The sequence below is a fragment of the Oryx dammah genome, unplaced genomic scaffold, assembly GCF_014754425.2.
Source record: "Oryx dammah isolate SB20612 unplaced genomic scaffold, SCBI_Odam_1.1 HiC_scaffold_11, whole genome shotgun sequence".
Lineage (NCBI taxonomy): Eukaryota > Metazoa > Chordata > Mammalia > Artiodactyla > Bovidae > Oryx > Oryx dammah.
Window position 1 is genome coordinate 33,877,198 of NW_024070195.1, and position 71,518 is coordinate 33,948,715.

At 41.8% G+C, this 71,518-nt stretch overlaps 2 protein-coding genes, 1 non-coding gene and 1 pseudogene across 5 annotated transcripts in view; 3 read left to right on the forward strand and 1 right to left on the reverse strand.

Annotated features, from left to right (window-relative positions):
• Nucleotides 1-10,774: 10,774 nt before the first annotated feature.
• LOC120869773 lies at nt 10,775-13,459 on the reverse strand (annotated as a pseudogene).
• A 6,213-nt stretch (nt 13,460-19,672) lies between these two features.
• On the forward strand, nt 19,673-46,781 carry ZNF318 (zinc finger protein 318). The gene is made up of 10 exons (XM_040249564.1): nt 19,673-20,128; nt 22,645-22,796; nt 28,210-28,849; nt 30,036-31,481; nt 33,091-33,190; nt 35,555-35,859; nt 40,320-40,520; nt 40,976-41,075; nt 41,997-42,115; nt 42,397-46,781. The coding sequence occupies exons 1-10, from the start codon at nt 19,673-19,675 to the stop codon at nt 45,697-45,699; spliced, it is 6,822 nt and encodes a 2,273-aa protein (XP_040105498.1). The 3' UTR covers nt 45,700-46,781.
• Nucleotides 46,782-68,667: 21,886 nt separating this feature from the next.
• Nucleotides 68,668-68,771, forward strand: LOC120870655. Its single transcript, XR_005722855.1, has one exon. It is a non-coding gene; the product is annotated as a U6 spliceosomal RNA (small nuclear RNA).
• Nucleotides 68,772-69,480: 709 nt separating this feature from the next.
• The window catches only part of CRIP3 (cysteine rich protein 3), a 2,905-nt gene continuing 867 nt past the window's right edge, over nt 69,481-71,518 (forward strand). For all 3 annotated transcript variants that reach the window (XM_040249629.1, XM_040249628.1, XM_040249630.1), the window contains exons 1-5: nt 69,481-69,581; nt 69,843-69,937; nt 70,358-70,415; nt 70,512-70,643; nt 71,428-71,499. In XM_040249629.1, the coding sequence (XP_040105563.1) occupies nt 69,539-69,581; nt 69,843-69,937; nt 70,358-70,415; nt 70,512-70,643; nt 71,428-71,499 (400 nt within the window). In that variant the 5' untranslated portion in view covers nt 69,481-69,538. The remainder of the gene's footprint in view (nt 69,582-69,842; nt 69,938-70,357; nt 70,416-70,511; nt 70,644-71,427; nt 71,500-71,518) is intronic.

Below are 71,518 nucleotides of genomic sequence, written 5' to 3' on the forward strand. Positions count from 1 at the left end.
TGCTGAGGGCCCTGGTTCAATCGCTGGTTGGGGAACTAAGATCCCACAGAAAAACAGTGTGGTCCAAAAAATAAAAAAAGAAAGATCTCTTTTCCTTTCAACTACTCAAGGACATTGGGCCTGTCAGCCATTCACCACTCTATCTTCAGTTTGTCCCATTCCCATCAGCAAATATGTAAGGCTATAGTATCATTCACCTATAATTGTTCTCATGGTTCATGATGTGGTTGGAGAGACTTAATTTAAAGGCTCAACAGGTTTATAAATATACATAAACAACATATGAAAATGAAAATTTTAAGTACAGCAAATGATAATGTGCTAAATTGCACAGATTCTTTAATAATGCAATAGAAACAGAAAATATAGAGAGAAGTGTGGTTTTGGGTGGGGCAGAAAAAGAGAGAACTGAGGACAGCCTTCTAAAAAGCTATATTTGTCAGAGTTCTCTGTTGCAAGCAATGGAAATAGACTCTGATTTTAAGTTAAGCTAAAATAGCTCATAGAATCACTGGGAAAGCTGGAAAACCAGGCTCAGAGCCTAAGCAGCTATTACCACAGCCAAAACCACTCCATAAATGGTGTCTGGTGAGGACACCACTGTCCACTAGATGTCACACCTCACACTGTTGACACCATCAGGCAGGGACCTGAGCTTGGCACTGTTGCCACAGCTGCCATAGAAATGGGAAGCTCCTGCTGCCAGGAACACTGTTCCATTGACTCTGCCGCTTTTCACCAATAACTCCAGAGTCAAAGTCTAAAATAGCTGTGTCTGTTTGACCCAGCCTAGGTCAAGGCCAGTACTCAGCTTCCAGAGGGGGCTGGGAGAGCAGTATCTGGCATTTTCAGCTTCTGTAGTGAAAAGTAGGGTCTGCTTCATAGAAGATTCATTAGATTGGACATTCTCAGATCCTGAGCAGCCTTCACCCACCCACCCGCCCCAAAGAAGGGTCCAGTTACAGTTGGCTGAAGCTAGAGGGCAGAAAAAGGAAGGGGATAGCTAGGTAAGAGATGAAGAAGTGGTCCAGGGCAGCAGGAATGACACTTGAAGAAGCTTGGGAGGAGCACTTGAGGAAGGAAAGGCTAGAGGCCAAAAGCTTTGGAAAGTTCTAGGGAGAGTAATAGTGTATCGTATTCAGATAGAGAGAGACATATTGAGACCAAGGGCATTTCCAGTCAAGTGTAGAGGTAGAAGCCAATTATAGGGAATTATGGAGAAAATGAGGATAAAGACAGGAAGGAATCTGGTATTGAAAATGCTTGTCTCTTTTAATGAAAGCAAAACCACAATCCAATGCGTGTTGATAATCATCTTTTAGTGGTTTTATTCATTTTGGGGGCAATTACATTTCTCTTTTGTGAATTGCCCATTCATATATTTTGCTTATTTTTCTACTGAGGTCTTTATTTTTCTCCCAACAAATTGTAGGTGTTTTTTTTTTTTATAGATTAAAGGGCTAGATTGAGGGTATAAATTTTGAGGAAAGGAACTTTTTTTCCTGCTTAGCAGTAAGAGTTTAAACAAGCAGTTTTCCTTACAATCTCCTGTGAAAAAGGGCAGATTTACTTTATTTTTCAAAATAACAACTTTATCAAAATATAATTCACATACCATAAAATTCACCTATTTTAAAGTTTACAATTCAATGGTTTTAGTATATCCACAGAGTTGTGCAAACATCAGCACTAATTCCAGAGACTTTCATCCCCCTAAAAAGAGGCCATAAACCAAATAGTAGTCACTCTCCGTTTCTCCTTCTCCCCAGTCTCTGATGATCAGAATCTTGATGTTTCTATTGATCAGCCTACTCTGGACATTTAAAGTAAATGGAATCATATAATATGTGTCCTTTTGTGTCTGGGTTATTTCATAAAATAATATTTTTAAAGTTTATCCATGCTGTGGCATATATCAAAACTTCATTCCTTTTTATTGCCAAATAACTTTTTATTGTATGTGTATACTACATTTTGTTTAATCATTCATGAGTTCATGGAGATAATGATAGTAACAGACTATTCATGGACTAGAATAGGAAACCACAAGTCTATAGTGACGTAAATGAATTGAAGGTACAATGAGGAGTAGAATATTTACAATTTCAAATACCTCTCCACAAAATACTTATTAATTACTAAAAAAAAAATAACTTCACAGTGGAGATTCCTGGTAGACACTACCTTAATCAAGCAACAGAAGCAGACATTATCAGTACTGGGAGGGAATGTTTGAAATCTTGCACCACCTGAGAGGATGCAATGAGAGAAATGCTTCATCTCTTTTATACCATTCCAACCAAAGATGCATAATCTGAACCCAATCATAGGAAACTTCAGCAAAGCCAAATTGATGGATATGAAATAACAGACTTGTAATCTTTTAAAATGTCAAGGTTAGGAATGTCAAGCAAAGAATGAAGAACTGTTCTTGATGAATAAGACTAAAGAGATAGGACAACAAAATACGATGTATAATTGAGATCTGGATCTTTCAGGGATAACTAGAGACTCTGTAAAGGAGCCTGAGAATTAAATGGTATTTATGTATCAATGCTAATTTGTTTTGAATTGGAGTTATGTAAGAGAATGTCCTTATTTTGGAAAACATCTGCTAAAGTATTCAGGAGCGGTGGATAACAGCAATTTACTCTCAAATTACTCAAAAACAGGAAAAGCTCTACAATTTGTACAATTTTCACTTTTTTCCAAAATAAAAATGTGTAAGAAACACAAAATAAGAAAAAACCCCAACAACAAGAAGAAAAGCAGCACGTGCCTTAATCATCTTTGGATCAAGAGGAAATAAAAATTGAAATGAGGATTAATTAGGAAACATGGCTAGCCTCAGGAAATTGTTGTTGTTTAGTCACTAAGTTGTGTCTAATTCTCTTGCGACCCCATGGACTGTAGCGCACAAGGCTCCTCTGTCCGTGGGATTTCCCAAGCAAGAACACTGGAGTGGGCTGCTGTTTCCTTCTTCAGGGGATTTTCCTGACCTAAGGATGGAACCTGCGTCTCCTGCATCTGCAAGGCAGTTTCCTTTACTGCTGAGCCATGAAGGAAGCCTCAGGGAACACCTGTCTGTTATTAGGCTAAATAGCTAGTCTATTGGAGAAGGCAATGGCACCCCACTCCAGTACTCTTGCCTGGAAAACCCCATGGACCGAGGAGCCTGGTGGGCTGCAGTCCATGGGGTCGCTAAGACTCAGACACGACTGAGCGACTTCACTTTCACTTTTTACTTTCTTGCATTGGAGAAGGAAATGGCAACCCACTCCAGTGTTCTTGCCTGGAGAATCCCAGTGACAGGGGAACATGGTGGGCTGAGAGTGACTTGACCAACTAGTAGGACACGACTGAAGGATTAGCAGCAGCAGCTAGTCTGTTATTGGGATAGATACCAAGTGTGCTAAAAATAAGGTAGATTAACTCAGGTTTACAGTCCTAAATCAAGATTTATTTAAATCACAGAATAACACTTTATTTATTTATTTATTTATTTAGAATAACACTTTAAATTGGAATTTCTATAGGAAAACTCTTCCTTATTGCAAGAGTGAAATCCTTTAGGCCTGTTTACGCCTGTGGATGCAATTAGTTCACTGTTGCTATTCTTAATACATCATGGTTTCTGAGGTGTTACAGAAAAGACAGGTCTAGAGAATGTTTGTGTGTGTGTGTGTGTGTGTGTGTGTGTGTGTGTATGTATCAGTTCAGTTCAGTTCAGTCGCTCAGTCGTGTCCAACTCTTTGTGACCCCATGAATTGCAGCACGCCAGGCCTCCCTGTCCATCACCATCTCCTGGAGTTCACTCAGACTCACGTCCATCGAGTCCGTGATGCCATCCAGCCATCTCATCCTCTGTTGTCCCCTTCTCCTCCTGCCCCCAATCCCTCCCAGCATCAGAGTCTTTTCCAATGAGTCAACTCTTCTCATGAGGTGGCCAAAGTACTGGAGCTTCAGCTTTAGCATCATTCCTTCCAATGAACACCCAGGACTGATCTCCTTTAGAATGGACTAGTTGGATCTCCTTGCAGTTCATGGGACTCTCAAGAGTCTTCTCCAACACCACAGTTCAAAAACATCAATTCTTCGGTGCTCAGCTTTCTTCGCAGTCCAACTCTCACATCCATACATGACCACTGGAAAAACCATAGCCTTGACTAGACGGACTTGTGTTGGCAAAGTAATGTCTCTGCTTTTGAATATGCTATCTAGGTTGGTCATAACTTTCCTTTCAAGGAGTAAGCATCTTTTAATTTCATGGCTGCAATCACCACCTACAGTGATTTTGGAGACCCCCAAAATAAAGTCTGACACTGTTTCCACTATTTCCCCATCTATTTCCCATGAAGTGATGGGACCAGATGCCATGATCTTCCTTTTCTGAATGTTGAGCTTTAAGCCAACTTTTTCGCTCTCCTCTTTCACTTTCATCAAGAGGCTTTTTGGTTTCTCTTCACTTTCTGTCATAAGGGTGGTGTCATCTGCATATCTGAGGTTATTGATATTTCTCCCGGCAATCTTGATTCCAGCTTGTGCTTCTTCCAGCCCAGCGTTTCTCATGATGTACTCTGCATATAAGTTATATAAGCAGAGTGACAATATACAGCCTTGACGTAGTCCTTTTCCTATTTGGAACCAGTCTGTTGTTCCATGTCCAGTTCTAACTGTTGCTTCCTGACCTGCATATAGGTTTCTCAGGAGGCAGGTCAGGTGGTCTGGTATTCCCATCTCTTTCAGAATTTTCCACAGTTTATTGTGATCCACACAGTCAAAGGCTTTGGCACAGTCGATAAAGCAGAAATAGAGGTTTTGCTGGAACTCTCTTGCTTTTTCCATGATCCAGCAGATGTTGGCAATTTGATCTCTGGTTCCTCTGCCTTTTCTAAAACCAGATTGAACATCTGGAAGTTCATGGTTCACGTATTGCTGAAGCCTGGCTTGGAGAATTTTGAGCTTTACTTTACTAGCATGTGAGATGAGTGCAATTGTGCGGTAGTTTGAGCATTCTTTGGCATTGCCTTTCTTTGGGATTGGAATGAAAACTGACCTTTTCTAGTCCTGTGGCCACTGCTGAGTTTTCCAAATGTGCTGGCATATTGAGTGCAGCACTTTCACAGCATCATCTTTCAGGATTTGAAATAACTCAACTGGGATTCCATCACCTCCACTAGCTTTGTTCGTAGTGATGCTTTCTAAGGCCCACTTTGCTGGGAGCCAGCACGAGGAGTCCTGCCCGTGGCAAAGGTCATGAGGTTAAGGGGCCCAACAGGCAAAGGCGAATTGGGCCTTAAGGGAGCCTCACTGGATCTGCTCGTGCATCTGCCCCAAAACCAGAGTCTGCCTGTCTTACTGCATTTTGCTTTTCGCCTACTCTTCTGACATTATACGGGGGGCTATCCCCCACCACCTCTCTCTGAAAAGGAGTTAACTTAGGACTCCAGTTAATAAGTCTCCTGGGCATCATAAGAGTGTTTCAATCCAAAAACCCCTCTGATGGCTTTCTAGCCTGCCTGCCGGACTCTTACAGCTGCACATGTGATTGTTTGCGAGAGGCAAACATCCTAGGAATGTAGGGGCTTCCGAGGAGTCAAAATCATTAGAATAGGACTGATTAAGGGTTTCATTTGTTGAGCCAATACTTGCTGCCAAATTTTCATATCTTTTATTTGTTGATATAGTTGGTATTTAGAAAAAGCAAGTAGTAGCCCTGGCATTAGCAACATTAGATCTTTGAGTTAAATACTTTCTTTGTTATAACCCACTGCACCTTTGTTCTACAGGAATGTAACTTTATTTAGTACTTTGAGGGTGATGCAGATTAAAGAAAGAACACTTCAAGGGAAAATGAGTTTTCTGGTTGATAGACATTTATGTAGGAAAAGAGCCATAAAAATGTTAACAGGCCCCCTGGCCAGAAGATGGTGTAAAACCACCTGGGACCTTTTGTATACGGGAAGGTATACAAGTGGAAAGCCTGGTCTCAATAAGGGTCAGGACTGCTGCCCCTGCATAACTCTGCATATTCCATTATTTCTTTATGTACAACTTGGGGTATATAAGCTGCTTTTGAAAATAAAGTTGTGGGTCTGGCACCGATGCTTGGCTCCCCCATGTCGTTCTTTTCTCCCTCTTCTGGCTGAATTCCCATCTGGAGCGTGGAGGCTCACCATGTCTACTTATTTGCCCTGACTTCTAAGACCCACGCGAGAGGGAGCCCAAGGCAGGGCACCCTCTGCTATTCAAGCGAGCGCCGGTGGCCTACGTAGATGGTGCAAGTTCCTTGTCTTGGAACTTTATTGGTTTTCCACGTAAACCAAGTTATTCAGCCTCTTTTCTCCACTAATTTTCCTACTACACTATTCTTCCCTAATCTCTCTTTATATTTCTAAATAAATAAGTTTTTCCTCGCTGACTCCGTCCCCTCTTTGAATTCCCTGGATCCACAGGGGCTGGACCCCGGCACCACTTGACTTCACATTCCAGGATGTCTGGCTCTAGGTGAGTGATCACACCATCGTGATTATCTGGGTCGTGAAGATCTTTTTTGTACAGTTCTTCTGTGTATTCTTGCCACTTCTTCTTAATATCTTCTGCTTCTGTCCATACCATTTCTGTCCTTTATCAAGCCCATCTTTGCATGAAATGTTCCCTTGGTATCTCTGATTTTCTTGAAGAGATCTCTAGTCTTTCCCATTCTGTTGTTTTCCTCTATTTCTTTGCATTGATCACTGAGGAAGGCTTTCTTATCTCTCCTTACTATTCTTTGGAACTCTGCATTCAGATGCTTATATCTTTCCTTTTCTCCTTTGCTTTTCACTTCTCTTCTTTTCACAGCTATTTGTAAGGCCTCCTCAGAGAGCCATTTTGCTTTTTTGCATTTCTTTTTCTTGGGGATGGTCTTGATCCTTCTCTCCTGTCTGACAGAATGTGGTCCACTGGAGAAGGGAATGGCAAACCACTTCAGTATTCTTGCCTTGAGAACCCCATGAACAGTGTGAAAAGGCAAAATGATAGGATACTGAAAGAGGAACTCCCCAGGTCGGTAAGTGCCCAATATGCTACTGGAGATCAGTGGAGAAATAACTCCAGAAAGAATGAAGGGATGGAGCCAAAGCAAAAACAATACCCAATTGTGGATGTGATTGGTGATGGAAGCAAGGTCTGATGCTGTAAAGAGCAATATTGTATAGGAACCTGGAATGTTAGGTCCATGAATCAAGGCAAATTGGAAGTGGTCAAACAGGAGATGGCAAGAGTGAACGTCGACATTCTAGGAATCAGCGAACTAAAATGGGAATGGGTGAATTTAACTCAGATGACCATTATATCTACTACTGTGGGCAGGAATCCCTTAGAAGAAATGGAGTAGCCATTATGGTCAACAAAAGAGTCTGAAATGCAGTACTTGGATGCAATCTCAAAAACGACAGAATGATCTCTGTTCGTTCTCAAGGCAAACCATTCAATATCACAGTAATCCAAGCCTATGTCCCAACCAATAACACTGAAGAAGCTGAAGTTGAATGGTTCTATGAAGACCTACAAGACCTTTTAGAACTAACACCCCCAAAAGATGTCCTTTTCATTATAGGGGACTGGAATGAAAAAGTAGGAAGTCAAGAAATACCTGGGGTAACAGGCAAATCTGGCCTTGGAATACAGAATGAAGCAGGCAAAGGCTAATAGAGTTTTGCCAAGGAACGCACCCTCTTCCAACAACACAAGAGAAGACTCTACACATGGACATCACCAGTTTTGCCAAGGAACGCACCCTCTTCCAACAACACAAGAGAAGACTCTACACATGGACATCACCAGATGGTCAACACCGAAATCAGATTGATTATATTCTTTGCAGCCAAAGATGGAGAAGCTCTATATAGTCAGTGAAAACAAGACCGGGAGCTGACTGTGGCTCAGATCATGAACTCCTTATTGCAGAAGGAAATGCATAGCCTTAAATATTTTACTATGAAAGATTTTTTTTAAAAAATTCATTGCCACTTTATGAAACTAGAAAAAGAATGACAAAATAGACCCAAAGTGGAGAGAAACAATAAAGACAACAATAACAAAAAAAAATGAATCAGAAAACAAAAAGGATAGTAGAGAGGAAAAAAATAAGTTCAAGTGTTAATTATCTGAAAAGACCAGTAAAATACATGAATATCTCATGAATCTGGTTGCGGGGGGGCGGGGAAGAGAGCAAAAATATCATGGTTAGGAATAAGAAAAGAGATACATTCACAAACACAAAAGAGGTTGAAAGCTTTGTTCAACTATATGGCAACAAATGTGAACAACTAGAGGAAATGGATATTTCAAAGAAAAAAAGTTACTGAAACTGATCTATGAAGAAACAGAAAAAGAAAAACAGGAGTTATCACAAGAGACCAGGAGGATTGTTACAGATTTACCCTTAAAGGGAGCACCAGAACCACATGGTTTCACAGCTGCATCACATCTATCTTTTAGCAAAGAGGTGATTCCAATGATGTTTAATTATGCTCGAATATAGGGGGAAAAGTTTCACTCTTTTTATAAGCAGATCTTGTAACTACTGCTTTAATTTCTTTAATGGTTATAGGTTTATTCAGGTTGTCTATGTCTCCTTGATATAATTGGGTAAATTGCATTTTTAATAGGAACTAATTATCTGTGTAAATGGTCAGATTAATTGGCACAAAGTTCTTCATATTGCCTCACAGCTTTTTAAACTGATCCAGTATGGACAATATGGTTGTGTAGGTGGTTTTCTCCACGAGCTTATCTGGACAAGGAGTGAGTGGGAGCAGCCTGCATCCAGCTTTCCAAGTGGCAAGCCCTAGGTTAGGGTTGCAGCCACCCACAGGCAAAGTGAAAGTCGCTCAGTCGTGTCCGATTCTTTTCGACCCCCATGAACTATACAGTCCATGGAATTCTCTAGGCCAGAATACTGGAGTGGGTATCCTTTCCCTTCTCCAGGGGATCTTCTCAACCCAGGTCCCTGCATTGCAGGCAGATTCTTTACCGACTGAACGATCAGAGAAGCCCCACCCCCCCACCCCCCCACCACCGAAGGCAAAACCTTTTCCTAATTCTCACAAAGGCACTGTGAGGGTTAGTGATAGCCAGGCTATAACTTAATCCGTCTTCCCTGGTGGCTCAGACAATAAAGAATCTGCTTGCAATGCAGGAAACTGGGGTTCAATTCCTGAGTGGGGGAGATCCCCTGGAGAAGGGAATGGCTACCCACTCCTGTATTTTCACCTGGTAAATCCTATGGATGGAGAGAAACCTGACAGGCTATACAGTCCATGGGGTCGCAAGGAGTTGGACACGACTGAGCGACTGAACTGAACTGAGCGACTCTTTCCATTTTTTTTAATCCCTCTTTTTTAAGATTGTTTTCTTGCCCTCTCTCTTTTTTATCTTGATCAATCAATTCTGCTAGTTTTGCTTATTTTATTAGTTTATTTCAAAGAACTTTCTTTTGTCTTTTTTAACATTTTAAACTTGTTGTTTTGTATTGGGGTATAGACGATTAGCCCTGGGATTTCTTTGGAAGAAATGATGCTAAAGCTGAAACTCTAGTACTTTGGCCACCTCATGCAAAGAGTTGACTCATTGGAAAAGACTTTGATGCTGGGAGGGATTGGGGGCAGGAGGAGAAGGGGACGACAGAGGATGAGATGGCTGGATGGCATCACTGACTCGATGGACATGAATCTGAGTGAACTCCGGGAGTTGGTGATGGACAGGGAGGCCTGGTGTGCTGCGATTCATGGGGTCGCAAAGAGTCGGACACGACTGAGCGACTGAACTGAACTGAATAGACGATTAACGGAGAAGGCGATGGCACCCCACTCCAGTACTCTTGCCTGGAAAATCCCATGGGTGGAGGAGCATGGTAGGCTGCAGTCCATGGGGTCTCAAAGAGACAGACACGACTGAGCGACTTCACTTTCACTTTTCACTTTCATGCATAGGAGAAGGAAATGGCAGTCCACTCCAGTGTTCTTGCCTGGAGAATCCCAGGGACGGGGAAGCCGTTTATGGGGTCTCACAGAGTCAGACACGACTGAAGTGACTTAGCAGCATAGACGATTAAAGAAACGTCTTTTGTCTTTTTACCATCTCTGTTGTATTCAATTAATTTCTCCCTCCATTTTTATTGCTTTCACTCTTTCTCTTTCTTCAAGGTTATTGTGTTTGTTTTTTTCTTTAGTTTTTGAACTGGAAACTTAGCTGAGCAATTCTTTTTAACTTTTCTTTTGTCATATAAATATTTAAGACTATACATTTTTCTCTATAAATCAATTTACCTGCATCTAATGAAGTTTTAGATGGAGGAATTGTTTCTATACTCATTATTTACTGAAGTATAGTTGATGTACAATATAGTGATTCACAATCTGGTGAGGCTTTTACTTTATTCTGAAAATGTTCACACTTAAAAGTTTAAATAATTGTACAGTGATACCCAAATGCTCAACACCTAATTTCTACAGTTAAGAATTTACTTTATCTGCCTTATCATGCAATTTTCCATTTATTCATCCTTTCTGCTATTGATTTCAAGGGTCTTGTTTTTTATTCACTTGGAAGGAAATGACAGATATAAGCACATTTCACTCTTAAACATTTCAGCATGCATATCATTACCTGGAGTTCATTATTTTTACTGATTGGTTGAAATTTTAAGGTCAGTTTATTAAGCTCAATGATAAAAGCTGTCAGAAGATTTTTTCCTGAAAATTATTTTTTCTTATGAAAAAAAGAAAAGAAAATCAATACACACTCTCAGCATAGACACAGATGCTGCGGCAGTCAAGCCTCTTTAAGATGAGGATAGTTTACTAGTTGGTCAAGTCACTCTCAGGTCAGCAGAATTGTAGTCTGGATCATCCCCCTTATCTTCTGGCTCCAAGTCATTTAATTTCTGGACAAGTGACTCATCAACCTCCACGCTGTATCCAGCATCCTCCAAGAACTGGGTATTAGCTGTGTCAAGATTATGATCTGTTTCAAACAGCTGTTTCCCACTTAATTTACTTTTTCCTGCTTGTTCTTTTACTTTCATTCATTTAACAAAATTTCCAAGAGTTCTGTATCAAACTTGGCCTTCCAACTTAAGAAATTTTGAATAGTAATAGGAGTACCATAAAATAATTGTTTTTCAGCTTCTGCTCTTCTTGTCTTCAAGTTTCTATTTGATCTACCATTTCACGTAATTTTATTGGACCGCTATTGCTACAGATCATACTATAGAAAAGCTGTCTTCTGCCTGTAATGCTAGTAACTTTAAAAATATCTGAGACTTCATTACCTTCTAGGTTTTTCTGGGAGAGTATTTCCTAGAGGGGAGCTTCATCTGGGTGCTTTTCCCTATATGTGAACTTGAGGAGGGAGGGCAGGACAGTTTCATTGTTTTCTCCAGCCTTATGTGTCACAGGAATAATGAACCTGGCTGGATTTTTCTGATACTTAGCTGAAATATTACCAAAGGAGAATATGGTATCAGGAAAATTCATTTGTATTTTGGAAGACCAGTTGTTAAGAGGGTTGGATCAATATACAATCAAGCTGTGAAGGAGTCAGTGTAGAAGGACTCCAGAGATTTCAGTTTCTATATATATATATATTTAATATTCTTTTCCATCATGGTTTATCACAGAATATTGAATATAGTTCCCTGTGCTATACATTAGGACTTGTTGTTTATCCATTCTAAATACAACAGTTTGCATCTACCAGTCTCAAACACCCAATCTATCCCTCTCCCTAACATACAGAAAAGTGCAAAAATCCTAAGTGTATAGCTTGATGAATTGACAAAATGAATACATCTAAATCAAGAAATAGAAAAGGATTCCAGAAACTCCCCTCATGTAACCACTACCTGGACTTCAAACACCATATTTTGTTTACTTTTTGAACTTTGTATAAAAAAATCATATAATTTGTATTTTTGTGTGTGTGGCTTTCTTTAGTACAACATTGTATCTGTGAAATCCATATAGTTGCATCTAGTGATAGTCTTCTTTTTCATTGGCATATGGTATTCCATTGTATGAATCTACTACAGTTGAAATTCTACAGTATTCATTCTACAGTATTCATTCTACAGTTGAAATATTTACTACTATAAATAATGCCATGAGAACACTTTTGTGTGTCATTTTTATTGTGGTAAAACATACATATTTCCCCTTTTATTCATTTTTAAATATATAATCCAGTGGCATTAAGTACATTCACAATATTCTACAACTATCACCACAATTCATTTCCAGAACTTTTTCTTATCTTTTTGATGCACATATGTGGATATTTCTTATGGGTATATACTTGGGAAATGCTGGATCACACTGTATATGTTCAACTTTAAAAAATATTGCCAGGCTTCCCTGGCGGCTCAGTGGTAAAGAATCTACCGCCAATGCAGGAGACAACACAGGTTTGATCCCTGATCCGGGAAGATCCCACACACTGCAGATCCCACAGGCCACAGCTATTGAGCCTGTGCTCTAGAGCCCAGGAGCCACAGCTACCAAAGCCTGAGAGCCCAGAGCCCATGCTCTGCAACAAGAGAAGCTGCCACAGTGAGAAACCCACACACCGCAACTAGAGAGGAGTCCCCATTCACCACTAGAGAAAAGCCACGCAGCAATGAAGACCCAGCACGGCAGAAAAAAAAAAAAGGAAGAAAAAATGATTGCCAGTGTTTCAAAGTGCCAATAGTAACTTACATGCCCACCAACCCTGTACGATAGCTCCCATGGCTATATGCCCCTTAAAATTTAATTTTAATTATTTTAAGTTTTAATTATTTTAGAAGTTTGTTTTGTATCTTTTCTCACTTCTCTGATAACTGTTTAGCACCTTTTCATATGGCCATTTAGACAATAAAAAGGGCTAAAGAAACAGAGAAGACAAAACTGTATCTTATGAAATTTGAAGCTCAAGTTGTATTATTTGTGTGTTAGCGAGCAGTTTACATTTCTAATCATGTGTCTCCCATTGACTAAAATCAACCCCACAGGGCAATATCTCTCACACTTCCACACTGCATATATGAGATTATATCTTAAAAAGGAAAATCCTTTACAGTCACTTGAGTGGTGTTTAGGGACTTGATAGTGACAAAGGCATGAATTGAATCCACCATGTTTAACAGAATATCATGCTTTCTAATTAAAATTATTACCAAAAAGTCGGGTCTAGCTGCTCCCCGCTCAAAAACCAATAAACAGGCCAAGCTGGTGGAAGGGAAGGTTTGCTTTATTTCAGACGTCAGCAACTGTGGGGGAAGGGCAGACATCTGTCAAAGGCAAACCGCCCCCTCCCCACCACCACAAGCTGGGGGCAAGAGCTTTTATAGTCAGGGAGAGGGGGCTCCGTACACAAAGCACAGTCAGCACAGTCAGCTCATCTTCAAACTGGTCATTGGTGGTCTTACCAGCATCATCTTGGTTATTTTAGGTACAGTTAATCTTCAGTTCCAGGGTCCATTTGTTCCCATTTCTTGAAGCCAATTCTTAGAATTGTAGCAGCTTATGTCATGGGTACAGCCTAATTATCATGCAGTTAGCTTCTTCCACCTGCCGTTTTTTAAAAATTAATTATTTTAATTGGAGGCTAATTACAATATTGTGGTGGGTTTTGTTTTAATATCTATAAGACAGCTCATCTATAAGCCATATAGATATGGCTCAGAGCATTATCTATAGCCTTTGGTGCTGCTACTGCTGCTAAGTCACTTCAGTCGTGTCCGACTCTTAGCAACCCCATGGACTACGCCTACCAGGCTCCTCCATCCATGGGATTTTCCAGGCAAGAGCACTGGAGTGGGTTGCCATTGCCTTTTCCACTTTAGCCCTTGAGGAGGAACTAAAGGTCCTTAACTATGCTCAATTAGTACATTATTATTATTTGGTCTTTTTTGACTGTTTTCCTTTGTTTCTGCATGTTCTCATTTCTCTGATTAAACTTACTCTTTGCCTAAGTTTTTCCACAGACAAAAGGCAGGCAGAGGACATGAGGGGCAAAGACCGTAGGGTCCTGCTCTGTTTCATTATTACTGATATGTAGGGTATCACACTATTGCCATTCCACTCACAGGGAATGCCTAGGCTCAGTTCTCATCTAAAGACTGTCAACATTTTTGTCCCACTCTCAGCATACAGCTTTTCATAAGGCTATAGCCCCAAGCAGAAGGTTGGCAATAGTTTTGTTCAGCTTGCATGTAGGGGTAAGGGTGTCCTTGGCTTCAAGCTGAAAATCCATCCCAGGTCCCCCACCTCCTGGGAGGCACAAATCTCTGACTGCTACCCTTGCTTCCAGACTTATTTCAGAGCCCATGGGCTCTGTGGCTTTAGCAAATTCACAGAGGTGTTGATGTTTTAAAGCTTAGATCTCTTTACTCTTTTCAAGTTTTATCTATCATTGCTATATGTCTGCTACAGGGTGTGTGTAAAAGCTGTAAGCTGTTTTCATCTGTCTAATAAGGGTTTAGTAAGAGTTTCTCTCTCTCTTTTTTTTCCAGCCACGCCATGCAACATGTGGATCTTAGTTTCCCAACCAAGGATTGAAACTGTACCCCCTGCATTGGAAGTGCAGAGTCTTAACCACTGGACCATCAGGGAAGTCCTAATAAGAGTTTCTTGAATTGACAACAGACAGGAGTTGTGACAGGATGTTAGTTAGATGCTCCCTGTCGTCTCTGGAGTTTCAGCAAAGGTCTCAAAGGCAGAAAGCAACACAATAGATGCCAGGCAACCTCTTCTCCCATCCACTTCAAATGGAGATGGAATGAGATTGTGAACCAGTCTGCCAGCATTACTATTACTAATTATCCACACTGAATCAATACAAGGGAATGAGAATTGTGTTGGAGAGTTCCCTGTGAGCTCTATATTTCCTCTCCCATAATTCTGGGGAGGGAGAGGGGGTTTTCCCCTTTGCCTAAAGCCAAGTGGGGACTTCCCTGGTGGCTCAGACCGTGAAGAATCTGCCTGTAATGTGGGAGACCTGGGTTTGACCCCTGGGTCAGGAAGATCCCATGGAGAAGGGAATGGCTACCCACTCCAGTAATCTTGCCTGGAGAATTCCAAGGACAGAGGAGCCTACTGGGCTATGGTCCATGGGGTCACAAAGAGTTGGACATGACTGAGCGACTAACACACACACACACACACACACACACACACAGAGCCAAGTGAGATAGAGACCTCCACTAGCACCTCACAGAATGTTTGGCTTAGATCTCCTGGATTTAGAAAGTCCACAGGGACTCATGTCCTAACTCCCAACTGAGGAAGTCCATATGCAAAATGCTGGCTGACCAGCTTTCCTGGGATGGTGAGTAAGGTAGGTTGCATGGAGAGTGAGCTGCACTGCCCTTGCCAGTAGGGCAAAGATGCATGAGTTGTCCTGTGGGACAAGTATACCTAGAAGGAAACGACTTGGAGTCATTAAAAAGGTCCTTCCCATGAAGGATGCTCTGAGAGGAAAGGAACTTCAGGATAGTATATTTTATAGAACCTGCAGAAGGCCATGAACTTGGGGGCGGGGAGAGAGGAGTCATAGGCAGTTAACCAGAGGAGAGGCATTGCCTAGGTCCCAGTAAGAGAGCTAAAAAAAAGCCCACAACAGTGACACATACAAGAGAGAAAGAGCCAGCTTTTGTGAGTCCTCCAAGTCCACAGAGAACCAACTTTTGAAGATAACAGCATCCTGCCCCAATTGGGAAAAGCTGTGGCCCTTTCCCCTAAGCTCTTCTTTTATACCAAACCCTGGGGGAGGGGTTCAGAAATAGCAGCTGGCCAGCAAGACAGGAGGAGTAATCTCTGATGAGTAAAGCCCAGGAATGTGGAGAAACTTGACACACCTTCATCACAGCAAGACTCACATCTGAAGCAGGAAAAAGCTAGAGGAGGGGCAAACCTTTAGCTTGAATGAAGTTGAGAGTTGAATTATGTTTAGGGCAGGTGTGAAGAGGAAGCAAGGGAGTTTTCCAATTATATACCCTGGGGGCCAGCTCCCCGATAAAAATAATTATTCAGTATTAGAGAAGGATTGAAGAGGAAAAGTTGATACAGTGTACCTATCCCTGATTTAGCATATATCAACTCCAATGAGTTATAAACACCTATTCACATTTTCTTCATATTTGCTTAGATCACACCAAAAGCAATGGGTAACCAAAATTCATACACAGAATAATAAAGACCGAGTATACACCTCTGGCAGAGTTTTAACTGGTACTCTGCTCCTCATAGTCACTTAGGACCCAGGCTGACAGGCTGTCCTGTCTGGAGCACGTAGCTTCTTCAGTTCCACAGCAAGGAAAGAAAGAGCATTTTATAACTCCTCTTTCCTGATTTCCCAGAGGCGATACAAGGTGCTTGCATTCACAGCTGTAGTGACTAGAAATAGTCATAAGACTCCCCTTTTAGAAATGGGGAAGGAAGCATTCTTTTTTTGGTGCTAAGCATGAGAAGAGCCCCAGATATGGTGCATGAGCGCTCAGTCACCCAGTTGCATCCGACTGTTTGCAACCCAACAAACTGTAGGGCAAGGATATACTGGAGTGGGTTGCCATTTCCTCCTCCAGGGGATCTTCCCAACTCAGGGATCAAACTGGCGTTTTCAGCATCTCCTGCATTGGCAGGTTCTTTACCATTCACAGATGAAAGTGAAAGTGAAACTGAAGTCGCTCAGTCGTGTCCGACTCTTTGCGACCCCATGGACTGTAGCCTATCAGGCTCCTCTGTCCATGGGATTTTCCAGGCAAGAGTGCTGGAGTGGATTGCCATTTCCTTCTCCAGTGGATCTTCCCGACACAGGAATTGAACCTGGGTCTCCCGCATTGCAGGCAGAAGCTTTACCGTCTGAGCCACCAGGGAAGCTCAATTCACAGATGACTAACACCAATTTCCAGGACATTTTACATGGCAGCCTCACTTACAGAGGCTGTCACCCTTCTCTGATAGGACTTTTACCTGCTGAGCTAGTGTATCTAAATCTTTGATTGCAGGTCTCTGTCACATGTGTTATGAAACATGTTTTTAGACTGCTCAGAAACCTTGTACATAACTCATATTTTCTGCTTAAGAGCCATCACTTTCTCAGATTGCTTTACTTCTTTTACTACCATCAATCCTGGTAGTTTTGTTTTCATAGAGAAATCACATTAAAGAAAGCTCTTTACTGTCACATTACACAGTTAAAAGAAAACAACAGAACTGGATTGAGATGTGGATAACTGGCATTTGACAGCGTTCACTCATTAGCTGATAACTCATTCCCTCATACAGAGAAGGCACTGGTGACCCACTCCAGTACTCTTGCCTAGAAAATCCCATGGACAGAGGAGCCTGGTAGGCTGCAGTCCACAGGGTCCCTAAAAATTGGACACTACTGAGCGACTTCACTTTCACTTTTCACTTTCATGCATTGGAGAAGGAAATGGCAACCCACTCCAGTGTTCTTGCCTGGAGAATCCCAGGGAAGGGGGAACCTGGTGGGCTGCCATCTATAGGGTCGCACAGAGTCGGACATGACTGATGTGACCTAGCAGCAGCAGCAGCATTCCCTCATGATGACTTCCCAGTATACAGATAATCCCAACTCATGTTTCAAACAAAACTGGCTATCCATCTGTGAAAAATAATTTCAGATTTAATTTAATGGACTATGCCAGGGTTCATATAAAAAATTCCATGTAAACTGAATATGGGAAACAAAATCATTAGAAGTGTTAATAAATATGGAAGAATATATTAAGAATCTTGACATGATGAAGGCCATTTTAGGCCACAAAATCCAAAGTCAGCAACTGGAAATTCAAATGCCTATAGGGAGCAAGCAAGTAATGTTGAGTGAAGAAAGATGGGTGTGAGAGAAATCAATTAGTAAAAATTTATTTTAATTTTACTGAGCTATGAGGTAAGCAAATGCCATTATATAAATATGTGAAATTGGATAGACTCTAAATTTAATATGAAAAATATAAACTAGAAAATGGGAATCTTAGGGAATGCCCTGGCAGTCCAGTGGTTAGGGCTTAGCCCTTTCACTGCCAGGCCAGGGTTCAATCCCTGGTCAGGAAGTTAAGATCCCACAAGCCCCACAGCTCTATCAAAAAAAAAAAAAAAGATGGAAATCTTTTGTAAGTAATTTTTTCTTTGTCTTGTCTCTTTGCAAACAGAAACCTGATTTTCATACCAATTTCAGGCTTTGTGTTTCTAGTTGATAGAGGAAAACTTTCAAGCCATTAGTACTTTATTTTGAAGAATTCAATTTAGCGTCAACATTTTTTTTTCATGTTTTGACCATTGTTTTTCTTCATTTTTTTTTTTAACTTTGTACTTAGTATGCAGGACCCTGAGTCCCTGTAATTAGTATACAGGGACTACCACTGCACCCAAGTGTCCAGGAAAATTCCGGTCGCAGACTGCTGCTGCTGCTGCTAAGTCGCTTCAGTCGTGTCCGACTCTGTGCAACCCCATAGACGGCAGCCCACCAGGCTCCCCTGTCCTGGGATTCTCCAGGCAAGAACACTGGAGTGGGTTGCCATCTCCTTCTCCAATGCATGAAAGTGAAAAGTGAAAGTGAAGTCGCTCAGTCGTGTCGACTCTTAGCGACTCCATGGACTGCAGCCCACCAGGCTCCTCCGTCCATGGGATTTTCCAGGCAAGAGTACTGGAGTGGGTTGCCATTGCCTTCAGACCTGGAGGGTTCCAAATCGTTTGCAAAAACTCTCCAGGCCTCCTAGCTGTCACGATGTGGACCCCTAGCGGTAAGCGACGTTCCCGATAAGTGTTCCGGTTGAGACAGGGACAATTTTACTCGGATGCCTGCTTTGGGTTTGATTCTCGCTTCCGAATCGCCCCCATTTCGCACTTCCCCATCCTCAATTTCAACTTCTACAAAAGAGGCAAACTACAAAGTAAATTGTTGGCCGTGGTGTGGCTTCTATGGGAGCCAGGACTTCATCGGTCGCTTTTGCCGAGGTGCGTAATCTCCCACATAACGCCTTGCAGGATTTTTATATTCCCATCGCTTACAACCATTTCTTGTCACCACGTAAATTAACAGGGTTGCGGGCAGGGGAAAGGCAAAGATGCTCCCGCCCCCTCGAAGCCACCAGTGTCCCGAGGATCCGAGCATCCCCGGAAGAGCCCACTCCGCTCCCGCTAATCCTTTCCCTTCCGCTCGGCCCACCCCGGGCAGAGCGCTCGGGGTCACGTGTTCGCCGGAGGAGGGGAAGTGGGCGGCTCAGCGGCCGCCATCTTGCCGGCTTGGAGGCGGGGCGTGAGGAGCGCAGGTCGCGCGCCTCTCCTCCCCTCCCTTCGCCCAGCCTCGCACCGCCCTCCGTGCTCCTCCCCACTTCTGGCTCCCTTGGTCGCTCCCTGAGTGGAGGAACGGGGAGCCCCGGAGGGCGGGGGGGTGTGTCGGGCCCGTGCTCGCGCCCTCCAACCGCCAGCCGCGGCCGCGGGGGCGCGCTCCACCGGGCCTCAGGGGCGGCGCGGGGCTGAGGGGAGGGGGCGGCTCCGGCTGCGGGGGCGGCGCACGGCGGCCGTGGCGGCCCGGGTTGCAGCTGCGGCGGCGCGCTGGGGGCCCGCGTCCGGGGCGCCCCCAGGTCGGCGCTGCCGCCGTGGCCGCGGCTGCCAGAGCCATGTACCGCAGCGGCGCCCGCTCCTCCGTCTCTTCACACCGGCCTAAAGAGAGCGGCGGGGGCGACCCGCGCACTGGCCGCAGCTCCGGCTCCTCCTCAGGCCCCGCTCGCCGCACCTCACCGCCGACCTCCTGCTCCTCCTCGTCGCGGACGCCGGCTCGCCGGCCCCGCTCTCCCTCAGGGCACCGCGGCCGCCGGGCCTCTCCGTCCCCTCCGCGGGGTCGCCGCGGCTCCCCGTCTCCGCCCCGCGGCCGCCGGGCCTCGCCGTCCCCGCCGCGGGGTCGTCGCGGCTCCCCGTCCCCGCCGCGGGCCCGTCGCGGCTCCCCGTCGCCGCCGCGGGGCAGACGACTCTTCCCGCCGGGCTCGGCCGGCTTCCGAGGGAGCAGCCGAGGGGAGTCCCGCGCCGACTTCGCCAGGGACGGCCGCGGAGACCATCCAGGCGACAGCGGCAGCCGGGTAATTCCCACCCCTCCACCCGGACTCTGTCTGTGCTCCAGCCCCCTCGCCCGCAATTCCCGCTTTCAGAAACGCCCGCCGCCCGGACGACCAGAGGCCTCCAGGCCGGGGTCCCCACATGGGAGGCCCTTCATCCCCGTGGGCCCCCTCAGCGACGCCCGAACCAGGGGGTTCCTGGTCAACCCAGGGAACTTCATTTGCACAATAACGGATTCGGGACGCGGCCGGGAGCCGGCTCGGGACGCTGTGCTGCGTTCCCTGGGAATAGGCTGGTTCTCTCCCTCTGTGTGAGGTGTGAAAAAGTTTGCCGGGAGAGGGGAAGCTCCTCCACGCCGTGTGCCTGGTACTTTTTCAGTAGTTGGTGTCCTTAGAGTTGGATGGTTTTGTGTGTGTCCCGCTAGAACTGAGCTGCGCCCTGGATCTGGAAAAGGGTGAAATGTCTTTGTGGCGACTTAGGGTGGCTTAAACAGTTCCCAGGGTAGACACCGAGAGAATGTAAACTGTTAGTACTCTGTGTTGGAGCTGCTTCTCTGAAATCGAAGTGTAGGTATCTACAGTCGTTGTAATAGCTGCCTCCACTTAACCTAGTTGTGTGGCAGGAATGATGCTCAGCCCTTCACTTTACACGTTCCCTGTGAACATTCACGTCCTTTCGGGTCGGCGGGGGGGCGGGGGGGAGGGCGGGGTGGGTAGATAAGGTGGGTTCCTCCTTATCTAACAGCTGAGGAACTCACAGAGGTTTAAAAAACTTAAGTCGATGCCTGTAAGAAGTGGTGGAGTGTGATTCAATTCTTTACCTGGTTCCCAGTATACCCTGAATTTAACTGTTATGTTTCCCTGCTGAAGGGACAGAGCATGAGGTTAAGAAGGTTAGTTTAGAGGTAATACTGACTTTTCATGCATCTCTCCGTTAGTAGAGCCTCTGGGCAGGATGTGGTGTTTTGGTATTTGTTTTTATTATCAGTTAACCAATCCTTTAAAAAAAGTGACAGTTTCTGTTTTATTTAGTGGATCTCTAACAATATCTGGGTACTCTGGTCATAGGTGAATTGACTTATTAAGATTTTAAGATTTTCATAGCTGAGTATGATAGTCTGAATGTTAATCACTACAGAGAAAGTAAGGAAAACAAAAAACAATGAGTTTCCATAACTTCCCCTTTCTTCTCCAATGCACAACCTATTTGCTCCAGTCTTTTGTCTCAGTAAATGACATCACCCGTTGCTCAGCCAGAAACAGTGAACATCTCCCTTCTCCCAGTCTGTAAGGATAACTTCATCTATCTAAACTATCAGCTATACCTCCAAAATACATCCTCCAAACGGTTTTCTTCCTGCCATTATTCTTATCTAAACTTTATTATCTCTTGCTTAGTTTATTGCATTAGGCTCCATTACACTCCACTTTTGTTACCATCCAGTTTTTTCTATACCTAGAAATTAAAACGATTTTTAAAGACCTCCATTTTATGTATTTGAGAAATATTTATTGAACGCTTACCATGCTGTTGTGGGCACTGGGAATACAATAATGAACAAACCAGTCAAAAACCCTGCCCTAGTAGAGCTTATATTCTGAGGGGGAGTTGGATAATAAGAAAAGTAAAATGTCTTAGCATGTTAAATATGATTAAGTGCTAAGAGAAAAAACAGAAAGAAGTTAACAATTTTTGGTAAGGGTAGCCAGAGAAGGCCTTCTGGAAGGTGATTTTTTAATAAAGACCTGAAGAAGATGAGGATGTGAACAGAGTGAGCATCTAGAGGAAGTATGTAGTAATGTCACTCCCCTGCTTGAACCCCTTCTGTGGTTAAACTAAGAATAAAAATCCAGATTTCCTAACTGTGGCTTCTGCCTGTTTTGTGTCACTTCACTGCAGTCATGCTGGCCACCTTTCTGTTCCCCCAGACATGCTAAGCTCGTTACAGAGCATGCTCTTTTTGCCTGAAACATCTTCCATCTGTTCTTTGCAAGACTGATATCTCATCATTCAGGCTCCAGATTAAATGGTATCACCTCAGAATGCCTTTTCTAACCATCTTATCTGAAGTAGCTCCTTTTCCCCAATCTTTCATTTTATCATGTTTTAATAACTTTTTAACACTTCACAGTGCCATCAGAAATACTTTTTTATTTCCTTAACCTGTGTTTGGCTTGTCTCCTTTAGTGGAAATGTAAAGATTCTGGTAGCAGACTTAATTCACTCCTCTGGCCCCATGCCTAAGAAAATGATAATTTAAAATGTAAATATGTTTATTTGGCTGCACAAGGTCTTAGTTGGAGCATGGGAATACTTTAATTGTAGCATGTGGGATCTAGTTCCCCAACCAGAAATGGAACCCAGGCCACTAGACCACCAGTGAAGTCCTTGATAATTTTTTTAAAGTCCTCTATTTTTGGAGTAGTATCTTACCATAATCATCTCTCACCCTGTAGGATTGTAGCTTTAGGAAGGAGAACAGTTTTGAGTATAGGAATGTCTTGACCCTGTTGACTGTTAATATCTTTTACTCTTATAGAGACGCTCTCCTGGTCTGAGATGTGACTCTTCTTTGGAACAGAGCTTACGGATCACTGTTGGCAATGACCACTTCTGTGTTGGCATACCAGAACGGAGGTGGCTTAGTGATCGACTGGGGTCACCAGTGGAAAATCTGGAGGATGCAGACAGGTAGGCTTCATCTGAAGCAGGGCACGCCATATGAGTACTTGAAGGTAGAATTATTGCTGTTTTCCGAATGATGTATTTGAAAGGGTGGTGCCAGCACTGAAGTTTATGCACTGTGTCCAGTACAAAGTATAACATTGGAAAGAGTGGGGTAGACTCTTGCTGAAACAATTATGTAGAAAAAAAGACTTTAAAAGATCTAAGACTTCCCTAGTGGTCCAGTGGTTAAGACTCTGTGCTTCCACTGTAGGAGGCATGGGTTCAATCCCTGGCCAGGGAACTGCGATCCTGTGTGCAGCACGGCATGGCCAAGAAAAAAAGGTCATCCTGGCCCCAGCTGGAAAGGAGGAAGTTGAGGGAATATAAACAGTCCCCCAAATTAAAAACAGTTGAGATGATACAGATTCTAAAATAGTGGAACTAGTGGGGTCCCTTCTGCAAAGGAAAGTTCTGAACAAAATAGGATATCTAGGAAATCTACTTACTTATGGCTGCACTGGGTCTTCATTGCTGCAATCAAGCTTTCTCTAGTTGCAGCCCACGGGCTTCTCACTGCAGTGTCTTCTGTTGTTGCACAGCACAGGCTCTAGAGCTTGGACTCAGTAGTTGGGGTACACTGGCTTAGTTGCCTCACAGCATATGGAATCTCCCAGACCAGGGATCAAACCTGTGTCCCTTGTATTGACTGGCAGATTCTTAACCTCTGGACCACCAGGGAAGTCCTTAGAAATCTTTTTTTAAATGGTGTTATTTTTCAGCTTGTCCAGGCTGAAATATATATAGATTCAGAAAAGGTTTAGATAAATTCATGTTAATTGTACACACACACACACACACATACACATAGGCATTAATAGAAAGTTAGAGATCTTTAAAAATGTTTAATTTCAGTTATTACTTTACAACCACTGAGGGCTAAGGAAGGGCAAATATACTCCACAGGGTGTTAAATATAGATCTCAGGTACTAGGAACTTAGGTATGTATGGGAAGTAAATAATGCATTACGTGTTTTTCACCTCGCAAAAGTAAAAGAGCTAGAATGGTAGTGCAGGGAAAGCACTCTTTCTGAGAGGTGAGAACCATGTCTGTTAGTGGTTTCTGCCAACTATGTTGGGAGTTTTCACAAATGTTTAGCAGTAGCAGTAAATCAATATAATGTTCTTTTAAACCGTGACTCTCCGTGAAGTAGTGCACAGAATATAGGCAGGCAGGTGGGGGACAGCTGGGCAGGAAGTGTGAGGACCAGTGCTGCCCTTTGGTAATATTTACTTCAAAGCTTCAGTGGCTATTCAATGCAGTGAAGCAAGGCAGGACAGTCATATAACACTGAAGCTTCTGAAGATAGAGCTTCAAGGTATGTGACTATATCACTTAATTGAGGCAACAGCCCATGCCCTTCTAGCTGCTTCTATTTTAGGAGATGATTGAGTAGGCAGTCCAAGTAGGTGGTGCATGATGTGATTCTCTTCCTTCCTTAGGAGCTTAGGTTTTGGTGTGACTTTAGCATTTCCTCTTGCTGGTTCTAGGGTGTCAGCTCTCCTTTCCATAAACTTTGTTATGCACGTGTGCTTCAGGTAAACAATTGTCTGTTTATAAGTTATAAAAATTAAAAATTTCCTCTTGTATTTGAGGTATTAATTTTCTCTCTTGAATCCTATTTCAGAGAGAGAAATTTATTTTAGAGAAAGTGAGATTAAGGTTCTAAAAGGAGGTTCCAGGCCATTCTTTAGACTTTTTTGCCCTCAGCATTCTTGCTCAATCTGCTTTGTGTCAATAATTACTGTCTGCTAAAACCAGGCCATAGGAACATTGGCATTCACAAAGTGTCTTCCTGACTGTGAGTCCAGTCTTTAGCTAATGAAACAGGCCATTTCCATCGTTTGTATGTAGGTGTGTGTTTATTTTTTCCTGAGACCCTGTATTCTTTCTCTTCCCATATTTGATCTGTTAAATTTTATACCAGGTTTGGGTTACAGCCAGATTGCCAGGGTTGTCAATCTCCTCACCATGGCAGTTCTCTGTGCAGGACTGTAACTTATTCTGTAAAGGAAGTGTAAATAGGTTGTGTGAAGACTCTGAGCTTCTGAATAAATGTAGATGTGAGGTTGATTTCCCTTGTTTATCAGAGTATTCTGCACATTATACATTCCATTCATGGTATTCTCATCTCCTGATTTCTCCTTGCCTTGATGTAGGGAGTAGGATTTTTTCCCTGTACTTGCCTTAGGGAAAAGACAGAAACACAACAGCTTTCTTCAGGCATTTTGAGGAATCAGCACAGGAAAATAATGGGAAGTTTGAGCTCTGGAGAACCTTTTTTTTCTTACCATATACATTTTTTAGCAGCTTTTTTATTTAGCCATAATTCATATACCATGCAATTCACCCATTTGGAGTGTACAGTTCAGTGATTTTTAGTATATTCATAGAGTTGTACATATACCACTGTGATCAATTTTAGACTTTTTCTTTTTGCCTTATCCTTAGTCTCACCTACCCACCCCCCAGCCTCTCACTAACCTTCTTCTGTATTTATTCTGGCCATTTCATATAAATAGTATCATACAATGTGTGGTCTTTTGTGACTGGCTTCTTTCACGTAGCATAATGTTTTCAAGATTCATTCATATTTTTACATATAACAGTGCTTCATTTTTTTTAAATTGCTAATAATAATTTCATTGTATGTATTTTGTTTATCTGTTACCAGTGTTGAGTGGATGGATACCATTTTAGCTGTTTCTACTTTTTGGCTGTTACGAATAATGCTGCTATGAATATTGGTGTACAAACTTTTGTGGACACGTGTTTTTTTTTTTTAACTTGCTTAAGGGAATTTGTAAACACAGGAAAAGTAGAATAGTTCAGTGAGCCTCCAGGTACCCATCACCTACATCATTCAGTCAATTTTTTAAGAAAAGAGTTGGACTTGACCAAAGCTTTCAGAGAGAGTTTGTCACTGGACTATTCTGAGCTGCAGGAGATGGCACTCTTTTTAGGACTCACTTTTATTGCAGTCAGTTTCTCTCTCATCCTTTGGGAAAACTAGGGAAGGAGGACATGAGCTTCTAACAGGCAACCTGATTTCTGCCTGTATTTACACATTAGCGCATTCTTTTAACTGTTTCTATTCCTTCTTTTATTGGTTTTTGCCTCCTTTTGCAGGAGACTGCAGGTTTGGATTGAGTCTTTCTGAGAGCCATTTCATTATTTCTAGCTTCTCGATGTTTAATGTTGGATGAGATTTGAGGCTAGTATGTCTCTTGGTGGAGAAAGCTGAATGTAGGAGCAATAGATGAACTTGCCTACTAGCCATGGAGCCTGTCATTTTTCCCTATGCTAATGTGATCAGAGACTATGTATATAGATGGTGTTTTGGCAGTGGAGTGACTCAACTCATGGACATTCCTCTCTGAAAAAAGATGTGTTCATGGCTGGCAGACCTGCAAAGTAAAATATTTTACTCTATTTATGTTTGATTTCAGAGATCGTCTTTGGTCATTCTCATTCTTTCCTATTATTTCATAGTACATTGAGACCACAAAATTCCCTAAATTCTTGGGGAGGAGGTGAGTAACAGGAATCTTGATTCCCATAGATGACATTCTTATAGAAGAGGTAATAAAATTTATCTTTTATAGTCTTTCATAAAGTTACTTATAGCTGTAACCTCAGTCTAAAACTGAAAAAGGGCTGTGCTAGTGAATGAGAAAAAGCAGCTCTTTGATGTTCTACTAACTTTAGTCCCAGAAATAGGAAAACAACTATTATAAAAAAACAAGTCATTTTTCGAAACTTACAAAAACAGAAATAGCTCCTAGAAACTGTAGAAGACAGGAATAATTACCATCCTGTGGATAGTAATTCACTCTGAAATGTGAGTGACGTGTAAGTTTTTCTAAGTTGTATGCTTAAAGTACTTCGTTCTTGTTTAGTTGCTCAGTTGTGTCCAACTCTTTGTGACCCCATGGACTGCAGCCTGTCAGTCTCCTCTGCCATGGGATTTCCTAGACAGGAACACTGGAGAGGGTTGCTATTTCTTTCTCCAGGGGATCTTCCCAACCTAGGGATCCAACCCAAGTCTCCTCAACCTAGGGATCCAACCCAAGTCTCCTGCATTGCAGGTGGATTCTTTACCACTGAGCCACCAGAAAAGCTTAAAGTGCTAGGGGATCTTTGTTTCTGTGATTTAAATCAGAAAGTTTTAGGGGGCAGTAGAAGCTCCCTGGGGCTTACCCGGTGGCTCAGGGGTAAAGAATCCACCTGCCAATGCAGTAGATGCAGATTTGATCCCTGGGTCAGACAGATCCCCCGGGGAAGGATAAAGCAACCCACTTCAGTATTCTTGCCTGGAGAATTCTGTGGACAGAGGAGTCTGACAGGGCTGTAGTCCATGGAGTCCCAAAGAATCGGACAGGACTTAGCAACTAAACTGCAAAAACAGAAGCTCTGTGACCATAATGCCCCAGAAGATTAGGATACTGTGTGTGATATAGAGATCTGAGCTGAAAAGACAGATGTTCCATCCTGTATTTTTACCTTCATGCCTTAAAAGTCTAAGACCTAAATCTGTCTCACTGTAATAGAAATATAAAGTGAGATAACCATCACATACTTTTTTTTCTGGGCTCAAGATTAACAAAATGCTTATGAATATTCAGGCAAGGCAGGAAAGAGTATAACAAAACAGACTGTGAGGGAGTTTTATGGTTTTTAATATATGATCCAGTGAAACGAAGCAATTGCAGACCCTTTTAAAACTTACAAGAAAATCATGCCAATTGGATAGATCAGTGGTTAAAAAAATTTTTTTTTCCCACAGTGAAACTTTTTTTTTCCAAATGAAATACTCTGTAAAATTTAACAATATAAACAGGTAAAGTTGGCCTGCTCTAACTCAAATTTTGTTTTTACAGTTTTTGTTTTACACCTTAAAATTTTTTTTGGCTGTACCTGGCATGCAGGGTGGTACCTGAGAATCTGCATTTCTAAAAAAAGTTCCTGGGAAATACTGATGTTGCTTATTCAGACCACAGTTTTAGTAGCAAAGAGCTAGTGTGAAGTTGTGTGACCCAGGACTCTTTGTAGTCTGGTAGTGGTATTTTCACATCTCCAAGACCTTTGCATGAGACTCTGCATCCCCAAAGTCTAATTAAAGAAAGAATTCTGTCCAGATAGATTAGCAGTCTCTTCCATTGGTTAGAGGCTGCAGCTGCTTGTGCTCTGGGAAAAGGGAGAAGAAGTGTTGCATGTATATACATAGATTTGTTCGTATGTTGAGATATGCTCTCATGATTACTGTCTTTTGTTCTAAGCATTCTACAGCCCCCTTGCCAGATGTCAGTCTCTTAGCCTTGTCTGGTCTTGCTCTTTCCAAGTCCATTATATTCAATGATGCTTGTCTCTTTCCTCAGGGATGACCTGACTGATGATTCTGTCTTCACTCGAAGCTCCCAATGCTCTCGAGGTCTTGAACGATATATTTCCCGGGAGGAGGCACCTCTCAGTCCCTTCTTGGGACAACTTGATGAGGACTACCGAGCAAGAGAAACTTTCCTGCATCGATCTGATTATAGCCCTCATATCAGCTGTCATGATGAGCTGTTGCGGGGAACAGAACGGAACAGAGACAAACTCAAAGGCTCCTACTCTGTACGACCTGAGGAAAGTAGCCGGGAGGCCAAACGGCCCCGCTATGATGACACAGAGAAGATACACAACATGGGAAGTGATCACCCGAGTTTTACATCAGGGACTCGCAACTATCGACAGCGTAGACGGAGCCCAAGCCCTAGGTTTTTAGACCCTGAGTTTCGAGAGCTGGACCTTGCCCGGCGAAAACGAGAGGAGGAGGAGGAACGAAGTAGGAGCTTGAGTCAGGAGCTGGTGGGAGTTGATAGTGGCGGCACTGGTTGTCCCATCCCTGGATTGTCAGGTGTCCTTACAGCATCAGAGCCAGGATATTCTTTACATCGGCCTGAGGAAGTATCTGTGATGCCCAAGAAGTCAATTCTGAAAAAGCGGATTGAAGTGGACATGGAGCCTTCCTTGCAGGTCTATGCTGTGTTTCTTCTAGGGTGTCTTGCTTGTTTCCCTCAATATTTTAAAGCCTACTTACTTTCCTGGGGGCTGTGTCCCTCAGATATCTTTGGAATGTATGTTGGCACAACATTGTTATGCTTATGAGCTGTACCTTTCAGGACTCTCAAAGGAAATTGTAGGCCTCATAATGCAATAATAGAGGGCTTCTATTGTTATGTATTAGGCTTCCTAAGGGGCTTTCCTGGTGGCTCAGACCATGGAGGAATCTGTCTGCAATGCAGGAGACCTGAGTTTAATCCCTGGGTAATGAAGATACCCTGGAGAAGGGAATGCAAACCCCACTCCAGTATTCTGGAGAATCCCATGGACCGAGGACCCTGGCAGGCTGCAGTCCATAGGGTTGCAAAGAGTCAGACATGACTGAGTGACTAAGCACACAGGCTTTCTAGACAGACGTTTTGGAGAGTATTTATTATATAAAGGTTTTTTTTTTTCCTCTAAATTGGCTAGTCCTGTAGGATCTTTGAATATGGGTTTCTTGGAAATGAAGCTTGAAAAGCAAAGGCAGGAGCTGATTGAATTTTCCTCATCTCTCTTTAAAGAGAAGAAAAAATGTATGAGTGGTAGGACACTAGACCAGAAATCAGGTAATTCTAATTCTGGATCCATCTCTATCACCAACTTGCTGTGCGATTTTTAGACAAGTCACCTAACCATTCTGGACCTTGATATTTTTTCCTCACTTATGGAAAGATGGTCAGGCATGAGCACTTGTTTTTACTTGTTTTCTTAGGAGCTAAGTAAGAGAAGGCTGATCAGTTAGGGATCAGAATTTCCTGACTGTACTTCAGTCAAAGTAGCTCTGCTTATATGTTTTTTTCTTTTGAAGATTCATAAAAAGAGAAAGTAAGCTAGGGCATCTCTAAAGTCCTTTTGAATTCAAATTCCTTGTTAAAGACTGTAACAAATGGGCAAAAGTTAAGATTCAATCTGCCTTCTTTTCTATTTCCCTTTGCTACAGCAGAACCATCTGGAGAAATGGGAAACCATATTTGAACCTGGCTAAGGACCTCCCTTTCATCCACATGTATCTTTGCCCTGTTAATTCGAGAACAACAAAGTATTTATTTTAATCTCAGTTACTAGTTTTCTGAGATTCTATGTAGAGAGGCTAATTTAGTTATGTTTATTTTTGCAGCTTGAAAGTTTTCCCAGCAGTACCAGCTCCAGCCAGGATCACCCTCTTTACTCTGGACACTCATCTCTTCCACTAAGTGGTGCTATTGCTGCTTTTGCCTCAGAGGTTGAAAACAACAAGGGAACTATGGTAGAGACTACCCTGAAGGAATCTCAGGGCAACCTCTACCAATGGGGCCCCCTCCCTGGGATACCCAAAGACAACAGTCCCCTCAGAGAGAAGTTTGGAAGTTTTCTGTGCCACAAGGAAAAATTGGATATGAAGGCTGAGGGACCAGAGCGACACACAGACTTCTTGCTTCCTCACGAGAGAGCTAGCCAGGATGGCAGTGGTTTCTCCTGCATTCTGAGCATGTTAGCACATTCTACCAGTACGCAGGAAAAAAGGCGACTTAGCTTCCCTGACATTGAGGATGAAGAGAAGTTTCTCTATGGGGATGAAGAAGAGGATTTAAAAGCAGAATCTCCACCAAAGCCCCCTGGGAGCTCTGAAAGTGAAGTTACAAGGCAGAAGGCAAGCTCCCTACCCTCTTCAGCTCCAACTGTAAAGCTAGAATCAATAGAAGAGACCAATCCAGAATATGCCAAGATTCATGACTTGCTCAAGACCATAGGGCTGGATATTGGGGTAGCCGAGATTAGTAAACTGGCTGCACGCACACAGGAACGACTTCATGGCAAAAAGCCGTCAGGTTCCTCTGCTGACCGCCGTTCCTCTGCTGACCGGCACTTTTCTGCAGACCGCTGTTCCTCCGTTGACCGCCGTTTCTCAGCTGATCGGCGCTCTGCAGATCCTCACAGACTGGAGAGTGGGGAGGTGCACCATAGCAATACCCACTCCCCAGAAGGGTCCCGTCCACACCAAGTCTCCCCTGTGGATCCTTACTTGCTCACAAAAAACAGCCCCCCGTTCTTAAAGTCTGACCATCCAGTGGGTCATATTGCAGGACCTGAGGTGGTTGGCAGTGGGTTTCAGTCATCTGTTGCAGTCAGGTGCGTGTTGCCATCAGCCCCATCTGCCCCAGTTAGACTTCCACACCCTGCTTCTTTATCTCAGTTCCATGTGCCAAGGGCCTCTCAGTTTGCTGCAGCTCGGATACCTCCAAACTACCAGGGACCTGCCATTCCCCCTGCTTCCTTTGATGCCTATAGGCACTACATGGCATATGCAGCCTCAAGGTGGCCCATGTACCCTGCCTCCCAACCTTCAAATCACACTCTACCAGACTCACACAGGACAGTGCCAGTTAGCAAACAAGCTACCCGTAGCCGTCCCAACCTCCGTGTGATCCCCACTGTGACTCCTGATGAGCCCAAGCATGAGGAGTCAGTGCTGGGCTCAATTCCTACTGCCCAAGTGCCTGTCCATGTGTCCATCCCATCACTCATAAGATATAATCCGGAGAAGATTTCTGATGAGAAGAACCGTGCTTCCCAGAAACAGAAGGTGAGTGTTAGCTTTGGGCCTCCTGTGCCTGCATCTTCTATTTTAACGTAAACTTATATTTGTCTTTTAGAGGGAGCTAAAAATTTGCAAGGTCCAAGGCAGTCTTTAGAGACTGCTGTTATACCATAATTTTTTCTTTGATTGTTTTCTCATTTGGCCTAAAGTCTGGCCCTAGGTCCCACTGCGATTGCTAGACTTCTTTTTCCTAAGTTTATTTCTCTTATCTCAATTACCAGCCTTAGGACACTGTGGGTAGAGCTGGGAGCCTTTAAGTCTTCAGTATGACTCATCAGAGAGTGAGGAACCAAAATTGGGTTCCTTTCCTGATTTCCATAGAAATCAAGAAATCTCTGTTTTATCCCAGTGAGTTTTGGATCTTTTTCCTGTAGTGATTATGGGGTTTAAAAACTATTGACTAGTTGTTGCTTGGTAACTAAACCAAGAAATAAGCTTTGTTTGTTCTGGTTTAACTTAGAGTCCAGGAATAATAATATATTTTATGACACTTTTAAAAGTAGTTTTTATACTGTCAAGGTTCATTGGGTACCTTGACTATAGAAAGCAAGCAGTGGCTGGGGTAAAGATATAATAATTTAGATGTTTTAAAGCAGTAGGTAAAAATTACATAGAGATACAGAATAGAATTTTGAATAGAAAAATTAATATATACTGTTGATTTTAAAGGTACTTGATAGCTAACAACTCACTTTGTTAAACACAGTGACCTAAGGACCATAAAATTGTAATATGTGTTAATTTGGTTTGCTAATAAATAAAATAAGACCTGAGGAGAAAAATAGAAAAGGTGAAATTGGAAGGCTAATCTGATTTTTTTCCAGTTTAAAAGAAATTTAGCTAATCCTTGAGAAGACCAAAAACACCTCTTAATTTTCCATTGTACTTGGGTACCCAGTGTTTTGTGTTTTTTTGTTTTTTTGAAGTCTTTTGGGAAAGAGGAGAAGAACTTCCATATGACAAAACCTAAGACTGCAGAGATACTCTCTGAAGATTAGTGCTTTTCCTTTCCTTTACCTTTAAGAACCTATTACTAAAGTCAGGGCTAACAGTACACAGGGTTTTCACTTGAGTTCCTTATGGACAAGCCATATTTGTTTTTTCCCATTAGGTGATAGTAGTATAGTTGAAAGATCAGAGGCTTTAGGGCAAATATACCTGGATTTTAAATCATCTTACTATATGATCTTTGGTATGTTACTTAGTCTTTTGCAACGTCAGTTTTCTTACTGTGAAACAGATAATATCATGATTAAATAAGATGATACATATAATGCAACTAACACAATGCTTCATCCACAACACATATTTGTTCCCTTCTTGATGGTTCCTTTTGGACTCAGAACTACTATCTAATAGTATAGTGCTTCTACAAAAATAGTAGTTTCCAATCAATAGAGTTCTGGAAAGGATAATTCTATTCTGGAACTTGAATTGGAATGAGATATCTTCATTATAAAGTCAGAGCCTCTGTGTGCAGGTGTTTGTATTCTTGCGTTCAGATATTATCTAGTATGAGGGTTTCTGGAAAAGAACAATGGAAAAGGGGAGATGTTGTAGGCTAAAGGGTCTGTTACCATTTTTTATTTTGCAGGTTATTGAAGAGAGGGAAAAGCTGAAAAGTGACCGTGAAGCTCGCCAGAAGAAGATGTACTATCTTAGAACTGAGTTGGAGCGGCTTCATAAACAGCAAGGTATCAGACACTCCTAGTCTGCCCTTTTGTTGTAACTTTAGTAAGAGATCCAAATGAAGAGCTTTGGGGACTCTCAAACAGGTTCATTGACATTGAAGCTTCACTTTCAAAAAATTTTTGATATAATTAGACATAGAAAAGTTGCATTAGTGTAAAGAATTCCCAGGTGTTTTCCATGATTATTAGCATTTTACCATATTTGCTATATTTGTTTTTCTCTCTCAATTGTGTGTGTGGGTGTAGGTGTAATTTTTCCTGAACTATTTAAGAGTAAGTTGTAGAACGATACTCCTTTAGTCCTAAACACTTAAATGTGTATCTTCTTCTTCTTTTTAAAAATATTTTTAAAATTTTTGGCTGCACTGTGCAGCATGTGGGGTCTTAGTTCCCCAACCAGGGATTGGGGTCTTAGTTCCCCAACTGTGTCTCCGGCAGTGGAAGTGGGGAGTTCTAACTCCTGGACCGCCAGGAAGGTCCCAAGTGTGTGTCTTCTGACTACAAGAACTCACTTGTATAACCATAGTACACTTACCAAATTAGAAAATTAACAGTAGAATACTAGTCTACAGATCTTACTCATATTTTATCAATTGTTCCAATGATGTCCTGAAGCAAAAGGAAATTAAAGATTATGCATTGCATTCAGTTGTCATGTTCTTTTAGTCTCCTTTAATCTGTAACAGTTCCCAAATCTTGAGAGGAGATCACATGTTTTGTAGAATGTCCTCTAATTTTGATTTGTCTGATGTTTCCTTATGATTAAATTCATGTTGTGCATTTTAGCACAGGAACATCACAGAAATGATGCTAAGTTCATATCAGGTGTTGATTTGTCCCATACTGGTGATATCAACTTTGATCATTTGGTTAAGATGATGTCTGCCAAGTTTCTCCACTGTAAAGTTACTATTTTACCCTTTTCAATTAATAAGTATCTTATAGGGTGGATATTTTGAGACTGTGTAAATACTCAGTTGCTCCTCAGACTTTGGCCCACTAGTTTTAGTATTCATTGATGATTTCTTGTCCAAATCAGTTATTGATTGTTACATAGTAATTTTCTAATTTCATCATTCCATTTACCTTAATTGGTTAGCTTTCTACACCCCACTCCAGTACTCTTGCCTGGAAAATCCCATGCACGGAGGAGCCTGGTAGGCTGCAGTCCATGGGATCACTAAGAGTCGACACGACTGAGTGACTTCACTTTCACTTTTCACTTTCCTGCATTGGAGAAGGAAAATGGCAACCCACTCCAGTGTTCTTGCCTGGAGAATCCCAGGGACGAGGGAGCCTGGTGGGCTGCCATCTATGAGGTCGCACAGAGTCGGACACCACTGAAGCAACTTAGCAGCAGCAGCTACTATGAGGAGGAGCTTTCTACCCACCCCTCCTCCCCCATTTATCCATTTATATAATATTTTACTATTATTATTTATCTTTATGCTCAAATTGCCCCAAATTTGGCCAATGAGAGCCCCTTTAAAGTTGGCTCCTGTGTCCCTTTTTTAAAAGTTATTTTTAATTGGATGATAATTGCTTTACAGTGTTGTATTGGTTTCTGCCATACATCAACACAAATCAGCCATAGGTTTATACATGTCTTGTGTCCTTTTGATGTATCCCTATCATATTTTGATTTGTGAGTGTACACAAAAAGATGTGTACACCCACAACAGAAAGATGTTCCGTTATGGCACAAAAAGATGTTCCATTATGCCTCTGTTGAGTACACCTCTTCACCAGTGCTTTTAGGGTTTCACATATACACTAAGAAAAGAACATAAAATATTACAGCTTGGTGATAACAGAAGAGCAGAGAGTGGGAGAAGATGTAATTTCTTGTTTGGCTTTGGACTTTTTAGGGATGAGAAGCTTCATGAGAATATGAAGTTTGAAATAAGAAATAACATCAGGTGAACTTAAGGCAAAATCTAAAACTCAATGGATGTGTTGGTGAAGGGTCCTTAAATCAGATGAAGTCAAATATGTGAATAATTATTTGGTTCTCTGAAGAGGACAGCCACAGAATTCATGTATTACAGTTACAGTTACAGCATACATTAACCTTTTTGGAGGACACATGCACATAAACTTGTATATACCCTTTTAGGGATACATGGAGTCTCTCTTTGAAACCTGTCCATAGATCTTTAGCTAATAACCCCTACCTAAGAGATAATGTAATCACTCAACCTTTACTTTCATAGGAGCCAGCCCATGTGGAGGGCAAGTCTCACCTGCTTTTAGATGTTTCATGGAGAGAGATTTTGTGAGCATAAAGTCTTAAGAATTAGTATTTATGACTGAAAAATGACTTGTTAACTTTCCTGTGTTTCTTTCTGTTGACATTTGACTACTCAGGGGAAATGCTGCGTAAGAAACGAAGGGAGAAGGATGGTCACAAAGATCCACTCCTAGTAGAGGTGAGTCGGCTTCAGGATAACATTATGAAGGACATTGCAGAACTTCGACAAGAGGCAGAAGAGGCAGAAAAAAAACAGTCTGAACTGGACAAAGTGGCTCAGATCTTGGGAATTAACATTTCTGATAAATCTCAGAAGTCTTCAAGTGACAGTAGGGAGCCTACAGAGAAGACTGGCAAAGCAGAAAAATCCAAGAGCCCAGAAAAAGTGTCGTCATCCTCAAACTCCTCTTCCAATAGCAAGGTAACAACTCAACTTTTCCATTTCTATTGTATCTTTTATTTCCATGGACTCCTAAAGCAGTCTTCTAGCTAACCATTTTCTTAGCTTCCTTTTCCAATCTGTTCTTACTCTTGGTAGTTATTTTTGTAAAACATAGTTTAGATCATGGTACTGTCCTTCAGAATTTTAGCAGTTCCCCATTGCCTCCAAAGTAGAATTCTGGGCCCTCCATGTTCTGGATCTAGCATTTACACCTTAACTCACTTCAGTCCAGCTTCTAGTCTTCTCACAACTTGAAATGCCGTTTTGCTTCATGTTTAGCAACAAGGTCACCACCATGTTGAACAGCCTCAAATTTCAGTTCTTAAATCAGTATTTGATACAAGGAACCACTGTCTCTGAAAAACTTTTCTTCCTTTGGGTCCCATCACATTTCTTTTCCTTCTTGTATGTTAGCTGCTCTGCTTAATTTCCTGATCTATGAATATTTTAGTTCTTTAGGACTCAGTTCTAGCTCAGGTCTCCAGAATTCTGCTTTTTCCTTAGGTCATTTCATTCACTCCTATGCTGAAATACCATATTGACAACTTTCAGTTTTATATTCTAGCTCAGGTGATTCTTATAAGGTTCAAGTCTGAGTGTCCAACAGACTACTCACTATTTCCACTTGATTGTCTCAAACACCTTAAAATCAATGTATTCTAAATTAAACTAAGATTGTGCCCAGCCTCCCTCTAATCTTTCTTCCTCTGCTGTTTATTACCTGTCTCAGTGAATGACATTACTGTCCAACAGTTTTTATGCCAACAACCGGAAAAGCATTCTTAGTGCTCCCCCTTCCTAACTGCTCTATGCGATTACAGAGTCTGCCAGTTCTTCATCCAGAATAAATCTCAGTTGCATTCATCTCATCATCTCTGTTGCCATCCAAGTTCAAGCCACCTTCAACTTTTGCTTATACTGCTACTCTCTTAATGTTTTCTCCACATTGAGCCAGTGATTATGATACTACTTTGCCTACCTCGTCAGCCTCATTTCAAATCTTATTTTTCTTTTGCTCTCTGTAATTTCATTACTAGCATTTTCATTCCATAAATGTTTCATCACCTTTAATGTCTTTGTGTCCTCTCCTACTAATTACTACTTTTCTTATCCTGCGTTCTAACTCAAATTCATCCTCAGATCACAGTTTAAATTATTTCCCTGACTTCCTTTCTTGATTTCCCAGGTTGTTAAATTTGCCTCATATACACTCTCATACCTACATTTTCCTTCTTAGCATTTATGGCCTTATAATTATATTACTACATGTGTTCCCCAGTTAGATTTTAAGGTTCAGGGGATCAGGGACCATATCTGTCTCATTCCCCAATATAGTCCCCAGTACACAGTTCAGTGCCTGCCACATAGCAAATAGATAGCTCTCAGGAAATCATTAATAATCCTCTTAGCCTGGAATAATCTTTCTCCCAACCCTACTCATCCACTAAGGCCCAACTTTAATACTCCCCTCCTCTGTGAAGAATTCCTGAATTCCACTGTGATTGAGTCAGACCTTTTTTAGCATTCCCACAATAAATTACTTTGTTCTTTTATAAAATGTATTTCATTCTGTCTTACTGAAAGCATGATTAAACTCATGCCTGATTTCATGCCTGTCTCTTGCACTAAATGAGAGCTTCTTGAGAATAACAGAGTATAACTTATTTTTGTGTTTTCCCATGGCATCCAGTATGTCTAGTACATAGTAGATGGTCAGTTAATATTAAGGTTAGAGAAGAAGATACTCTGTATTCTCTGTCAGCCGAGCTGTAATTTTTTTATGTCTTCCTGGAAGAGTTCTCTTTCTCAACCAGGTAGGACTATTTTATACCAGGACCATTGAGTTCAGGGCCTTTGATGGGAGAAGAGCTTGTAGTTGACTTATACATTCTTTGGGGTTCCGTTTAGGCACCAACCCCATGATAAACTATCACCTTGACTTGAGTGAGAGAATGTTCTCTGAAGTTAACAAGAATATGTTGCAATTCGATTTTCATTTCAGCAATAAGGAATGTTCTCTCTGCAAGCTCTGTTTCCTACCTGTCTTTGATCTTTCTTCTTTCTTTGCCTCTTTTTAAAATGCATGGTTAGTTTGATTTTCTTCCTCTTAAATAGCTCATTTCATAAAAGTAAACACATGCACATTTCCACAGTTCCATTCACTTAGACACAGTTGTTACTAATGAGTTGGTGTGTATTATTCCAAATTACCTTCTTCTGTTCATTCATTTAATAAATATTTCTTGGTCTCCAAAAAAGTGCCAGACAGTGTTTAGATATGGGAAGTATAAAAGGGAACTATGTAGTTGGTGGTGGTGGTGGTGGTTCAGTCAAAAACAGGCTAAGGAATATGGAGTAGTTAGGGAAAGTCTTTTGGATAAAGTGACATTTGACATTCTGTGGCTAGTCACATATCTGTATTGATTATTCAAATACATCTTTTAATAGATTTGTGTTTTAAAAAAAAAATTGGTTGCACTGGCTCTTTGTTGTTGTGCACAGGTTTTCTCTAGTTGTGGCAAATGGGGGCTACTCTTCATTGTCATGCATGGGCTTCTCATGATGGTGGCTTCTCTTGTGGAGCATGGTCTCCAGGGCACACGGGCTCAGCAGTTGTGGCTCACGGACCCTGGAGTGCTCAGTGCATGGGTTTAGTTGCTCCACAGCATGTGGAATCTTCCCAGACCAGAGATTGAACTGGTGTCCCCTGCATTGGCAGGCAGATTCTTATCCACTGTACCACCAGGGAAGTCCTATTCAAATGTATTTTGTTACTTCGTTGTTGTTCAGTTGCTAAGTCCTGTTGACTCTTTGCAACCCCATGGACTACAGCATGCCAGGCTCTTTTGTCTTCCACTATCTCCCAGAGTTAGTGAGTGGGTGATAGTTGCTCACATTCATGTCCATTGAGTTGGTGATGCTATCTAACCATCTCATTCTCTGCCACCCACTTCTCCTTTTGTCTTCAGTCTTTCCCAGCAATGGGGTTTTTTCCAGTGAGTCAACTCTTTGCATCACATGACCAGAATATTGGAACTTCAGCATCAGTCCTTTCAATGAATATTTAGGGTTGATTTCCTTGAGAATTGACTGGCTTGATCTGCTTGCAGTCCAGGAGACTCTGAAGCATCTTCTCCAACACCACAGTCCGAAAGTATCTGCTCTTGTAGTATTTCATGACTATCTTTCCATGTCAATAAATAAGACTTCTGTAATATCATTTAAGCATCCTTATTTTTATTGTTGTATGGATAACAAATTTAACCAATTAAATCACCTGTGTTTGACCTAATTTCCTAAGGATAAATATTATGGAATAGAATTGCTTGGTCAAAGGTATAAAGAATTATGAGGTATATAATATGTGTTCCTCAATTATCTTCTGGAAAGGTGGTGTCAGTTAGTACTAACCAGCAGTGTATGCATATGCCCAACCCTTACCTGCTGGATATGATCTCTTTAGTGACCCTTGAATAGGACTGTAAAAGAGAAAAGTTATCGTTGAAATCTCAGTTGTTTCCCTTTCTCCATTTAGTCTTCCTTTCCCCACCAGCCAATATTCCAGGTGCTCCATTCCCTGATTGTGTCTGCGGAACCTCCTTCATACTCACCTTCTCTGTGTTCCAGAATTATCTTTTGTATGTGCCTCAGTCCCCAATATTATCCAGAATTCTCATTTCCTGAATACCTTGTCTCAGCTTGCTGAAAAATGAATTCATATTATTTATTATTGATCACTTAATGTTGGAGAGTTGATATATTTTAAAAGAGGATTCATGTTAACTGAAAGATGTTAAATTCTAATGGTGACATTTTAGGCAGTTAGAAACATTTTACCCAGATTCTTGTAAGTTATTCTAAATAGATGACTATCCCTTTTATCTATGCCAGCCTTGTTCTCTAGTTTTCTGTACTGGATGTGTCTGTGATGAGAGAATTCACTATCATCTGGTTTGTTTTTTTTGTTCACTTGCTTAATCTGTCAATTACCTTTTCCATTTCCTCTTCCCTTCTAGTTGTTGTCATGGTTGATAAACTTAACTAATGTATTTAGTTGTATAGGTAACACATTTAACATCTACCAAAGGTGATCCTATAGAAGATTCCTATCCACTCTTGTTCTCTACGTCCCTCCCCAGAGGCAGCCAATGTTTCCATAATCCTGAGTATTCTTCTAGATATTTTTGGATATATAAGTAAATATATTGTCATTATGATTTATTCTTCATAATGACATGACACTCGAATAAAATTAATTCTCTTTGAGTCTTGCAGACAGATTTATCATGGAGTTTTTCCCAGTTTGTGCAGCTTTAGGCACTGGAAATATGATCATACAGTCCTATTTCCGTTATTGTGGTAGCTACCTGCTTTTTCTGTGGGAAGACAGATCTAAATTGTCTTGAATTCCTTCTTAGTACAGATTTTTCCCCCTCTAGGAATCAAAGGTAAACAATGAGAATTCCCGTACTAAGAGCCCCAAGCCTGCTGAGAGCCCCCAGCCAGCTAAGCAGTCTGATCAGCCCATTGCTGCCTATGAGTATTATGATGCTGGCAATCACTGGTGCAAAGACTGCAACACCATCTGTGGGACCATGTTTGACTTCTTCACCCATATGCACAATAAGAAGCACACACAGGTAGGTATCTTGCCCTCTGTTATTTCCATTCTTGCCCTCCTTGCCCTCAAACTCCTATACCCCCATCTGTATTACAAAGCTGGAAAATGAAACATTCTCATATGGGCAGGAGCCCCAATCTGAAGAGCCAAGAGGTACCAACAAAGGAGACACCATCCCCAGGGCTCAGTCCAGGGGACCTGCCTGTAACTAAACACCATGGCAAGTGTAAGTGAGGCTGCTGCCTCTTTTAATTCCTTGAGTACCTGATTATTTGTTTCATTTTATCCATTGCTAGTACTTGCTCTAACATATGTTTACCTTTTCCACAGGTGATTTCCGTTTAAACAGTTGGCAGAGTGGGTGGGGGTGGGCAGCTGGGGGCTTCTGTCCCCCCTGGTTGTTGGGGAGAAAAAGAAAAGTGGGTCATTGAGATTTTAGTGCTGTGTGTGAGCGCCTCTGCCTCTTGCAAATAGACACTGGATCCCTACAACAGACCTTGGGCTTCAAAGACCCAGAATGAAGCCAAGCAAGATGCTGTAAAGCGCACTGACAAGATAACTGTTCCTGCAAAAGGTAAGTTTCCTCCCTGCCATTTTTGTGGTTTCCTTACATTCAGTCAAGGAAGAGGTATCCCTGAACTAAGGTGCAAGGAAGCAGCATAGAGTAAGACATAACCATTACTTTTAGCAAAGCTGGAAGATTGCATTCCATGTACACAACTAGGTCCTAAAGAAATAAAGAGAGCTATAAGACAGGAACAGTCTCTACCCATATGGCCAACAATCTAACAGATGTTAAACACACACATACCACTCTAAAATAAAACTTTCTTTGTGCTCGCTTTGGCAGCACATGGACTAAAATATGACTTTCTTTACCACTGACTTATGCCCCAAAACCTTATTTGAAATCCAGGTGAAAAAGAACAGTAAGAGGTGCAAAATAACTGCCTTTTCTGCTAAGAACTATAAAATATTTTTGAATAGTTGTTATTAGGGGCTAAGTTGAGAAATAGAAAGTGTCTTTGTCTTTAAACTTCTCAGTTTCTTACCTTTGTAAGTAGTCAGTGCTTCTACATCCTTGATATCTGTGAAAGATAAATTCCTAAGTAACTAATACCAACATGAGAGTTTCTCATACAAATGGTACTGGGCTTTCTGGGAGTATAATTTTTAAATCTCCTAAGATACTTAGTGCTAGTTGGAATTTGAGGAGAATCAACAGAAATGAGTCTGGCACAGAAAACTCCTGAATTAACCAGTTAGGGGATTAACCAGTGTTCCCAAAATGTAGAAGGGATGGAGGTCCTGAGTTCAGGCTTTAAGTTGGAAAAACATACCATTGAGATTCTAAATGCTCCTTCTGACTTGAAAGTGAGTAAAGTCCTTTATACTGTTAATCATTTTACTGCAAAAGGGAAGTGGGATTTCCTTTGGTTGCTGTCATCTTGGGTAGAAATGACTTACTTTCTTGACTTTGTTCCACTTCTTGCAGGCTCTGAGTTTCTGATTCCCATCACTGGATATTACTGCCAGCTCTGTGAGGAATTTTTGGGGGATCCAATTTCTGGAGAGCAACATGTGAAGGGTTATCAACACAATGAGAAATATAAGGTTGGTCTTTGTAGTAGCCTATGGAGTTTTCCCACTTTCTGCAGTAATCCTTTTGATGTTGTCAAGCTCAGAGCAAGAAAAAGTCCTTAACACTTCAAATTCTGTATAACCATAAGGAAGTTGTCAATCCTAGTAAGAAATGCTAACCTGAGAGGACCATTTATCCTTAAGGAAGGTGACTCAGAATTTTCATTAAATGAGTTCTAATAGTGGTAGGGCCAAATTTTCTCTCTTAAAGTATTTTGCCCAGTTACTGAGCCTTTATCTTTTCTCTTCCCTAGAAATATGTGGTTGAAAACCCATTGTATGAGGAGCGACGGAATCTGGACCGCCAGGCTGGCTTGGCCGTGGTTCTAGAGACAGAACGGCGGCGGCAGAGTGAGCTGAAGCGCAAGTTCAGTGAGAGACCGAAGGAAGAGAAGAAAGAAAAACAGGCAAAGATTATGAAGGAAGTAAAGGAGGACGACAGGGTGTCTGAGGAATTAGAGGACCAGCTTTCTGAGGGTGGAAACTCCCCTGAAAAGGCTGAAAATAGAAAGAGGCCTAGCATCAAACTCCAGTTAAAAGAAGAAATAAAGAAAGAATCACCTTCCTCTTTCGGGAAATTCAGCTGGAAGAAGCCAGAAAAAGAGGAGGAAAAAAGTTTAGTGATCCCAAGTATTTCCAAAGAAGAGATTGTGGAAAGTGGTAAGGACAAAGAGGATGGCAAAGCTGATCCTGGGAAGACAAAGCCTATCAAAATCAAACTCTCCGGGAAAACTGTTGTTGCACATACTAGTCCTTGGATGCCTGTAGTGACAACTTCAACCCAGACTAAGATCCGACCCAACCTGCCCATCCCATCCACAGTCCTCCGCAAATCAGGTTCAGCCACAGTAAGCAAGCCAGCTCCGCTTAACACCTTTCTATCCATCAAGTCTTCTGGAACCACTGCTAAGCCTCTGCCAGTGGTTAAAGAGTCTTCAGCTGATCTCCTCTTGCCTCCTGACATCATCTCTAAAGCATTTGGAGGGGAAGAGGTGATTTTGAAAGGGTCTCCAGAGGAAAAAATGGTGCTGGCTGAAAAGAATGAGCCATCACATATACCTGAACAAATGCTACCACCTCCTCCACCTCCACCGCCACCGCCACCGCCACCACCTCCAGTTATACCTCATCCAGCTGCCCCCTCTCCTGCCCAAGCAAATGCTGTTTTGGCTCCAGTGAAATCAAACCCAGCTGTATCTCACACTGTCATCCCTGGCTTCCTGGGTCCTAACATTTTGAACCCAGTATTACCAGTAGCCATCATGGCCTCAGCTCAGCCTACTGCCATTCCTTCTGATGAGACGGCTCCTGGGGTGAGTGAGAGTGACCGGGACCAGACCCTATTCTCTGTGTTGGTGCGTCCTCCACCTCCCCTCTCAAGTGTGTTCAGTGAACAAGCCAAAAAATTGGAAAAGCGAAATTCCTGCTTAGCCACAGCCAATGCTAAGGATCTGTATGACATATTCTACAGTAGTGGTGGAAAAGGAGCCCCTGAGCCTAAGCTGAGTGGTGGTCCATTGGCCAATGGGGAAAATAGAGCTGAAAATTCAGATACCTCTTCCACTTCTACTTTGAACAGCAGTGTATCCCAAGAGGAGTTGCCTTCAGGTAGAAATTTGGCCTCTGCTCCTTTGGTCAGCAACTCTGAAAAGCCCATTTCAAAACCTCTGGTGTCCCTAGGAAGATTGTCAGCTGTAGAAAGTGTAGATTCAAAAAACAGAGGCAGCAGCTATGGCTTCCTGCAGCCTCTGACAAGGTTGTGCCAAAACAGGCCTTATGAAATTATTACCCCAAAGACAGAGACTTTGGCCAAGTGGGCCTCTGGTTCCTTCCAGAGTGATGCTAATAAGGATGTAGCTCCAGTGAGGAAAATTGAACTTGACTTGGGAGACCCTGGGCCACCAGGTGTGGAGACAGCCTCTGAGCTGTCAGATACACAGTGTCATACCATGCAATCTCAGAAGTTGGTAGAAACCCACCTTGTGGAATCTAGTAAGCAACAAAGCCAGGAGTTCCACCAATCTAAGGATTGTGGGAAAAGTGAAGTAGAGACAAGCACTGAACTAAAAGAAGAAGGAGTGAAACTCTCTGAAAGGACAGTGAGAGAGGGAACAGATATCAGTGTTGGGCCCAATAGCGTAGAGGACTCTAATTTGAACAGTGGGAACAGATGCATGTGGGAGGAAGAAGTAGAACAGCCCAACTCACATAGGACTGACAAAAAGGCTAAACAGTCCAGGAAATTGATAATAGAAAGTAAAACTCAAGGTAAAGTAGTACCGGAATTGAAGACACAAGCTCTCTCTTCCACAAAGGCAAAAATAGACTCATTTCCATCAGAAGCTAGGTCTTTACTCCAGAACCCACAAGATGTGAAAATTTCTGCCCCAGAATTGCTTATTCAGTCCCCAGACAGATCAGATACGTGCTTGAAAGACCATGAACAGAAGCAAGGAGTCCCAACTGGTAGTGAGGAGTGGCTAGAAAATTCAGCACCAGAATCAGCTTCCAGAACTTCTAGGTATAGAAGCCTCAAACTGAAGAGAGAAAGATCAAAAGACTTGCAGGGCAAAATGACCTATAAACTGACTGTTTGGGATGAGAACAAGAAGCCAGAAACCTGGGAGAGCCCAGAGAAACCAAAAGCAGAAGCCCTGGAGCTTCGAGATGTCCATCCAGAACTAACAGTGACAATAGAGAGCAAGGCCTTAGAAAACTTTGAAGTTACAGATTTAAAAGTAGAAGAGCTTGCTGCCCTGGGAAGCCTGGGGGATATAGGTGTTGATTTCTGCAATACTCGGGTAGACCCAGCACATAGATCCCCAGTTGCCCTGTCTCAGAAAGTATGTGAAGAAAATTCTGCATCCCCTCTAGGAGGTAATCCCTCCACTCTCACCGACTTTGAACCAATACCATCCTTTTCTGAGTTTCCCTTAGATTCTCCCAAAAGCCTGGTGCTGAACTTTGGAGCAGAGGGTGAACAAAACTCATCTAATCCCAGAACTGGGAGGATCGCTCCTAACATTTTGAAAACTGGACTTCCTATAGAAAATGTTGGCCTTGGCTTGGGAAATCTAGAGGGAACACACCAGGCCCTGGACCTGTTAGCAGGAGGAATGATGCCTGAGAAAATAGAAGAAACATCTAAATTAGAGAAACAAGATTCACTCAGATTGGAATCAGAAACAGTTAATCCTTTAGCCCTTGGGCCATCTCCTTGCCTTCCAGACCTTGTTGATTTTGTCACACGGACATCTGGAGTTCAAAAAGAGAAGATATGTTCTCCTCTCTCTGAGCCAGGTGACCCTCCTGAGTGTAGTTCCCTGGAGATGGGACCACTGCAGCTAGAAATACCGAATGCATCCATCACGGAAGTAGCAGTTCCTCAAGTAGATGAGTATAGTGACAACCCTTTCAATGTGGTAAAATCTGTGGCTTCAGGGTCCCATACAAGGGAACAGGTAGCCGGAGGCAGTACGATCCCTCAGGAAATAGCTGCACAAGAAGCTGCAGTTGATGCTCTCCAGGACCACACGGAATCCAGTGTTCACAGCTGAGAAAGCACGTTCAGAGCTACTTGTGGATGAATCCTGTTGGCTTCTAGAAATCAGGTGCCCAGGTGACCCAGGACTAGTTGGATCTCATCTGGAACCTGCGCTTAAGAGATGCAGTCAGCATCTTAGAGTAAATGTTCATGGAAGCTAAAAAATTTACCTCCGTTCCTTTTTTCCTTAAGAAACCAGACAAATCAATCATAATTTCTATACATATCTGTAAAAAAAAAAGTATTTTCTGTTAATTATTTTTTTTTTTTTTTGCCAATTTATTTTCTCCAACTTTGTCATTAAAATCAAATGTCTATCTGGCTCACCACCTAGTGTGCTTTGATTGTATTTTGGCTTTGACTCTGCCATTTCTGGGGGAGGAGGGAGACAGAGCTGACTTCTCCAATTGCTGTGTTGTATTCCCACCCAATTTCTTGGGCAGCTGATGGATCTCTGGGAGAAAGACAAGAAAGCCTGCTGAAATGGAAAACTACTGAGGAAGGAAGGATTGTTCATCTCTTAGGCTTTCCATTTGGATGGGCCTGCCTTAACATTGTTTGAAATGCAGCGTGAGTAGCCCTTTTGTTTACTGTTTACTTCCTTGTGGCATGTCAGTCCCCACACTTCCTTCATTCTGTTGCCCTTGCTTGAGCTGGTCCTGCTAATCCACAAACCTATTTGGAAATGACTTCAGTAAACATGGAAGAAAATCTACCAGGCTCACTTTTGGAAGACAACAAATCGGTAAGGCTTATTCATGGCTTAGTGCCAGGAGCAGATATGCTTTTTGGGTCCCTTTTGTTTTTGAAATGGCCTTTGTTCATTGTGATCCACTGACACTGTGCAAAATTATTTAGCAGCCATTTTCTGTTCTGAAGAGGTAGAGGATCTGAAGCTTGTTTTGGGATTGTACTCCTCTGTTCCACACTTATATGTATTCCTCCCTCTACCTCTCCCTTTCACATTTTTTCCTCCATAGTGTGATGTTTTGTGTTGTACATTTGTTCAAAAGATTAAAGATTTATGAGTTGACTTGGACAAGTTTAACTTTATTTTTATTGTGTTAATTACTTGGAATAAATGCATTAATCTCATGTTTCTTTCTGGATTTTTTTGTTGTGCAACCACACACATTTGAATTTCATAGGAAAGCTAGAACAATGAACTTCCTCTTCCCTATTGTCTGTCTCCCCCTCCCAACCTTCTTTCCCCAGTTGTTAGGACTACTTTTGTTCCATTATAGTCTGCCCCCGTGCTTCCTGGATGGGTAGTGAGTAGGCAGCAGAGGTATGGTTTTGGCATCTTTCTGTTATGCAGCTTTGTATATACTTTTATGTTGACTCTCCCAGTGCTCCTCTGGGAACTGAGCTCCCCAAAATACTCATGTTCTTGCTAAGTGTGCTCTTGGGCAACGGGGAGCTTGGTCCTTAGATTTTCTAATATCTGTCCCAGTTTTCTCTTAACACAGTAACCTGGCTCAGTAGAGGCGTTGATGTCTTATTTTCCCACATGCCTCAAAAATAATGCAAAGTTCCTGATCTTTTTTCCTAAGAATTCTTGTTTTTCTGTTCTTTGTGGGCAGAGCTGCAGAATCCCTGTGTTAAGTTTATGAAGGCTATTTTTCTTCACTGATTTAGAAATTTAGAAGTTGTCCTGGCCTCCCTTCTTCGTCTTGTGGAAAGGGCACAGATTTGGAGTAGTTAGTTCCTTGGCTGATCCTGGGCCATTTGCCTTACTGTGGTTTCAGACAAGTTACTTTGCCACACTGTGCCATAGGGTTTTTTTTTCTTTAATATGGAGGATCATTATCTCCATCTCACACCAGATGAGTACAGGGTCAGTCATCCTGAACTGTCTTCCAAAGTCTGCTTTTTAGGCTGAAACCTGAGTTCAGTGCATCTTTTTGGCCTGGACATCATAAGCAGATTCAGAAGGTTCCCTTTAACAAAACATAAACCCAGGTAAGCTTCGGAGATAGATTTGTTTCTCCAAAGAACTGCTGCTCCCTCTCCATTCTAGGAGTTTATTTACAGGAATTTGGAGAACATAAGAGTTTAAAAGGCCAGTTGTGACTGATTTTCAGGACTGTTCACTTAGTAAGTTCAACCTCCCTTTGGGGAGAGATGGGTGAGTTTAGGGTAAGCATGGAGAGGGGTTAATGCCATACAGATCCCAGTGTTAAACTCTTTCTCGGAGTCAGAATCTAACTCTCTGGTTAGAAGCAGGCCAATTGAGAAGGATGGGGAAGGGAAAAGACAAAATTTAGGAAGGGCAGAACTACCTTAGGGTCAGGAAGGTCCCCTGGAGAAGGGCATGGCCACCCACTCCAGTATTCTTGCCTGGAGAATCCCATGGACAGAGGAGCCTTATGGGCTACAATCCATGGGGTGGCAAAGAGTTGGACATGACTGGAGCGATTTAGCATGCATGCATGAACTAATTTAACTAACTGGGGCTGGAGTACTTTGAGAAACTCCTCTAGTACTCTTGATAAAGGGCCCCTACCAATCTTAGGCTTTTTCTAGAATAATGCCCACATTTAAGACCTGAAGCAATGGTGTTCTTCATATCTGCCTTGAACCAGCAGAAGGAGAGCTTTTAGGATTCTGTAGTTTGGGTGGAAAGTATTGGTAGCTTCCTCTTTGATCACTGGGATAAGGTTTTGGAGCTTATCTAGAGAAGCCATTTGAAAGGAAGGGCAGAACTTGAACCCAGTTGCTAGCGCCTGGAGTCAGGGCCTATTTCTTTTTATTTAGTACTATCATAGTACTGAGTAAATTTTCATCTTAGGAGACGGGCACATGCAAAGAGTGGACACTAATCTTTACATGTGGCTTATGGTGTCACATTACTTTTAAATATCTGCAAACATCAGAAACAGTTTTTATTTGACTCCCTCAATTATGAGAACAGATGATCAGCAGTTGGTTTCAAATTTTGGCAAACACCAAGTTTTACCTAGGTTGTGTAAATAACGCCCTAAAACTTCCCCGTGGCTTTGTGAATGGAGGCCTTTGTAAACCTCTCTCTTCACAGCTAGCTTCAGGGCACATAATATTCTTAATAACCCTTCTGCTAAGTATACCTGTTTTACACTATGCCACTCCATCTCTGAAAAATGTCAACATGTTAGCTAATGTTTTGGTAGTAAACACGCCAGAGCGTATATCCATTTATCAGACTGCCAGGTTAAGAGACTGAGGAAGAATGGGGAGGTGGGGCTGGGGAGTTTGGACATACAGAGTACAGGTGTCCAGTAGGGACATTGTGTTTTATTTAAAAAAAAAAAAGAGGATCAAGGAGGAGACCGTAAGGTGGGGTTTTGTAAAAATACATATTCCCAAGCCCTGGTTCTAACTTCCACAAAGCTTACCTTTGTTCTAACCTACAAAGAACCTAAGCAAGTTCTTCATTAACAATTCTGTGAGGAGATGGACAAATAAAAATAATTTGAGATTGTGAGCACATTTCTTATTTAGAGCTTAATTTTACAATAATATCTGTAATTTTTAACCAAAGATTACCTATATAATAAGAGTATTCATTGATATGCTGAGCACCTGAATTTACAATGAAAACCTACCCTTGAAAAAAAATCATCACCCAGATTTGCCCTCAACCCTTAACACTTTGCAAGACCATGTGCATTTACATTGTAGCACTTATTTTGGTTGTACTTTTATATTTATGTGTTTCTTTGATTAATATGTGCCTCTTTCCCACTCCCTTCCCCCAACTAGACTATAAATTATTGAGAGCAGGAAGTCTGTCTTTGCTTACTGTTTTTTATCACTGTATTCACAGTACACAGTTGCCTGGCACATTTAAGAATGCTTGATAAAAATTCAGTAGAAAAATTAAATTTGGTAGTAGTAGCTATTTTTAAAAAAAATTAACTCTGAATACTTAGCAATTTATAAGTGAGTAAAAGCTGTAAATTGCTGATTGTATTTGCTGGGTGCTTAATACTTCAGAAGCTGACTGTCCTCTTGCTTCTGTCCTGGATGTTTATCTACAAGGTATTGTCTATAGCAGTGAGTGAATATCAAGGCTGCCATCATTTCAACAGCATTCCAGAATAGTGGTTGGTGCCAAGTGAGGATTGGGACACTGTCCCTGAAAATCCAACAAGAAAAACAGGATGGGAAGGGGGCAGTGCATTGACTTTAGAGTTAACAATAAAAGATTTTGGGACTTTGATTTTCAGATGGCTCCTTTTCTCCTTTCAGCCAGATTTTATAGGCATGTTGAAGTAAATTAAACCCCAAATCCCTCTGATTTAGCCGAAGGAATAATTCAACCTTTCACAGCCCAGCATCCTGTTGTCACTTCATCAGAATTCTAAATCAAGCTGTCAGTTTTATTTCTGGAAGGAGACAACCAAAAGAGTTGCCTTTAAAAGTGAAGGAGTGGTGCTTTCACTTTTTATTTTGTATATTTTTTGATTGAACATTCTGACCGTGAAAATGCATTTTATATAAAATACAAATATTTTATACCCATATAAAATATGTACACAGGGAATTTTTATGTCAGTGAGACTTATCTGGTGCTGAAAATTGTAGATCAGATTGATTCCCCTTCTGTATACTTTTATGTATTAAAAAAATTTAATTTTTTAAAAAAGTTATCACTCAGGGCATTCCTGTCTTCATGGTCATCAGTTTTCCGTTATTACAAATAGGTCTTGGTGCTTTTCCATCAAGACTTCCTAAATTCCTCTATTTCCATAAAGGTGAGGCAATATACATTGAAGAATACCACTCTTCTCTTCCTCTTCCCTAGCTGTAGTTCCTATCTCTGTGGAGTGGGTTATACATTCCATTCATGCTGTATGGGCACTTAGACATTAAATTATATAAATCAAGATACCTGTCTTCACAAAGCTTACTTTATTGCAGGTATACAAAAGATACCACAAAGTCTTTGTTGCATTCAAAGAGACACAAGATAACATATCTAGATGTATTGATTAAAAGCTTTACAGGCTTTTGTTCCTTCCACTCATGAAGGATCAGGCAAGAAAAGTGTTTTGTAGTAAACGAGGGAAATGAGCATGTTTAAGAGAAGCAAATGAGCAGAGTGAAAATAGAGACAGAGGGACTTCCCTGGCCGTTCAGTGGTTAGGACTCTGTGCTTCCACTGCCAGGGGCATGGGTCCAATCCCTGGTTGGAGAACTAGGATCCTGAGTGCCGCACAGCATGGGCCGCGCCACCACTCCCAACCCATCAAAAAAGAGAGACAGTTACATTATGGTAGACGAAGATAGCAAAAAAATTAAATCGACCATATTGAGGTATTGTTTTCTTTCATCTTCTCTCCGATACTTTGCCCCTGCTAAAGTTCTATCCAACCCTCCATAGCCTGCCTACATAAGGATGCTTATGATGACATTTACCTATCTAACCCGCTTATCTTCCTTTTTTTTTCAGGAACAGTTGCAGAAGTCTAAAGATTTCTAGAAGGAAGGACTGCAGAAGACATTTTTGTTCAAGGGAGGCAGGGACAGAAGCCACAGGAACAGTGAGTGCCCCTGGGGCCAGTGGGCAGCATCACCTCTAGGGTCTGACTTCCAGAAGGTGCGTATGATTGCTGGAACAGGAATGGGTTGTGGAGAAGGTCTTGTTATTTTCGCTGCCAGGAAATGGTGAGTTGGGTGAGCAAAATGTTATTTGTCTGTATCTTTGTACCAGTAGAGGAGGAGCAAGATGAGGATAGGCACAGAAAGCATATATTTTAAACTTGCCACTCCTCATCTCAAATTATCTCCTAACTTCTATCTCTCATTTTGAGATTTCTTTTTATTTATTTATGGCTGTGCTGGGTGTTCATTGCTGCATGCACGCTTTGTCTAGTTGTGTCAAACTGAAGCTATTCTTTAGTTATGTGTGGGCTTCTTATTGTGGTGTCTGCTCTTGTGGAGCACGGACTCTAGCGTGGGTGGGCTTCAGTAGTTGTGGCGCACAAGCTTAGATGCCCCATGACATGTGGAATCTTCCCAGACTAGGGATCAAACCCATGTCTCCTACATTGGCAGACAGATTTCTTTTCCACTGAGCCAGCAGAGAAGCCCTCATTTATGTCTCATTTTATGCCCTGATACTTATGTTACAGTACAGATACTTATCTCATTTTATGCCCTGATACTTATGTTATAAGAAGGATACAGACCTTCTTATCCGTCCTAGGCCCTTGGCCCAATGTTCCTAGCTAATAGAACATCTCCCATCTCAGTTTTAGCCTTCCTTACTGGTCCATACAAAAAAATTGGGTATGTCCTTGGAGGAATGGAAAGTGTTAGTCACTCAGTCGTGTCTGACTCTTTGAGGCCCATGAACTGTAGCCCGCCAGGCTCCTCTATCCTTGGAATTTTCCAGGCAAGAATACTGGAGTGGGTTGCCATTTCCTTCTCCAGGGGACCTTCCTGACCCAGGAATTGAACTCAGGTCTCCCACATTGCAGGCTGTCTGAGCCACCAAAGAAGCCTGTCCTTGGAGGAGTGGGATATAAATAGACAAAGGAGTCTTAAGAAAGGGCGGGACGATCACAGAGGATATATTCGAAAAATCCTGGGATTTTGGACTTCAAGACAACTATTAGCAGTTTCCATTCAGTCTTACTTTCCTTCTACACACAGTGAAACTTTTGGTATACAGAAAGAAGCAAGCATTTCAAAATACCAAGGAAACACCTTATTTTCTGTGCATCTAAAATGCCGGTAGGTGCTTCTTTTACTCTCTTCTGTGCTTTGAAACTGGACTCAGGAACACAGGATGAGAACTTGACTTTTAGGTCCTTCAGACTCTTAAGATTTATTTAAATCTGAGCTGCTCCAACTCCAGATTTACCTTTAAAACTGTTAGCCTAGTTTTGTTTATGATTTGTAAACCTGGTACTTTTAGAGCCCTTGAGGTCTACTGCCCAAATAAATCTGTAGTTTGGATAACTTTGAGAACTACTCATAACACTATAAATATAAAGAACTTCATAATGTACAACCAAAGCCATCAATAGAAGAAGAAAGAAGTAAGGAGTGAAAAAAAATCTCACAGGGCCTCTTTTTGCTGAACTTATATTCATTAAGGACTACTCATCCCTCAGGCATGACCCTGTGGATGAAGCAGTGGAAAGCAGCCTGGTGCCAGGGCTTCCAACACTTTGTCACCACTACTTTCTATCCTTTGCTCCAGCTCAAAATCTGTTTTTCATCAGCTACAACATTCCTCTGCTCAGGGACAATCAGTGGTATGGGTCACAGCTTTCATTCCAAAATGTTACTCACCTACCTACCAGCCTCTGGTTTGCTGCTTAGACCTCCCTTTGTCAGTGATGTCTGGGGGGTCCACCTTGGAGATATGCTGATCTGGAGCATGGGCAAGGGAAAGCAAACATTTTTTGGAATAATATTTTTTCATTTGGAAAAAAATTTTCCCTTTTAAAATTTGATATGCTAGAGTTCACATGTTATTGAGTAATAATAATTATTAATTATTGATTAATAATAAACCTTTTTAATCAAAACATTTCTATAACATTAAATTTCACATAACACGATTCATCATTTTAAAGTGTACGGTCCAATGGTTTTTAGTATCTTGAAGGTTGTGCAGTAACCCCCATTGTCTAATTTCAGAATATTTCCATCACTCTCTTAAAAACACATCCCAATTAGCAGACATTCCTAATTATCCCCTGCCCCAAAGCCACCAGCAATCATCAGTCTGCTTTGTGCCTTTATGAATTTACCTATTCTGGACAATTCATTATAAATAGAGTCATAGAATATGTGGCCTTTTGTGTTTGGTTTCTTTCACTTAACATTTTCAAGGTTCATCCATGTTGTGCTAGGTTATCAGTAATTCATTAGTATTTTGTAAGTGTAAGTGTTAGCTGCTCAGTCATGTCTGACTCTTTGCAACGCCATGGACTGCAGCCCGCCAGTCTCCTCTGTCCATGGCATTCTCCAGGCAAGAATACTGGAGTGGGTTGCTGTTGAATAATATCCCCCTGTATAGATATGCCACATTTTGTTTGTCCATTAGTTGGTAGACATTTGTATTACTTCCACTTTTTGGCTATTATGCTACTGTGAACATTTGTGTACAGGTATTTGTGTGGATGTGTTTTTCAGTTCTCTTGGATATGTACTGGCAACTGTTTTTAAAAAATATAATTTTTATTAAAGTATAAAGTGCATACAAAAAACAAAAGCACACACACCACAAGTGTTAAGCTCAGTACTTTTCACAAAGTGAACACTTTGTGTAATGCTTTGGGTGACCAACACCCAAATCAAAAAATGGAATGTGACCAGCACCCTTGAAGCCTTTCTCATATACTCTTGGCAGTCACTGCTTTCCTGAATGTAACTGCTATCTTAAGTGGGTTTTGTTTTTGTTTTATGGAGGTGAAATTCACATAACATAAAGTTAGCCACTTTAAAGTGAACAAGTCAGTGGCATTTAGTATATTCCCAATGTTGTACATCCAAAACCTCTGTCCAGTTCTAAAACATTTCCACTACCACAGAATAAAACCATTATACAGTTAGTTCCCATTCCTACCTCCCCTTTCTTTCTGTCTTTCTGGATTTGCATATTCTGGATATTTCATATACATGGAGTCACACAATCAGTGATTTTTATGTTTTCTTTCACTTGTAATAGTGTTTCTGAGCTTCATAGATATACCATGTATCAATGTTCCATTACTTTTTTATGGCTGAACAATATTCCATTGTCCGTGTATACCACAAGTTATTGATGCATTCATCCGTTGATAGACATTTAGGTTGTTTACACCTTTTGGCTATTGTGCATATTACTGTTATGAACATTTATGCATAAGTACTTGTTTTGAGTGCCTATTTTCAGTTTTTTCAGTATGTACCCAGAAGTGGAATTGCTGGGTCATATGTTATTATATATTTAACATTTATAGGAACCACCAAACTGTTTTCCCAGCACCTGAGTCATTTTACATCCCTTCCAACAATCCAGTTTCTCCATATTCATGTGTGCAAGCATGCTTAATCACTCAGGTGTGTCCAACTCTTTGTGACCCCATGGTCTGTAGCCCCCAAGTCTCCTCCGTCCATGGGATTATCCCAGCGCAAGAATACTGGAGTGCGTTGCCATTTCCTCCTCCAGGTTCTTCCTGACCTAGGAGTCAAACCGGTGTCTCCTTTGGCTCCTGCATTGGCAGGCAGATTCTTTACCACTGCACCACCTGGGAAGTCCCTCCATATTCATAGCACTGGTTAAATTCCTTTTTCATGTTCTATAACCATCCCAATATTTTATTGTGGTTTTGCTTTGTATTTCTTGATGACTAATGATATTGATCATCTCTCCGTGCTTTTTGGCCATTTATATATCTTTTTTGGAGAAATGTCTAATAAAGTTCTTTTCCATTTTAAAATACTATTATTTGCTTTTTATTACTAGACCTTTATCAGATACATGATTTGAATATATTTTCTACCATTCTGTAAGCTGTCTTTTCACTTGGTTTTGTTGGCTCTTTTCTTCCTAGTCCCTCAAGGTGTAAGGGTGAGGTTGTTGATTTGGAATCTTTTTAAAAATGTTTACTGGACTTGGGTGGCAGTTCAAGACTTTACCTTCCAGTGCAGGGGGTGTGGGTTTGGTCCCCCGTTAGGGAGCTAAGATCCCACATGCCTGTGGCTGAAATCCCAAAACATAAACCAGAAGCAGTATTGTAACAAATTCAATAAAGACTTAAAAAATATATTCACAGCTATAGTTTCCCTTTGAGCACTGTTTTCGCTGTACTTCATACATTTTGATATGTTTTTATTTTCACTCATCTCAAAGTATTTTATAATTTCTCTTGCGAGTCCTTTGAACTGTTGGTTCTTTAAGAGTGTGCTGTTTAACTTCCAGATTTTGTGAGTTTTCCTCCTGTTACTGATTTTTAGCTTTATTCCCTTGTGGTTGGAGAAGATACTTTGTATAATTTTAATCTTTTTAAATGTACTGAGACTTGTTTTGTGACCTAACATATAATCTATCCTGGAAAATGTTTTATGTGAGCTTGAGAAGATTGTGTATTCTTCTGTTTTTGGATATTCTGTGTATATCTGTAAGATCTAGTTAATTTAGTATTGTTCAAGTCCTCTATTTCCTTAGTGAACTTCTGTCTAGATGTTCTGTTCATTATTGGAGTATTGGAATCTCCCAGTCTCCCACTATTGTTGTAGAACTGTTTCTCCCTTCGATTGTGTCAATATTTGACTCATATATTTTGGGTTTCTGTTTGACATGTATGCATTTATAGTTTCTATATCATCTTAATGAGCTGACTCTGTCAATGTATAATGACTTTCTTTGCCCTTTAACAATTTTTTATTTTTTAATTTAAAGTCTACTTTTTATTTAAAGTTTAATTTTAACATGGCTACCTCAGCTCTCTTTTGGTTACTATTTGCATGGAATGTCTTCTTCCATCCTTTCAACTTATATGTGTGTTAGGATCTAAAGTGAGTTTAAAGTGAGTCTCTTGTAGACAGCATATAGTTGGACTTTTTTTCATCCATCTGCCAGTTCCTGTCTTTTAATTGATGGGTTTAATTTCTTTATATTTAAGGTGATTATTGGTAAGAAAGTACTTATGATATCTTGCTGTTTATTTTCTTCTATCTTATGTCTTATCTCGTATCTTTTTTGTTCCTCAGTTCCTTCAATACTGTATTTTGTTTAATTTATTCTCAATGTATTGTTTTGATCCTCTCTTTATTTCCTTTTCTCTATATATTTTAGATTTCCTCAGTGGTTACTGAGTGGGATTATAATTAACATCTTAAATTTTATAACAGTCTCATTTGAATTGATACCAACTTAGCTTCAATACTGTACAAAAAATTCTTATTCTGCTCCTATATAGCTCCATCTCTCTCCTTATGTTTTGTCACAAATTACATCTTGATATATTATGTGTTGATTAACTAGTTTCATAATTATTGTTTTTTTGTGTTTGTCTTTTTAAAATTAATTAATTATAATTGGAGGCTAATTACTTTACAATATTATAGTGCTTTTTGCCATACATTGACATGAATCAGCCTGTGTGTTTGTCTTTTAAATCATATAGAAAACAAGGAGAGTGGTCACAAACCAAATAATACTGGCTTTTATATTTACTGTTACCTTTCCCAGATTTCTTTCTCTCTTTGTATGGCTTTGAGTTATTGAGTTACTGTCTGTTGTCCTTTCATTTCAACCTAAAGACTTCCCTTTAGCATTTCTTGTAGTCTAGCATTGTCTAATAGTGATAAACTCCCTCAGCTTTCACTCTCTAGGAAGGCTTAAGGTTTGAATTTCCTCTTTGTTGTGAAGGATAGTTTTGTTGGATACAGATTCTTGGTTGAGAGTTTCTTCTTTTAGCATTTTATGTCTCCCCAGTCTTCTGACCTCCATGACTTTTGATGAGAAATCAGCTGTTAATCTTATTGAAGATCCCTTGTACATGATGAGTCACTTCTCTTGTGCTGCTTTCAATATTCTCTCTTTGTCTTTTGTCACTTTGATTGTAAAGTGACTTGGTCTGGATCTCTTTGAGTTTGCTCTGTTTGGAGTTTGTTCTACTTCTTGGATATGTAAATTCATGTCTTTTGATGAATTTGGAGAGTTTTCAACCGTTATTTTTTGCCACTTTTCACTCTCTCCTCTTTCTGTAACTCCCATAATGCATATGTTGGTCTGTTTGTTGGTGTCCTATGCGTCCCTTAGGCTCTGTTTATTTTTCCTAACCATCTTTTCTTTCTGATACTCACATAATTTCAGTAGTTCTCTCTTCCAGTTTACTCATTTCTCTCCTGCCAACTTGAATCTAAAGTTGTTGAACCCCCATAGTGAGTTTTTCATGTCAGGCACTGTACTTTTCAGTTCTAGAATTTTATTTGGTTCTTTTTATATTTTTATATTGATATTTGTTCATTCTCCTGGGGTTTTTTTTGTCCATTATTTTCTTTAGCTCTTTGAGCATATCCAAGACAGTTGGTTGAAAATATTTGCCTAGTAAGTCCAGTGTCTGGGCTTCCTTGGTGATGGTTTCTATAAATTTCTTTTTTTCCTATGAATGAACCATATTTTCTTTATTCTTTTTATACCTTGTGATTTTTTGGTTTAAAACTGGACATTTTGACTATTATACTTGTCAGCCTGGGAATCAAATCCCCTTCCCAGGGTTTGCTGTTGATTATTGAAGTCTGTAGCCATCATTTGTTTATTGAATTTTCCAAACTGTTTTTGTTAAGACTGTATGTTTGTGTGTGGTCCTTAAATCTCTGTTCCATTATCACAGCAATCAGTGACCTGATGGAGATTTCTTTAAATGCCTGGAGTGGAAAATCAAATAAAAACAGACTAAAACTCCACCTCTCCTGGTCTTTGGAGACACTGACCTGGGGGGGTGCTAAGTACTTCAATGCTAAGCCAATTTTCCTAGAACTCTGCCTTAACCTTCACCTTCTGGCTGCGTGAATCCCAAAGTTTAGCTGAACATGCAAGCCTCAGGTCCTCTCAGGTCTTTTCTGAACCTTTATCTGTCCCTGGGCATGTATTTTTCATCCTGAATTTCCCCATACACCTGGTAGCCATCTAGAGTTCTTATTTCCCTGTGTCTTCCTCCTCAGTCTTCTCGACTTTTAGATTTGTCTCCTGGTTGTTCCATTCATTGTTTCTTTATCTAGGCAGCCACTGATAGTATATGTCTTTAAATGGTTTCAGTGAATGATTTGAAAGCTGCTCCAGCTTGAGGGAAGCAAAACAGGGTCAGCCTTAGCACAGATCCTTCAGGGAACCACCAAACAAGGCAAAATCCACAGCTACAATCTTTTGAGAACAAGGTGCATATTGCCATATTGCTTTCTCCTGGCACTAGCAAGCTATACCAGGAATGTGGACTGCTATCTCAATGGACACCTCCAAGCTGTGGAATAAGACATATTAGATAGGTAAGCAAAAACGCTGCAATGCTTTTTTACTGAAATTTTGCAGCTACTTTTTTCATTAAGCACACCACTGGTTGGACTCCATTGTAAAATTTTTATTAGATTCCAAAGTTCTCAAGAAGATAATTCTGTCAGTTTTTGCCAGCTTGATGATAACTTCAGTGGAGGAGCTGATTCTTGGAGCTCTCTGCTCTGCCATTTCTGTGACGTTACAGTATATTACTTTTTGAGGAACTGTCAATCTGTTTTCCACAGCAGCTGTACCACTTTACATTCCTACCAGAAATGTGAGGTTTAATTTTTTCCACATCTTTCCAACACTTTTTAAAAATAGATATTTATTTTTTAATTTTTTAAATCTATTTGTTTATTTTTGTCTATGCTGGGCCTTCATTGCTGTGCATGGGCTTTCTCTGGTTGTGACAAGTGGGAGCTACTCTCTAGTCATGATGTGTGGGCTTCTCATTGCGGTAGCTTCTCTTTTTACAGAGCATTGGCTCTAAGGCCCCAGGCTTCATTAGTTGTGGCACATGGGCTTAGTTACCTCATGGCACATGGACTCTTCCCAGACCAGGGATCAAATCCTTGTTCCTTGCATTGGCAGGAGGATTCTTAACCACTGGACCTCCAACACTTGTTACTTTCTGTTTTTCTTTTTTAACTATAGCCATCCTAGTGGGTATGAAGTGGTATCCTTATAGTTTTGATTTGCATTTCTTTAATGACTAATGATGTCAAGCATCTCTTTATGTGCTTATCAGCCATTTGTGTATCTTCTTTGGAGAACTGTCCAAATCCTTAATTAGGACTGTTTTGGTTGTAACAGAAACTGAACTCACACCGCTTAAGAAAAAAAAAAAAAGAATAGATGGTAATTTGTGGTTTGGTAACTGGGAAACCAAATCAGAGTTAGATCCAGGATGTCAAAGCTGTCATTGGGCCTCTTTGTTCCCCATTTCCTCACCTCTGCTTAACTTCTCATTTTCTCTTCACTAAGGGGCAAGTTAAGCCCTGCAGTCTCAAGTTACAATTGTTTTTACAGGCTTCTATGTAGGAAATGAGAGTGTATCTTTCCTTATAGCTTGAAAAAAATCTCAGGGAGGATGTTGATTCATGTGAATTGGGCTACATTTCTATCTTTGAACAATTACTGTGGCCAAGTGGATGAAGTATCCAGACCAAGCCCCAGTCATTAGCTCACCCTGGGAAGGCAGGGTGTACCTTACTGAGGAATCTAGACTAAGCTGAATTAATGTGCACTAAGGAAAATGAGATTCTCCAAAAGAAATGCTTCTAAGTAGAAAATAAAATGTTCATTTAGTACCTTCTTTGTTTAGCCTTCTTCTTTGTGGCTTTTTATCAGAAGATGGGTGCTCAGGTTTTTATCTCCACTAAGATACTAGTAATTGCTGCCCTTTTTTTGGTGGTGAGGTGTGGGGTATAAGAGATTAGAAATAAGTACCTTATAGCTCTACATGTTCCAAAAGCTCAGGAGAAGAGGAGAAAGAACCCAATCATTTTGGAGTTGAGAAGAGGGTAGAACTTGGCTTCTGATTCTGTGAACTTGAACTTCATAGAGGAACTGAAAGACTTCTCTATAAAAAGGTAAGCATTTGCATTTGTCGAAATTCATAAGATTAAACTGTTTTAGTCTCATTACAAAGTCTCATGACCTGAAAGGACTATTCTTGTATATTATATTAAAAAAAAAATTACCCCCAGACCTTAGTGAGAAGATGAGGAAGTTGCAGATAGTTTCCACCAAGGAGTACTGTCACCATCTATCAGATTTGTAAGTAAGCTGACCACCAAGTTTTACTCCTCTGTTTCCAGTATATGAATATATTTTTTCATGCTGCTGATTATTTGGAGGTCATTTTTAAATATACACTTTAAGATGAAATGCACATTCCCAAGTAATACTTGAGAAGCCAAATCCATGTTTGCATGGAAAACCAGCATTTAAAGCCATTATTGATTTCTTCACAAGTGTATGTTTTGGGCTTCCCTGGTGGCCCCGCGGTAAAGAATCCACCTGCAATGCAGGAGATGCAGGAGACAAGAGTCCGATTCATTGGGAAGACCCCCTGGAGGAGGGTATGGCAACCCACTCCAGTATTCTTGCCTGGGAGTTCCCTTGGGCAGAGGAGCCTGGTGGGTTACAGTCCACAAGCATATGTTTGAAGGCAGCCTTGGTAAAGGGTCAAGAAGTCCTTTCTGACAGTCTTGATTCTGAATTAGTCCAACTGATGCCGCTGAATCACAAAATGTAGTTCTCTCAGTTGCCCTAAGCAGCTAACCACAAGTAGCTAATACAGAGTGCTCTCAACAGGTTCATCTGATGGCAAGTTGATGCTGGGAAACAAAGGAAAAATTGGACAGACTCTTGAAAGCTTCATAATAATGTTGATTATGCAGCAGCAATTATCTACAAGTGGGAGGATTAGTGTATTTTAAGAAAGTATTTCAGTTTTGTGTGTATGTTTCTATTTTTGTGTGTTTTTTTGTTTGTTTTCACTTTTTGTTTATAAACTATAAAAAGTACAGCTTTCTAGTTGGAGGGGATATTCAAAACATGGAATGAAAAAGCACAAGGGTTATGGGTAATAAAGGTTGAAAAACACAATGATAAAGAGATAAGACTGATTTTTCAATAATATACAGAACTGAGTGAAACCTTTTAAAGGAGTCATTGTAGATACAAATTTTGATAATGCCTTAAAAGTGACAAGTATATGACCATGTACTTGAACAAGTCTACAGTAGTATAAAATGAGTGATTTATAGTTGTAATTAAAACTCATTGCAGCACTAACCTAACACATGATAACAAACATATCAGTAAGGTGCTTTATAGTTTATATAACACTTTCCGGCAGTCTCTCCTTTGCCATATATTTAATGATGGCATAATTGTGCTACCTGCTAATTTGACTTAATTAGTAAGTTCTTGTGAATGACTGTAATTAGAGGGACTGATTTACTGCCCAAGCAAATTTTCAGTTCTCTTTTTACTTTATTAGTTACCTAATATTTATAATCAGGATCAGTTTAAATTGTATTCCATTTTGCATCATACATGCTGATCCTTATATATATTAAGAAACAACTACTGATTCTTATTCCTTGACAGCTGAACTCCTCTTGCTCCAGGGCTTTTGTTATAACAAAACTTTCAACCCCTACCAGTCCACTGATAATTGCACATATCTCCCACTGGTCCTCGTCTACTCACACTGGAGGGATACTTGTGTGCAACATTTAACATTCATTCACCAAAAAATATTTATTGAGCACCATGTGCCAGAAATTGAGCAAGACCCTGAAAGCATACATAGTCCTGGGTCCTGCCTTCCCAGGGTGACAGACTAATGGGGTAGACAGAGCCTAGATTGTGGCGGGAGAGGTGGACAGGAAGTTGGCAGACTTCTTTTTCCTCATTTGATTCAGCACTCAGGAAGGGAAAACATAGCTATCATAGGTTGCACTCCCTCTACCCTCAGCACAGGATGCTGTAGGAGGGAGTGCCTGGGGCCAATAGCCTGGTACTAAATAGGTGAGAGGGAGAGCTGAGGTTAGGCAGGAATCAGTGAGGTGAAGATATTGGAGAAGCAAGTTCCCAGAAAAGAGGTAGCATCTGCAAAGGCCCTAATGCAGGAAAGAACTTGGCAGATTTAAGAAGCTCGTTTAGTATAATTACAGAAATTGAGGCAACAGGAGAAATGGCTTAGAAGACTGGAAAGGTGGAGAATCCTAGAACCAAGTTAAAAATTTTATCTTGAGGGACTTCCCAGGTGGGCCAGTGGTTGAGAATCTGCCTGTCAGTGCAGGGGACACAAGTTTGATCCCTGGTCTAGGAAGATCCCACATACTGCAGGGGACCTGAGCCCACGCACCACAACTACTGAAGCCAGCATGTCTATAGCCTGTGCTGTGCAACAAGAGAAGCCACCACAGTGAGAAGCCTGTGCAACACAATGAAGATTATCCCCATCGCCACAACTACAGAAGCCCTGCACACAGCAGCGAAGACCCAATACTGCCAAAAACACATTAATTAAGACAATACTTTATCTTGGTGCTAAGAAGCCATGGAAAAGTTTTAATGACTTTTCCCTGCCTCTTGTATCTCAACCTATTTGTTACCTGGATAGGCCCTCTTATCTTCAGGTACAGAGATGCTGTGCAGACAAGTGTAGTATTCTTTCAGACTGAAACACAGGGATAGCTTAGCAGAAACCATACTTAGGAGCATCAGGTAGGAAAATATGAACTCAAGAGTCAGCTGCTTGAAGGTCTATAATGTATAATGTTGAACATATTTCTTAACCTCTCCAAGCCACTTTCCTTTTCTGTACAGTTGGCAATGTAACATTGAAATCCATTACCACATTGTTGTTAGATCAAAAATAACAAATACAGTGCCTGTGATTGGCATTCCATAGGTGTTAGCTGCCACTATTTTAGCAATGCTCCCTTGCTAGCACAAATTTCAAACCCTCTTGGGGAATGGAATCACAAAATAATATATCATCAAATTGTGAAGAAACCTTAAAGATGTCTGTATATGATGCTTGGATTCTTTCTGCAACACTGATGAGCAGTTGGTTTGTTCTCCAGCATTACTTGTAACATCCAAAGACAGAAAGCTCACTACTGTCTGAAGCAGCCACTCCATGTTTGGCTGTATTAGCAGGTTCTTTTCTTGGACTGAATCCACATCTGCTCCCCTATGACTTCTGTTCAGGGGCCTCAGTAGTAGTAACACCTCTCCCCTGTGACAGTCCTCCAGGTGCTGGAGGTCATTATCTCCATTTACCACTCACCTAGAGTTGAAAAGCTTGTTTTTTCACCTAACAACAACAATAAAAGGGTCAATTAATCGAGAAAACAATTATAAAACATATATATACCTAACAGTACAACATAAAGTGTTAATGGGAGATTTTAATAGTAGCTTACTCCTTGGAAGGAAAGTTATGACCAACCTAGACAGCATATTCAAAAGCAGAGACATTACTTTGCCAACAAAGTTCCCTCTAGTCAAGGCTATGGTTTTTCCAGTGGTCATGTATGGATGTGAGAGTTGGATTGTGAAGAAAGCTGAGCACCGAAGAATTGCTGTTTTTGAACTGTGGTGTTGGAGAAGACTCTTGAGAGTCCCTTGGACTGCAAGGAGATCCAACCATTCCATTCTAAAGGAGATCAGTCCTGGGTGTTCATTGGAAGGACTGATGCTAAAGCTGAAACTCCAATACTTTGGCCACCTCATGCAAAGAGTTGACTCATTGGAAAAGACCCTGATGCTGGGAGGGATTGGGGGCAGGAGGAGAAGGAGATGACAATGAGATGGCTGGATGGCATCACTGACTCGATGGACATGAGTTTGAGTAAACTCTGGGAGTTGGTGATGGACAAGGAGGCCTGGCGTGCTATGATTCATGGGGTCACAAAGAGTCAGACACAACTGAGTGACTGAACTGACTGACTGACCGAGTAGTTGTTCAGTTGCTTAGTGATGTCCGACTCTGTGATCCCATGGACTGCAGCATGCCAGGCTTCCCTGTCCTTCACTATTTCCTGGAGTTTGCTCAAACTGATGTTCCATTGAGTCGGTGATGCCATCCAACCATCTCATCCACTGTCATCCCCTTCTCTTGCCTTCAGTCTTTCCCAGCATCAAGGTCTTTTCCAGTCAGTTGGCTCTTCCCATCAGGTGGCCAAAGTGTTGGAGTTTCAGCTTCAGCATCAGTCCTTCCAAAGAATATGCAAGATTGATTTCCTTTAAGATTGACTGATTTGAGCACCTTGCAGTCCAAGGGACTCTCAAGAGTTTTATCCAGTGCCACAGTTCAAAAGCATCAGTTCTTCAGCACTCAGCCTTCTTTGTGGTCCAACTCTCACATCTATACATGACTACTGGAAAAGCCATAGCTTTGACTGTATGGACCTTTGTCGGCAAAGTAATGTCTCTGCTTTTTAATATGCTGTCTAGGTTGGTCATAGCTTTTCTTCCAAGGAGCAAGTGTCTTTTAATTTCATGGCGGCAGTCACTGTCCACAGTGATTTTGGAGCCTAAGAAAGTCTGTCACTGTTTCCATTGTTTCCTCATCTATGCCATGAAGTGATGGGACCAGATGCCATGATCTTTGTTTTCTAAACGCTGAGTTTTAAGCCAGCCTTTTCACTCTCCTAGTAGTAGTGTACTAGTAATAACTATCATTTGCTGAACACCCCCACTAAACTTGGTACTATAGATACACTTATAAGTAAGTCTCAACCTGTCAACTGAAGAAAGTTAGAAAAGTAAACAAGTGTAAAACAACATTACAGATACTATGACAGGAATGTGCAGGAAAAAGCAGGGGGCAATTAGGGGAATAGTCATCTTGATAAAAGAGGGGCCTGCCCTTAGATGATACAAACTATACCCTCTCAGTTGAGTAGGTAATACTTACACTCAACTGGACTTATTTGTGGTATTTGATACAACATTTTAGAGGCTTTAGTCACACAAAGTATTCAAAACAACCACTGTCAGTAACTGCAAATGCATTCTTACAAGAGATGTTAATTTGCCCTGTTAATATTCTTTACAAAGACTCTTGGGTTAGAGTCAGAATAATGGAAGCCAGGCAAGGAAGAAGAGTGGAATACTGTGATTTGCTGTACCTGTACATGGATGGCAGATACTTGGAAAGGAATATTTGAAAGTATTTGAAAGACTAGACTTGGCTAGTCTTTCATAAGCACTGAAATAGAAAAGATGAGGCATATTATGTTTGTCTTGGCCATTCAATATAGGAAGGCCACAGAGGATGGGGAGCAGTAAAGGACCTGCCCCCTGACTCCTTGCAAGTTGTATGAACACAGCATGGTAGTCACAGTTCAATGCTTGTTTCTCTGTGTGGAGCCCTATACTGGAAGCCAGGGTAAAGATAACCCAACCAGGAGCCTGAGGCATGGGCACAAGGTGACCCAATGCAGGAAGAGGCAGGGAACCTTAAAAAAGGATTATTTGATGTGCCCTGGAAATTCTGAGGACAGATCCTTGGACTGATGAAGTTAGCCTTACTGAAGGAGGGAGCATCTCCAGGAATAAAACAATGAAGCCCTCCCAAACTCCTAATGTGGGACTTTCTTCAGAAAGCCATAGAGTGCAAAAGGCAGTGAACCTCGAACTGCCTTTTTGAAGAAGAAATACATGAAAGAGGCAGAAACATGACAGTACAATATCAGTGGAGAGTAATTTTTCAAGTTTATTGAATTCTTTCAAAAAACAATTACAAAACTAAGGATCTTGAATATTCCCCCAAACAAGAAATGATGAGAAAGCATAGAAAAGTTTATTTCACCGTGTGTAAGCCTTCCACCTTTAGAAGTCACTAAGGAGGGTAAAATAAGTGTTGTTAGAAGCAGAAAATACTCACAGAGACAAGTGAGGAAACAGGAGTGTGGAACAGAGTTCAGACACCAGTCATATCCCCACTGCCCAGAGGAGGGGACTGAAGTTCAGAGACATTCTCCAACTCCTAAGACACAAATAGAACTCCTTTCCCCCAACAGGGCAGTTGCAGCCCAGTGATGGATTTAGCACACATGCCCCCTTCAGCCTTTTCTGAACTGACTTGACAAAACAGAAGCATTTACTCCCCAAAACTTTAAATGCTATTTCATTAGGGGACTGTCTCCTCAGCTGGGGCCCTGGTGCAAAGTAATCTCTCTTCTGCCCCTCATTTGCTGAACTAACTTTTTTTTTTAAGTTGTTCCCTTCAGGCATTATTATTATTAAGACATTATCCACATACCATAAATGTCACCCTTTTAAAGGTACACACCTATGATCTTTAGTATATTCACAAGATATCACCACTGTCTAATGCCAGATCATTTTCATTTCCCCGTAAGGAGACCTGGTCCTCACTAGTAGATAACTTCCAACTGTCCCTCCCCTAAACCCCTGGGAACAACTAATCTATTTTCTGTCTTTATGGATTTTCCTATTCTGGATGTTTCATATAAATGAAATCGTACAATACATGGTGTTATGTGTCCAGCTTCTTACCAGTGTTTTTATGGTTCACTCATGTTGTAGCTTGAATCAGTGCTTCATTTCTTTTTATGGCCAAAGAATAGTCTATCACAGATAGTCTATCATAGAGTGTGTTTTGTTTATCCATTCATCAGTTGATGGACTTTGGGTTTTTCCACCTTTTGGCTATTGTGAACAGCAGTTAGTATAGTACTATGAATATTCATGTTCAAGTTTTTGTGTGGACAAGTGCTTTTTGTGTTTGTGTAGTCAGTTGCACCTAGGGCTGCGATTGCTGGGTCATATGGTAACTCTGAGTTTAACTTTTTGAAGAATTGCCTATTTTACATTTTATATTCCCATCAACATTGTATGAGGGTTCCAATTTTGCCACATCCTCACTAACACTCATTTTTTTTTAATGATAGCCATTTAGTAGGTATAAAATAATATCTCCTTGTGGTACTGATTTCATTTCCCTAATGACAAACGATGTAGAGTGTCATTTCATGTGTTGTTAACCTTTGTATATCTTCTTTGGAAAAATGTCTATTCAAATTCTTTTCCCAGTTTTTAATTGGGTTGTCTTTTTATCGTTAGCTCATCAATTCAGTTCAGTTCAGTTGCTCAGTCATGTCTGACTCTTTGCGACCCCATGAATTGCAGCATGCCAGGCCTCCCTGTCCATCACCAACTCCCGGAGTTCATTCAAACTCACATCCATCGAGTCGGTGATGCCATCCAGTCATCTCATCATCTGTCATCCCCTTCTCCTCCTGCCCCAAATCCCTCCCAGCATCAGGGTTTTTTCCAGTGAATCAACTCTTCGCATGAGGTGGCCAAAGTACTGGAGTTTCAGCTTTAGCATCAGTCCTTCCAAAGAACACCCAGGACTGATCTCCTTTAGAATGGACTAGTTGGATCTCTTTGCAGTCCAGGGGACTCTCAAGAGTCTTCTCCAACACCACAGTTCAAAAACATCAATTCTTTGGCACTCAGCTTTCTTCCCAGTCCAACTTTCACATCCATACATGACCACTGGAAAAACCATAGCCTTGACTAGATGGACTTTGTTGGCAAAATAATGTCTCTGCTTTTGAATATGCTATCTAGGTTGGTCATAACTTTCCTTCCAAGGAGTAAGCGTCTTTTAATTTCATGGCTGCAATCACCATCTGCAGTGATTTTGGAGTGATTCAAAAGTTAAATCACCCAAAAAAAAAAGTCTGACAATGTTTCCACTGTTTCCCCATCTATTTGCCATGAAGTGATGGGACCAGATGCCATGATCTTCGTTTTCTGAATGTTGAGCTTTAAGCCAACATTTTCACTCTCCTCTTTCACTTTCATCAAGAGGCTTTTTAGTTCCTCTTCACTTTCTGTCATAAGGGTGGCGTCATCTGTATATCTGAGGTTATTGATATTTCTCCCGGCAATCTTGATTCCAGCTTGTGCTTCTTCCAGCCCAGCGTTTCTCATGATATACTCTGCATATAAGTTAAATAAGCAGGGTGACAATATACAGCTTTGACATCCTCCTTTTCCTATTTGGAACCAGTCTGTTAGGTCATAAAAGTCCTTTATTCTGATTACAATATCCTTATCAGATATATGTTTGCAAATACTCTCATTTTGTGGGTTTATATTTCTTTGAAATGTCCTTTGAAGCATTGCTGGACTACTTTTAACAAATACTAAAATAGGAATATGTAATTGTTGTTCAAAATTATACTTTTAAATTTAATAAGCATTATAATTTTCTGAGCAAACCATGTTTTGACCACGTTTTGGGGCTTCCAAACTAAGAGTTTTGAATTCATTATGGGATGATTCATAATGATAGTTATCACTTTATAGCATTTAGGTGCCAGGTGCTGTTTGAGCACTTTGCATGTATTAACTTATGTAATTCTCACCACAATCCTATGAGGAAGAAATTTATTTCACTACTCATTGTACAGATAAGAATGGAGGCAGGTGCTCACTTTGGCAGCACAAACACTAAAACTGGAACGATACAGAGATTAGTATGGCCCCTGCGCAAGGATGACACGCAAATTGGAGAACCATTCCATATTTTTACAAATTGAAAGAGTAGCATCGAAACATTTACATTACCGTATGTAAAATTAGATAGCCAGTGGGAATTTGCTTTATGAGGCAGGAATTCAAATCCGGTGCTCTGATAGCGCAGAGGTGTGGGATGGGGTGGGAGGTTGTGGAGGGAGGTTCAAGAGGGAGGCGGCATATGTATACCTACCCTACGGCTGATTCACGGTGATTTGTGGCAGCAACCAACACAATATTGTAAAGCAATTATCTTCCAATTTTTAAAAAAAGTATGGAGGCAGAGGAAAGTTAAGTAATTTGCCTGAAGGAAAGTAAGGTGAGTAATTTGCTCAACAGAGATGAGCTCCGGATTCCGTTCTTAAACGTCTGCTACTAACGAGGCGAAATTAAACCATTTCAAAGAATGCCTAACTCCTCACATCGGGGAAATAATAGTGTTTTCCTGGCGTCTACGCTGTGAACAGCTTTCCCCTCTTTACCAACGAGAAACTATTGCCACCTTTCTAGGCATCCTCGTTACTCCGTCCCCTCCCAGTCTAGCCTCAGGGCCTTCTCTCCTGTCCACTGGTCCAAGACAGTTGTTGGAAGTAAAAGTCGCCTGCGTTCCCCAGGTGGAGTGGGTCTAAATTTCTGCCGGCCGATTGGAACCGAGAAGCAGCAGATTCCGCCCTAAGAGGCTCCGGGCCAAGCCGTGGGCGGGGCCAGCAGAGGGGGCGGGAACTGAGCCAAGGCTGACTCGCCTCTGCACTGTACGGCGCCTGCAGCTCAGAGCGGAGCCATGAGCTGGACCTGCCCGCGTTGTCAGCAACCAGTTTTCTTTGGTGAGGCCTGGGTGGAGAAAGGGGAGAAGACGGGGCAAGTGAGAGCTACTGGGTTCCCTGAGGACGCAAGGAGCTGGCGACTAGTTCCGGACCCTCTTTCCACCTGTGGGTTGCTGGGCACTCGGGCGGGATGGAGCTGGCCTCCCGGAGACACTCCCCCTCGCCTCTAGGAGCCAAGGTGGGCGGGAACAAGAGGGGAAAGGAGGGCGCCTTCTGCTTGGCCTGGCTCCCCTCTGCCCGATTCCACCTTGTCCTCCACAGCAGAGAAAGTGAGCTCCCTGGGCAAGAACTGGCACCCATTCTGCCTGAAATGTGAGCACTGCCACAGCGTCCTGTCCCCAGGAGGGCATGCAGAGGTGAGGCCTGGCTAGGGCGCACAGCTCTGTATCTGTCACTATCCCTGAGATACCAGCCCCCGCGCCCCGTTTCAGTCCCATCTGCCCACCAAAGGCAGCCTCAGTAGCCAACTCCCAAGATCACCTACCCAATAGGCACCATACAAGCCAGGATGTGGGGAGCCTAAGTTGTGCTGATAGATCCCGTGGCTTTTGTGGGGTAGGGGAGGGAAGCAGCTGTGCTTCCTGACCTGCTCTTTCCCTTTTTCCCTGGCCACTGTGGCAGTTCTAGCATGCCAGCTCACCCCTCACTCCTCCCATTCCCTCCAGCCCAGGCCAGTAGACAGCCACACCTGGCAGCTGTCTTGGGGAAAAGCCTGTGGGGCACAGGAGAGGCCCTGTTGAGCCCTAAGCAGTCCTCTTCCCTCTGCTTGTACCTAGCACAACGGAAGGCCGTATTGCCACAAACCATGCTATGGGGCTCTCTTTGGACCCAGAGGTAAGTACCAGTCTGGAAAGGGCCCCGGGATAGCAGAACCCTCTGTGTGCCTGGGAGCTGGAGACTCAAGCCTGACCTCCCCTCTTCTCTCTGCAGGGGTGAACATTGGTGGGGTGGGCTCTTACCTCTACAAACCTCCCACTCCCACACCTGCCAGCATCGCTCGCCTTAGCCCCAGCAGCTTCAGCCCCCCCAGGCCCAGGACTGGCCTCCCTCAGGGCAAGAAAAGTAAGTAAGATTGAGCCCCAGCCAAGGAACTCCTCCTCCTGACCCTTCCCCAGGATGGAACAGAAGGTGGGGCCAGGTGGCAGTATCCCACCTAGTCCTCTGCTTCACATGCCTACAACTTTGTTCACGGCAAAGTCTTCTCCATGGCTCCTTTTCTGATATTTCCTCATGTCAGCTGCTGAGTAAGAGGTAAATTGGGCAGATGGTATTATCACCCCCACTTTACAGGTGAGGAAACTATGGTCTGTAGAGGGCAAGTGAACTTGTGCAGTCACACAGTTAATCAGAGGCCAAGCTGGCCTAGAACTCAGGCCTCTCCCAATTCAGGGCTGTGGAAGGAATAACCTAGTGTGAAGGGTCACTGAGATGGGCCAGCCCCTCACATTCTTTCATTTCTCTCCCTCCCTGTTCCTTCATCGCCTGAGTGGACAGTGACACTGTGCTCCCCAACACCTGACACCCCTGCCCTGGCCAGCTCCTGTATCAGCTCAGGTTTCCTGAGGATTGGGTTGCTGACAGAGTTGGGCTGGTGGGCACCTGAGGCCCTGGGAGGATGAGAAGGGAGCAGGTGGTCCCTCCTGCAGACAGGGATGAGGCAGGAGATGGAGTCAGAGGGGACTCAGCTCTGCCTGAGAAAAGCAGGCTCATGTCCATGTGGGTGGGAGGCTGTGGGATGAGCCTGGCTTTTGGAAGAGGACAGTGCCATATACAAGTCAGGGCTGATGGGCCCTGATTAGGCTTGGCTCCCACCTTGGCCCTAGCTGGGGGCCTCTTCCTCTTAAAGGCCCTCCCCACATGAAGACATTCACTGGGGAGACCTCGTTGTGCCCGGGCTGTGAGGAACCCGTCTATTTTGGTAAGTGACAACAGAAGCT

Excerpts from the sequence above, each read along its gene's own strand:
- ZNF318 (XM_040249564.1), top strand. The coding sequence starts at position 19,673 with ATGTACCGCAGCGGCGCCCGCTCCTCCGTCTCTTCACACCGGCCTAAA. Across the intron at positions 33,191-35,554 it reads GCGGCTTCATAAACAGCAAG|GGGAAATGCTGCGTAAGAAA; the intron begins GTATCAGACACT and ends TTGACTACTCAG. Across the intron at positions 41,076-41,996 it reads GATAACTGTTCCTGCAAAAG|GCTCTGAGTTTCTGATTCCC; the intron begins GTAAGTTTCCTC and ends CACTTCTTGCAG.